Below are 72,089 nucleotides of genomic sequence, written 5' to 3' on the forward strand. Positions count from 1 at the left end.
TTTTAGGTTTTTGTTAGCTTTCTAACCATTCCCTTGGATAAATAGAAGTGCGGTGGCGACTCAACTTGTATGATTTACTTTTGATTAAGTCAATAAATTTAAAGGTAACGAGTACCCCGCTACAGAAAAGTTGGCACATCAACCAATTGAGGATTATCAGTCAGTTCAGTATGACTTCCCAGATGAGGAGATTCTGTATTTGAAAATGAAAGATTGCGATGAGCCTACGCTCGATGAAGGTCCAGAGCCTGGTTCCCAATGGAGCATGGTATTTGATGGCGCTGTAAATCAATATGGAAATGGTATTGGGGCAGTGATTATTACTCCTCAGGGCACACATTTTCCTTTTACAGCAAGGCTAACTTTCAAATGCACGAATAATATGGCTTAGTATGAGGCCTGTATCATGGGATTGGAAGAGCGTATTGATCTTAGGATCAAGCATCTTGTTGTTTATGGTGATTCGGCCCTTGTTGTTAATCAGATTAAGGGTGAATGGGAGACGAATCAGCCTGGCCTCATCCCATATAGAGATTATGTGAGGAGGATTTCAACATTCTTTACTAAGGTTGACTTCCATCATATTCCTCGAGATGAGAATCGGATGGCAGATGCATTTGCTACACTTGCTTCGATGATTACGGTTAGACTCTGGAATGAAGTTCCCAATATCATTGTGATGCACTTGGACAGACCAACTCATATATTTGCAGTTGAGGAAGTAAAAGATGATAAGCCATGGTATTATGATATCAATTGTTTTCTTCAAAGCCAGACTTACCCGCCTGGGGCATTTGTGAAAGATAGAAAGACTTTGAGGAGATTATCAGGCAGTTTCTACCTCAATGGCGATGTGCTTTATAAGAGGAATTTTGACATGGTTCTGCTCAGATGCATGGATAGACACGAAACAGACCTGTTAATGACCGAAGTCCATGAGGGTTCATTTGGTACTCATTCCAATGGACATGCCATGGCTAGAAAGATGTTGAGAGTAGACTACTATTGGTTGACAATGGAGTCTGATTGTTGCAAATATGTGAAGAAATGCCACAAGTGTCAGATTTATGCGGATAAGATTCATATTCCCCTGACACTTCTGAATGTGATTTCATCACCATTGCCTTTCCGTATATGGGGAATTGACATGATTGGCATGATAGAACCGAAAGCATCCAACGGTCACAGGTTTATTCTCGTAGCAATTGATTACTTCACCAAGTGGGTTGAAGCGGCGTCATATGCAAACGTGACCAGGCAGGTGGTTGTGAAGTTTATCAAGAATCAACTCATATGTCGTTATGGTGTGCCGGACAAGATCATTACTGATAATGGATCTAACTTGAACAACAAGATGATGAAAGAGTTGTGCAGCGAGTTCAAGATTATACATCATAATTCTTCTCCTTATAGATCCAAGATGAATGGGGTTGTTGAAGCTGCTAATAAGAATATCAAGAAGATTGTCCAGAAGATGGTCGTTACGTACAAAGATTGGCATGAGATGCTGCCATTTGCTTTGCATGGATATCGTACATTTGTCCGCACTTCAACAGGGGCAACCCCTTTCTCCCTTGTATATCGCATGGAGGTTGTGCTCCCAGTAGAGGTGGAGATCCCATCAATAAGAGTCTTGATGGAAGCCAAGTTGACTGATGTTGAATGGGTTCAGAGTCGTTATGACCAACTGAATTTGATAGAAGAGAAGAGATTGACTGCCATGTGCCATGGTCAGTTATATCAGTAAAGGATGAAGGAAGCCTTTGATAAGAAGGTCAAACCTCGTGTGTTCCGAGAAGGTGACCTCGTGCTCAAGAAAGTTTTGTCTTTCGCGCCCGATTCCAGGGGCAAGTGGACTCCAAACTATGAAGGTCCATATGTTGTTAAGAGAGCCTTTTCAGGCGGCTCTTTGATACTTACAACTATGGATGGGGAGGACTTCACTCGTCCTGTGAATTCATATGCAGTCAAGAAATACTTCGCCTAAAAATAAAAACAGAATAGCTCGCTAAGTTGAAAACCCGAAAGGGCGGCTTAGGCAAAAGTGAGCATCTCGGTGGATTGAAAACCCGAAAGGGCGATCCAGGAAAAAGTTAGAGACATAAAAAAATGAATATATATATCCCGCTAGATTGAGTACCCCACCCTGGGGCAATCTAGGCAAAATTAGGGATTTGGCAAGTAACTGCATCCTGACAAGACTTTGTTCTACAACTGTTATCTGTCGAAGATTCTCGCTCAGTCATCGTCAACTGAAGCTTCAAATACATCGGATTCGGAGTTGGCGGAGAAATGGTCATTATGTTCAATGTAGCCCTTTTCCAATATATATCACCAATTTCAAATTTGTAAAGATCCATGGAGTCTTGCCATTTGCAGACTACCATTCCATCAAATAAATTTGAGCCTTTATCCAATTCTTTGCACTCTTATTTGTTTCTATTCAACAAATATTTTGCATGTTTTAATTGAAAAAATATCATTGTTTTAAATAGATAAAATTTTCATAAATTGTTTTTAAACAAAGTGAACATTCACAATGACAAAAAGGATACTTGGGACGTCTTCAGTGCTCTCCCAAGGATGGTATGATTCCCGAAAAGGTAAGACATTTGTTCATATTCCCAGCATAGGTGTATCCTCTTCATTATCTTTCAGGTTGTCTCCTCCGCGAGCATAGAAGAAATTTGTACGTCCCACCAAATCCCCCAGAGAGTTTGGAGTTTTGAAGGCGGTCTCAATCTTCTAGACCCCAGTGAGTCTGGATTTAGTATTTGTGCTATCAATTATATGGTTGTCATCCCTTGCGTGGATTGACCTAAAATCCCTTATAGATTGATAAATTGAATATGTTAATCTTTCCGAAGGAGTCGGTACTCCCTCACTTCGAGTTAGAGATTTCTCCGCCAGAGTAAGCCAGAAATTTCCCCAACATAAGCGGAGTCATCATTAAGTTTGGTTTGTAGCTTTTCCCCTGTGGACTTGTCTACTTCTGATCTCCAGCAAATTTGCTCCTCGACCATCCTCGGCAGGGTTGATCCCACGTATACTCCCCAGTATGGTCACTAGCAGGGTATCCCTAGTAGTTGCCTACGTGTAATCCCCGATTCAGTCGACAGCAGTGTTTCCCTAGTGGAATTGTCTGATCAGAACCTGTTTGTGGTTTCCTCCCGAGCAGAGTGGTTGATGAAGATGTTTATCTTCCCATCCCTAGCAGAGTTGTGTTCTCTTCTCCTCGGCAGATATGATTTACTCAACAGTACAAGGAGATGTGTTGTCTTGGAACCTTCTGATTGGTGGTTTTTCCCCATAGAGTTTCATTTCCCTCTTCGATAATTTCCCTAGTAGAGGTGCTTCTACGGTGGATTTTATCCATTTTTAGACTCCTCAGCCGAGACTTTGCCTGATTACAGAATGGTATGAGAGCTTTTGAGGAAGAGGTGTTGATCCTTTCCCCAGCGGAGTGACTGGTTTCCCTTTCCCTGTAGGGACCTTTGTTTCCTGGTATCTTTTGCCCCCATCAGATTGAATGTTCTCCAGTGGGTCTGGCTTTCTCTCTTGAGATGTAGTACCGGATGTTCATCCATTGATTCTTGGACCTGTTTGTGTTAGATATGTCTGTTTGTCAGCATTCATCATACATAAACCATGCATATATGCATAATCTTAACATTTAGATATTCATGTTGCATTCTTTGCCATAAATATCTTTGATTGTTGTCTCCTGCTATTTGGTGGTATATATTTCCCCAAGCAGACGCTTACGTGTGATCTCCCCATGTAGAGTCAGCCCTATAGGCAGAAAGTGTCTACCCTTTCTTCCATATTCCCCAATGAGTTATGCCCTCGTGGATGATTGTTATTTCTGTTTCCTCCCCAAAACATGTATTGGGATGGAATTACTCCCCTGAGTTATATCCTCATTGGGTTGAGTCTTGTTTCTTGGTGTCTCTCTAGTTTGTTCCTAGATTGACTACTCTTGTTATTTCCCCTGCACTTCCCCGCAGTTTAGATGAATGATTGCTCAGTAACCAATAATTATCCATCTTTTCCCCGGCGGAGTCTGTGGTTTTCTACCCTCATATCGGTAGTTGTAAACCCCATTTTATCCCCTTGAAGAGTTAACCTTATTTTGTGCATCCTAACCGATAACGGTTACTTTTCCGTGGTTTTCTACCCAGTATCCGGTAGATGTAATCCCCTCCTTTATTGGTTATCTTTATCCAATATTCGGTATTGATATTCCTTCACTTTTGAGTATATCTCTCAGTAATCGGCGATATATCTCCCGGATCATTGCATTTGTCAATGTATCCCCAACGAGTCATCTTTCATCTACCCTTGGCTGGTAATGATCGTTTCTCTCTTTGATTGGTCATCATTTTATACCTAGTATTCGGTATCCCGATGTCCTTTTCCTTTCGGTCGATTTATCCTTTATTAACCCAGTAACTAGTTATGGATAATCTTCCATGCGAGTATATTATCTATGTTCTGACGGTAATAGATAATATATCTCATGCGCTCTTCAGTCGAAGTCTTTGTTCTTCCCCAGTAGAGTAAGATTCGTATCCTCTTTTTGCGGATGTCGAATGCCCATCCTGTAATCGAGTTTTCTTTTTCAGCCCTCCCTTCGGATGATGAGTGTTTTGGAAATATTCCCCAATTCACGCCTTGGTTGGTCACCTATTATATGCCCAGTAACCGGTATCCCTGGTGTTCCTTCCCTTCTGCTCCCTATTATGACTTTTGTCCCCGGTGGAGTCAGATTTCCTGAGTTGAAAAATACCTTTTTAGGTCTTCCTCAGATGATTTTGGATGTTTGATATCTCTCACCCTTATATCGGTCTTAGATATTCATTCTCCCCGAGTGTGTTGCTTCACCCTCATACCGGTATTTTGATCACATGTCTCCTTGAGCTTATTACCCAGTAACCGGTAATACCTCATCCTGTTGTTTCCTCAGATGAGTCTTGTGTGGACATTTCCCCAGAGAAGTCCCTTAGTGTATTTTCCCCATCTGAGTTCGGATTTTTATCCGAAGTATCCTTCGTGGATAGTTTGGTTGTATTGGAATATTCCCCAATACATGCATCTTTGAGTCAGCTCGAGTCTTTACATTGATTTATTTTCATGGAATTCCTCTCGTGTCTCTCAGCAAGTTTCAAGTCGTGACCTTCTCACGCATTTTTATTCCCTTTACTATCCCCATTAGAATCCCCAGAGTCTCTGTCCCATTGAGTATATTACTCATATGGATTATCAGTTTCTCCTGATTTCTCTTCTTCTTTGTGGACACATATCTCCATAGAGTATTACCTTTTGCATACATACATTTGCATCATGAGGTCTCTTAGGGACCAAAATTCATCTCTTTGTTATTATTTAAGCCCATTCTACCTCATCGAGACGAAGATTTTAACCTTCATATCTCCGGCTAGAATGACCTTAAATAGGGGCATCTGTAAGACCCCAATTTTGACCCTAAGATCCCTCATGGAATCATAACATTGCATTTGCATCTTGCCTCAAGGATCATAGCATCTTGGCTCCTAATCTTTGGGAGGGAACACTTGTGAGTTGGTTTGAGATCACCAAGCATGCTTGAATTGTATATTATTGCTTTCCTTATTTTTATTACTAACCAAAAGCACAAAAATATGTCACTAACATCTTTTGTTTGTAGCTTGAGCAGTCACAAGATCCAAAGCTTCTAAGAGGTCCTATGTGCATTGATATGGCCAATTGAAGGTGAAGGCAAGCATGGAAATGGTTCCCAAATATATCATCCATCAAATATTCCTCCCAAGTATCTCAATTCATCATTTTGATCAAAGCAAATCAAGGGGCTTGAGGCTTGTTTCCCAAGGAAACCCTAGTTCATCTGTTCATCAACTGTGCCTTGCTCATGAAGCAACCTCAACCCATGATCAAATGAAATCAAGATAAGTTCTTAAGTTTATCATTTCATGCATATTTGAACTTAATTGAGTATCCTCAATCATCAATCCATCAAGATATGAGGTTTGGACTTGAGAAGTTGATCAGTCAATTCATCTGACTACTTTGAAATACACTGAGACCTAACTTTTTATGTGTTTGTCAAATGGAGATGACCCCAAGAGAAAAAATGTTCTTAAGGACCATATGAACAACTTTCATGTTCATAAAAAAATTTATTTGAAGCTTGGAAGGTAATTATCCATTCCAAGACATTATAGGTCATTTTGACTGAAACCCTAATTTTGGGTCAACTTCCCAAGGACATAACTCCTTCATTTTTCATGATTTTGAGGTGGGATCAACTTCATTGGAAATATTAAGATGTCTAATTCAAATGTTATGTTTAGAAAAATTTCAAAATCCTAAAAGAAATACATGTGATAATGCAAAACATTATAGGTCACTTTGGACCAAAGGCATTGAAGTATGAAAAAGTCCAACTTCAAGTGCCCGTAACGTCTTCATAAAAAATCCAAATGATGCAAAATTTAAGTCCAAATTTATTTTATTAAAAAGATCTACAACTTTTATGTTGAAGATTTTGTCATTTGGATCTTGCATCATTGAAACAGAGGTGCTTAAAGTTTGGCCATTTTTGAAAATCTCACATGTACATGTTTTGCACCCTACACTTCATGACCATTTTTCATCAATTTCAAAGGCTCAAATAGAGTTTTGATCAACATAACAAATGATCCTTATGCAAAAAAAATTCCAACCATTACTCATGAGGTGGTGTTTCAAGTTTGGAAAAGCCATTTTTGAAGACATGAACATTATGGTACAATTTTGGAAATCCATAGAATTTGCATTGCATGAGGTGTTTATGAACAATTTGCACGTCCAGTTTGCTTCTATCATTGCTCAGCTACCAAATCCAAGTGGAATTGGGCCCTCCATGCGCCTGTACAGGCCCATGCATGGAGGCCCTTTCCATTCATGCAAAGTTGTGATCATGCATTTCAGCATTGCCTTGCCTATAAATACAATGCCATTGCTCTTCATTTCACTAACCTGAAGGCGCCCCAAATGTTGTGCAATTGAATCCTCACCCTCACACCAAAGGAACTCACTCATTTTTCTCTCAATTTTCAGATCTATAATTCAATTACCTCGATTGTTTTCTTAGATCTAAAGTTCCTTAGCCTTCTTCTCTTTGATCTAAAGAACAAACTGCAAGCATCCATAGCAAGGAATTGTGACTTCAAGCTCTGCAAATCAGAGGTTTACCTCACATTTTAATATCTTCGAATCTACTCATATACTGGTTATTTGTTGCTGTTGTTGTGTGATCTGAAGTCCTCTGCATAGAGGCAACATTCTTGAGCTTCGAATTTTCAAAATCCATTAAGTTTATTTAAACACCACATAATTTCCATCTCTGATTTCTCTTAATGTAGAAACCTAGAATGGATTTGGTTGGTACAAGGGTGATGTACATCACCCCAGCTTTCGATTGATACCTGGATCGTAGCTTTTCATGGACATTTTGTTCTCTACAATTTTTGAACTTCGCCGAAGCTGGCCGGAGAAGACGGTGGCGCTGGTCACCGTCTGGTCTCCAAATTGGATCTGAGCCGTCCATCTCATTTTCCAGATCAAATCCCATTCATTCATTATTATGACTATTTTAATGGCCCTGTGCGCTTCAGTAGACCAAGGAACATGGTAGGCGCGCGTGTGTGAGCCTCATGATTCGCCAGCTCAATTAATGAGCTCAGATCAAACGCTCCACGTTTTTCTAATTATTTTAATTTCTGATTATATTTTCTTTTATTTCTTTTAACTCCATTTCATTTAAAAAAATCATATCTCCTTTATTATTGGTCCAAAAAATATGAGACCAATTGCATTTTTCTCCTTTTAAGTTATAGTTTCTAAAAATGATTTTTAATATTTTTTATTTTATCATTTGATATTTTTTAGGATTTTTCTCTTTTCTGGTTATTTTTAATTCATTTAAAATAGTTTTTGATATCCAAAAAATACAAAAATATTTTTTCCAACCTCTTTGAATGATGATAGATCTATGAAAAATATTCTCATCAATTTATTAATTGATTTGAGATTTATTTGAGATTTTAATTCAATTAGGTTATTTTTATGCATTTTTAATTGATTTAAAATAGTTTCTGACATCTAAAAATGCTGAAATTTTTTGTCAAACTTTGTTTGACCTTGTTGAACTTGGGATAATTCACTTGGACTTTTCAAAGTTGATTTGAAGTGAGTTTGAAATTTGACCTTTCTTTATTATTTTAATTCAAGTTTTATTTTAATATTGAAAAATACCAAAAATATTTTATTTGTTTCTTGACTTCTAATCTTCATTGTGCTTTTGTTTTCTATTGTTTGACCTTGATCTTCTCTATCTTTGGTCAACGCTTGTTGATTATCTTATTCCATTTCCATTAATGCACTTTAATATTCTTCTTCTTCTTCTTCTTCTTTTTCTTTTTTTTTATCAATGAGTTAAAGATTGGTGGTTAGCATTGATACATGGAGGTTTAACCTTTCTTGATTCAAATCTAATTCATCTTGATCATGGATTAAGTGAATGGCTTTGCATTAAGGATAGGTTGTTTCCTAATCATGCAAAGAACCTAAATCAATACAAGATCATTTCTCATCTTCTTTTTGGCATGACAAGTTGTAGGAGTTTGATTCACTAATCAAAATCTCTAACTTGTGTTGTTGCCTATATTATTATTGACCGGCCTCAAATAGTTGTGACTTCTACATAAGTCCAATTACGATTGCTTAACATAGCGCTAAATTGCCTTATGGCACACAAACTCTAACACTAACCATTAACATTTAATTCTTGCTCTTTACATTTATGCAATTTACTATTCTTGTAAATATTATTCATTTGCTTTTTCCTTTGCTCATTTGAGCATATATTAATGTTAATGCAATTTGCCTTTTGCTCACTTGAGCACATAATTGTGTATATATTATTGTGCTTGTGTTTTGTTTTGATTGTTGTGGACCAAATGCAAAAAATGGACAAATGGACTTAGATTCTAGGACAATCCCTATGCAAAAAATGGAGTAAAAAGGCCTTAAATGTTGAAGATGGATTAGAAGGACCAAAATCTCTAAACTCACTCTTGTCCATTCTTGATTTGCTTCATAGAACTTTTTGATGTTGTGTGCTTTTGTGCTAGGGAATCCTATTTGAGCCAAAATGAAGAACCATTACCATGTCCATCCAAAAAGAAAGATACAAGAGCCATTGGGGATCTTCTAAGAGCTTGTGTGACTATGTTGATTGCTTGAGCTTACACTTATTTGCTTGCATATTCCAAAGGATGGGAGCTACTTGGATCATCAATATGATCTCAAGAGAGGAACTCCTTTTGTGGTCTTGTTTCTTATCCTTCATCTCTTGTATGATTAGGACTTTAGCCATTCTTCTTCTTCCCTCCACTCTAACCCAAGCCAAAACTTTTGTGCAAACATTTAACACTTCTTTTTAAACATTAGAAACCTAAGCCTTATGCTTTTGATTTTCAAACTTCCCTTTTATAACATTTATTTTGAATTGAATCTCTAAGTCAACTTTGACCATATTTTGTAAATACTTTTCATTGGTAAATATAATTCATTCAAATACTTTTGTGGTTTCAAGGGCCACTTTCTTATCAAAACTTTTCCATAACCTTTAGCTATTAGGTTTGAGTTATCCTTGAGGTAGATGTAATACTCACCTATATCCTTAGAGATGGACAATGAGTCTTCCATGCTTATTATAGGGTTAAACCCTCACTAGCATGTTGAAGCTATCCTCACATGGTGGATTTATGGTTTCAGGTTGAGTTTTCTCCCTTGGATAACAAAAGACCTTAAGGCTTTTGGACTAATCAATTCACCCACTTGTTTTGAGATTTTTACCCCGAACTACGAGGTTTTGATCCTAATCTTTTTTAAGATGGTACGCAGGCAATGGGTTTATCCATCCAAACACAAAATTGTAAATAACTTGTATATTCTTCTCTCATCTCTTCAATCATGTTTGCACAATTAAATTTTCACAAAATACCAACCTTACAACAAGTGTGAAAAGGGCTCCCTAGGAGTACCTAGGATGTTTTGGGAACTTAAAACCTTCACATTACATAACCAACCCCCTTACCCCGATCTCTGACATTTTTACTAGTTTTTGATTCGATAAAACTATTAGGTTTTTGTTCGCTTTCTAACCATTCCTTTGGATAAATAGAAGTGCGGTGGCGACTCGACTTGTATGGTTTATCTTGGATTTAGTCAATATCTCTAATGGTAACGAATACCCCGCTACAATGTGCCTCTTAGCTTTTAAGGCGTGTTTAAATTCCTAGCTTTCCCGAACTTTTATTAATTTTTGCTGCTTTCTAAAATTTGAATTCAAACTTTTAAATATTGAAGTAATACTTTCCCTTTATAAGCAAAATATGTTTTACTATGTTAACTATGTGCTTGCATACTTACCTTTTGTATAACATCTTTACCCTCATTTTTTATTATGACAAAGGGGGAGAAGTATACTCTTAGGGGGAGTAGAGTATACTCTCTACTCATGAGAGAGGGAGTTTAATTACTCTAAATTTCATCTAAATATTTTCTTTTTTTACTACCTTCCCGAGAGATGTGCTATCATTATAAAAAGGGGGGGGGGGGGTATAGAATTATTGTCTTTAGGTGGATAGCAACATATAAGTCAACAAGCAACTACTTAGTCTTGATGATGGATGGTCTTAATAACAAATGCTTGCTTTAGATAATGAAAATACTTGAAATAATAATAACACCCGAAGTTGTTTTGATAATGACAACACCTTAAGTCAAGAAAATACTAAATTTAGTTCAAGTGGTCAAAGATGCACAAGGTGGTTGTTAAAGTTGGTTGTTTAAAGTTAACACTTTAGTCCAACGACTCTCAAGTGAAGACTTAGGGTTTATGATCACTTATGATTATAAACATCTCAAATGATGGCGAATAATAAAAATATGTCTTAATCCTCATATAAAAGACGCATGAATCTTGTGTGAATTTATGTCAATGATAATTCCTAGGCTTGAAGCTCTAGAGTGTGAAAGAGATGAAGTGTGGTTGCTCGCTTGATTGTGTCTATCTGAGTGATCTATAATTTAAAGACACAAAGGTGTTTCCATAAGGATGATGGTGAAATAACCCACACACACACACACGCACACTTAAAACATATAAAATGCTCTCATTTTTGTAAAACTAAAACAAACAGAAAATGATTTTGGAGCCTTGTCAGTTGAGCACGGTATTGTGTGCTTGATTAGGGAATCATTTTCAAATTGTCTAATCGATTATATTATAGCCTATATGATTAGATGAATCCTAATTGAGTTTATAAATGATTATGACAATCATTTATGATTGGTAACATCTCTCCAACTAAACCTTCCCATTTGGGAAACTATAATCGATTATTGCAAGTATCTAATTGATTAGCTAATTGATTAAGTCATTTAAAGATCCCATGAATTGTTTCTAAAAATACACCATTTCTTGGCCTATAAATAGATAGCCTCTCTATCATTTGAAATCATCCATAAAACGTGAAAAACATCACTTTTCATCTCTCTCTAAATCATTTCCATTTTTCTCACATATTTTAGCCATAATGCTTCAAGAACATTCTTGAGTTTAGTGAGGATTTGTTCTAGGCAAGGTCTTAATTGTAAATTTAACAAGAGTAAATTTTTCTCTTGAGAAAATCATTCTTCCTTAGGAAATGATTATTTTGGTTGGGAGTTTTAAACCATTGTCAAAGCTCTTTGGTTGTCTTGGGGAATTATAGTAAGTATGTGTTTGGTCTGTGAGTTCCTCCATTGAAGAAAAATTCTCTTTTAGGTACGTGAAAAAAACTATTTAAAAGCTATATCAGATTGAAATCAGCCTGGTGTAAAATCTCATTCGGTTCTGAGTTCAGCCTATGCAAAATCCCACTTGGTTCGGTTTATGGTCAGCACATGTAAAACCTCAATTCTATTTGAAGGATAGCCAACTATAAAATCCATTTTGGTTTGAAATCTTCATGTGCAAAATCTCTGTTTGCCATAGAGACTAACCACTCTAAGGTATGTCCATCGTTTTGTTTGGAGACTAACGACTTCAAGTCTCAGTTTGTTGTTTGGTTTGAAGTTACTATGAAATTTCATTTCCTTGTATAATGGGGTTTGTGGGCTTAACATTCTAAAGGCTCTCATTTTTTGTTCTTGAGGAGATTAGTAGGTCACTTCTGTAAGACCGAACCTCTATATATCTATGGTGTCATCTCTCTTCCCTTAATTTCTCAACCTTGAATTTCTATTATATATTCAATTGTTTTTGGATAAAATGTTTTCAAACTCTGATTTTGAAAATGAACTTGTTTTAAATCAACAATTTTTAAAACTCCATAATTTACCCTCTCATATGTGTGGAATCACATGATCAACAGTCTTGCCTTCCTTTCCTCGCTTAATGCACCTCCAAGATCACTTAGTGAGCAAAACCTTTCTTTCCCACAAAGTAACTTAGCCTGTAGGTCTCTGAACCACCATACATGGCTTAACGCACATGATATTTTAGTAAGCGAGTTTTGTTACTTAGCCTTGAAGTTACTTGCCTCTGGAGAAATATTTTTCGCCTTAGCTTGCTTAATGACATCATGTTCATGGCTAAGTGAGCCTTGGTGCCTTTTGACTGGTTTTTGGTGGTTTCTTGGCTCTTTTTATCCATACTAAATAAATACACATTTAAAAAGTTCATAGATGGGTTTTATTTCTGTTATTGATAAATTGGGCGGTTTTTTCGTTGATTGCTTTTAAAAAAAGTTAATTAGTGTTTATGAATTTTTTGTATTTTTATCACTTATCAACTCTCCCAAACTTTTTCTTTGTTTGTCCGCAAACAAAATCATTACAAATGCTTTAGAAAATTCAAATATGTAGTGTTCACGTAAGGTCTTAAGACGGTCAAGAAGTTTTTTAAAGATCTTTAGAAGCATGGCATGATTTTTCCTAAAGTGCAAGTTAATGATCAATATTATAAACCTCCATAAAATATAGCATGAAGATGAAAAATTTATTTTGCCAAAGTATGATTCAAAACATGTTCAAATCAACAATCAATTATTCATTAGAATCATGATTTTATTTTATATCACTCAAATGATTAATGTTCCTCTCATTTATCGGACAATGCATCAAATATAAAAATATTTTGCACTTCATCTTAGAAATATCACAAAATATATGATTACTAAAGTCTTTGTTTTTGGTGTAACGTAATTGCATTGGAAATTTAATTCTTTACATAAGAAGAAGTGAATTGTGTTTTTAAGAAAAACTTAAATTTTAATTTTTTTTTTAATTACAAACAGAATTTGAGAATATTTTATAAAAGTTTTAAAATTAAGCACAGGAAAATAAAATTGAAAACGTTTCTCTTGTATTTATTATACTCCCTTTTCCATGATTAAAGTGCATGTTAGACCTTTTTATTGGTTTAGAAATCACAAACCAATCACCATCTGACAATATGGTTAGAGTGCAATTTCTTGGGACATGACAATATCTCCCACATTTTTTACACAATGGTAATCAACAGGGAACCATCTGACTCGTTGATAAATAATAGAGATTAAAATCAACTTCTAACACACATTCTTGTAAATTTATCCCGAGACGCATATAGTTCTGATGTCAACTTTCATTATGCAAAACATTCTCACAATGTGGAATCTATACCCTCCAGAGACGCATATAGTTCTGATGTCAACTTTCATTATGCAAAACATTCTCACAATGTGGAATCTATACCCTCCAAATAATAAACGAAGATAATCCAAGGTTCCTTTCCAAAAATTTCTCAGGATCTTCACCGTGTAGTATCCATCACTTAAGTATTTTTTAAATTGCCTTTAAGTTTATTATCAAAGCAAAGTAAACAATAATTTTTTTTAAAGTTTGATAATCACAACCTCTTAAAATTGTTTTCTCAACCTTTCCACCATCCCTTTATCCAAGAAAAAAGTTAGTTTCCAAGCAATTTCTATCTTCTAACCCTATTTTAAAAAGATATTTCTCTAGTAAGTTCATCTTTTTCTGCCTTTTGAAAATGATTCTACTTCCCACAAACTTGTCATGAAAGAAACATGTTACAACATTTTTTATCTTAGAGAGACCGATTAAAATGTATAAAAAACATGTTTGATCACACTGATTTTTAAGTTAATTTATAAGGATTTTAAACCTCCTCAAAATACCTACGATTTTGGTAATTTATTTATGAGAGTTTTTAGTAATCCATGGTATCAAACTTGTGTTTTTTCATATAGATTTACGATCTCCACTATGTAACATAGTTATTTTGTGAGAATTTTGACCTCCATTGTATTGTTTTTTAAATAAAAAATGATTTTCCTTATTAACTACTAACGTTCAGATAAGCACTCGTGTGTCCGTCTATTTGTTTTCTATTTGTTTTTTAATGCGCATCAATAAAAATATAAACAAATATTATTCTTAAAAAATATATAATATAAAAATTAATAGTAGAAAATTATGTTGAAGTTAATAATAGAGATTTTTAATGAAAGTTATTAAGGAAATTACACAATAAAGAAAAAGAAAATATGATAGAAAAATAGACTACACTTGAACAAAATATTTCCTTTACATATTATTATAGATAAAAAATATTACCCTTTAAATTTAATGATTGAATCTTATCTCTTTAATTTACATTTTATTTCTAAAAACGAATTGGAAAAAATAAGATATTGGTCAACTCAGTTACCCTTACAAATATTATTTAATTAAAAGGGAAAAATAAAAAAATAAAAACATAAATAAAAATATAAAAAGGTGAGATTATATTGAATCTGTAACATTTTATAAAAAAATGTTATTAAACATATCAAATATAAATATTAATTAATTTTTTCGACAATTTTAATATAATTTTCCAAAAATAAAGATAGAATTTTATCTAAATATATTTATAAAATTAACGTACTCTTGATTTTAATATTAAAATTTGTTTTTTATAAAAATAATCCTGAATCTTAAGTTTTTTTATTTTAGTCCTTAAAACTAAAATTCGTAGCTTTTCTTTGAATTTTTCAACGGATTAAAAATCTTCATATTTTCTACAAATACTGCTTCGAATTTTTCTGTAAATTGTTATTTTAAAAATTAAAACCAAAATAATTTTAATATCCATTTGAAAAAATTTAGAGATTATAATAAAAAAATACGTCAATTTATAAGAACAAAAATACTATTTAAGTCTAAAATTAATTATTCTCATATGATTTTTATAAAAAACTTGAAGTTTTTTATTTTATTGTGGAAATGAATTTTTCTAAGTTATATAAAATGCCTGCTTAAGTTTTTTTTCTCTTTTATATATATATATATATATATATATATATATATATATATATATATATATATATATATATATATATATATATATATATATATATATATATATATATATATATATATATATATATATATATATATTATATATATATATATATATATATATATATATATATATATATATATATATATACCTTATGGTAAGAGTTGACTGATAGGAAACATACAAATGAGTTATGTATTAATGCGGCTCCACCAAATCCTCTACCATTGTCTCATTTGCTTCCTTCATGATTGATATTCCCATGTGATGCTGCCTCTCACACAGAGAAAGAGAATGAAGCCTACAAGTTTTGAGTGAGTAGGGTCACTCTCATCTCAACCATCACATGAAAATGTATTTTTGAACAGAAAAATTAATTGTGAGAAATAATATAGGACAGGTCCTTTCAAAGATTGGCCCTATCTCCTAACATTTACACCCCCGTTTCAAACATGAGCCGCTGTTGAGGTTGATCAGGTTTTTAATATATATACTATCTTGCCCTTATTTCTTCTATATTAGCTTCTTACCTACTATTAATGTTTGTACCCTATAGTAATCAAACACGTCTATATTTTTATATTTTTATTTGTTTTTGATTTTCACCCATCTATGAGGAAGAGACACTACTAATCCAGAGATCGATCGAAGAGGTTATAAGTCTGGCAAAATATTATTCTCACAAGAAATCAAACTGGGTTGAATTAATTAAATTGATATTTTTTATCTTTTTTATTTTTATAGTTAATAACATTAATTATATTATTTAATTTAACTTTTTCAATAAACTTTCTTTTAACATTAAAATGATAAATAATTAAAAAGTTCATTATAACTAACTTTCAACGATCATTTCTATACAAAATGATATCTAAATTATTGAAATTCATTATAATTTATTTTATATGTACTATTAGATATCATTAATAGTTATTTAACTAAGTTATTTCAACAACTAAAAAAAATTACTAGCTATAAGTCAGGATCTACTACGCCCTTTTACAGATATTTTTTTGGTTCTGGAATGCTATTTCTACTATTTTTTGACATCAAATATTTATATTGTATACAATATTCATTGTATTTATACGATGAATAATATATTTTTTAAATAAAAATACATTTTAATGAACAGTGTGTGAACAATGTCCAAGAATACTATAGTGCACGTAAATAATAATTTAAAGTAGTTAAATAAAGTTGGTTAATTAAATATAAAAAATTGATTAATAAAGTGATGGAGTTGGTTAATAAACGTTCAAATATTAAAAATATTTTTTAATGATAAAACAAAGTTGGTTAATGAAAAATAAAAAATTGATTAATGAAATTATGAAATTGGTCAATAAACGTTCAAATGTTAAAAATAATTCTGAGTAGTCACCAAAATTGGTTAATAAAGTTATAAAATTGGTTAATAAACATTCAGATAATAAAAAAAAATTAAAAAGATTAATTTTTATATATATATATATATATATATATATATATATATATATATATATATATATATATATATATTTACTGTTCACCGTATTGATAAACAGTAAAATACGGTGTAGTTGTAAAATTGTAGTGTATAAGAATAACATTTTTCTTTTTGGTATTATCGAAAATTGTAAAAGCACACTATCAATTATGAAGTCTTTAGAATCAAACAATTTAATTATAATTGTATTTAATTCCTACTCATTGGGTAGGATCCGTTATAGAAATATATACGGTGCTTAGGCCACTCATGATGATCCAAGATCACTCTAATTTCCAAAGGGATAATTGAATGGATGATGGTAGTTTGGCCAATCTAATCATTAAAGGGACACAATTTTTTCTTTAACACTCTAAATAATATGTGTCTAGAATCATACTATTTAAAATGTTAAATTGGTATTGAATACAATCAAAAGCGTCTAAATGACGTCCAATACATGTAATAAATAAGTACAAGCAGTACAAATACATAATAGAGACATCTAATACAAGGAAATACTACAAATATATAATAACACAACAAAAAAAACATAAGCAGCTTATGTCATCCAAGTCTTCGAAACATCGTGCCTTTATCTATTTCTTGAGTTTAGCTACTTGAAATATTAACATGGGGTGAGATACAACTTATCTCAGTATGATTCTCCTATCTTAGGAGTCCAATCGGTCATAAGGATTCTTAACCTTCACTATCACTCTAGTGAAGTATTCCCTTGCAAAATTTCAGTAATCTCGGAGTAACCTGGTGTTTAGTCCACTTTCAAGCCTAGGATTCCTTACTTTAATTTTTATAACACGTACATGATTCACCAATGATTGGTATAACGTCACTCATCAACGATTAGTCATTAATGAGAAATATGGACTACTACTTATTTATGGTCGAGACATATCCTAGAAGCAGTTGAAACTAGGTTACTTGTGAGGCTAAGTAAGTAATCCATCATAATTGTTGAAGTCATGATTATGAGTCATTGATTTTCCACTTATATAGTCGAGGTCTACCCTTGAAGAAGCTGACAACTAGGGTACATGTGAAGCTAATGGAAAAATATGTGTTTATCCATGAATACTTATGTAGTATAATGATACCAATAATTAGAAGAGAAGTCACACGTGTTTGGTCTCCCCGATATCGGAATACCGTGTGAATTAGGTCAGTCCATACAATAATCACGCGTTCTCTGTTTGATATTATGGAACTATGGGATAACACTTTTAATGTGGTTTGCAACGCATCTGATTATGTTTCATTTCAAGTTACAGAACTCAATATACGCTAAACTTAGTGCGACTAAAAATTCTGCATCAACAGTCTCCACAACTACAAATAACCCCATTTCACCTCGGACGTGCATTGTACCTCGATTACTCAGGCGAGGTAACAAAGGGCGAGATGGAATATTTCCACTTTATCCCACCAACTGCATATTTTTATTTTAAAAAGTGCCACATTTCATATTTTATGAATATACAAAGTTATTTATTTTATATTTTTTATCGTTTTAATCTACAAGTATAATATTCATCTCAGATGGAATCATCTATATTACTATAAATCTGGGGTGGCAAATACTGGTATCCTGCTCCATTTGAAGTTTCTAAAAGAACAAATATTGGGTATTGCATGCATTTTTTTCTAATATAAAATTAAAAAAGAATTACATAATTAAATAAATTTGCAGTTACATGATTGTAGATTATGTTAGAAAACAAATCTTGAACCATATTTTTTTCTGCACTTGCAATTTATCACAATGATAATTTTACTTTGTACAATCTCATGGCGCTTTGATTAAACGTAGAGGATTTCACAACAAAATTTGGGTTTTTTGTGGACTCTCTACTATCAAATTTTAATATTCATAATTCTTTTATAATGAGGGTTTTATGGTTCACGAGGATCACTAATGATAATATCTTGAGCGTTGATACTCATTAAATGGGCGACAAAGATTTATTTGAGGACGGTAAAGAAACACGCTTATATTTTACCTCAATAAAATATGTTTCAATAAAATATTTTACCTCGAATATTACTAAAAACTGAGGTAAAATATGTTTCTTTTTAAATAAAAATTACAATAAAATATGTTTTATTCCAAGTGTTATATACCTCTCGGTTTCTCCTAAAAATCGAGGGGATTTTTTTTTTAAAATTATATTGTTTACATAGAATATTAAAATAAATTGTTTAAACAAATCCAAATTTTGATAATGGATTCTTGGAGAACAACAAATATTTTCAAATTTCTAATAAGTTATTTGTTCCTACCAAGAGAAATTATTTTCTACACTTGTAATCCATCATAGAGAGATTTTATTATCTTGAGCAAATGCTTTCTTGGAAAAATATTTCACATGAAAGAGAACAAGATGATTGTCTTCATGAGTAAATTTCTCAATGTTTTCTTTGATTGACAACTTAGGAAGAACATTGAAGATTTTTTTGTCTTGTAATTCATCCCAAAGATTGACATGTACAAGTTTGGAGCTACTACATATAAATTGGATTTAGGGTAAGATCTGACTAACGAATGGTTTTATAGTAAAAACTGATAATATGATCCATCAGTTATTAAATATAACCTGAAGGAATAGATCATTAATTTTAAAAAATAAAATAAAATAAAAAGAAAGAAACCACTTGTAAAGAAATAAAAATAAAAATTGCTATTGTTGGGATTCAAAGCATATCCTGGATTATTTTTCTCCTTGGTTATATTTAGAAACTGAGGGAATATATGGTATTTATGTAAAAAAAAAATTAAACATGGCGCGCCTTGACATTTTACCTCGGTTTTTGGTTGGGTGAGGTGAAAGCTTTGTCATGAAATGTATTATTTATAGTACTACTCTCTAAGCGAGGTTCAAGCGAGATTTTGCTGAGCGAGCCATTTGTGGCTAAGCGAGAAAACCAGAAAACCCAATTTTTTCCATCCTTCAAGCCTTACTAAACGAGGCATTTGTGGCTAAGCGAGAGAATCAATCCAAAATGCATTTTTACACCAAATATTTCCCAAAATTCTCATATAAACATAATCTAACATGTTAAGTTTACAAATTAAAAATGCAACAATGCCACAACATCTTAAACCTAGTTCAAGCATCAATTCATGTAATCAAACATAGAAATAACATCAATCAAACATATCAGTAGAGAAATTAATCCCTTGATCCCCAACATGCAATTCACTAACTAAGAGACTTTACCCAACTAGCTAAAGAATCATACCTTTTGAAATAGAACCTGATTGCAAGAGAATGCGATATGTTGAAGATGGTTATGATGATCAAGGCAATCTTCAAAGCTCCTTCTTCCAAGATTTTTTCAGATGAAATTGAGACTTCTCCACCTTTGATTCAATCTTACTCCTTCTTGATTTTGAATACTTCAACGTCAATGGTTTTTGAAGATGAGAGTGAAGTGATGATGAGAAAAGAGAATGATCCATAGCTTTATTGTTGTCCTCCTCCTTAAGAATCACACATTCACACCATTAAAATGGCTTGAAGTTAAACTTTTCCTCTCCTCCTTCCTTCTCTCTCTCTCTCTCTCTCTCTCTCTCTCTCTCTCTCTCTCTCTCTCTCTCTCTCTCTCTCTCTCTCTCTCTCTCTCTCTCTCTCTCTCTCTCTCTCTCTCTCTCTCTCTCTCTCTCTCTCTCTCAGTATCCATTGAACCTATTTCTTGGGATCTTTATTCATTTAGTTTGGATAACCATCATGATTGATTGTCTTTTCCTTAAGAACTAGTCACTTCTTAATTGATGTTTTATGGACTTTATCTCTACCTAATTATTTCTTTAAAGCATTAACTAAATTTTTATCAGTGCATGCATTATCTAGTCTTTCAGATCCATAGAAAGCAACTCTTCTAATTGTGTTGTGATTACGACATATTTGTCATTTCTTACCATTATAGTAACAATTAAATTTTTTACAATAACCATTATACTATTGCAAGGGATCAAGACAGTTGATAACGTTTTTTCCATAACGAAACAAACTTTCTTACTTACTAGTTCTTACAAGTGTTATAATCTTATAATCCATAGTAGACTAAGTTATATCCTATGTTTCTTAGATTTCTAAGACATATATCCTCCTCAAATACTAAGTATTTTGCCACTAGTTGCTTTGGAATCATCTGATAAGGCATTCCAATCAACATATGTCTATCCTTCAAGTATAAAAAGAAACCTTTTATAATGTAATCAAACGTTCATGATTATTTTGTAGGAATCTAAAACCCCTATCAACGGCTTTACAATGCTCATTACTAGGTATATAGACAAAATTTCACAACAATATCGTGACATAGGAAATGCTGAGTGTAATGCAATCAATGGCATAACTGAGGCTACTATGATGCTTGCATATTCTAACTGCCTTACACCTTCACAAGTATTCTTAAATAGTTTTACACTTGGATCATTTGGTGTGCAACAAGTTTGCAGTCAAAATGATTATATTTCCTTAGGATCTTATAAACATAGTGAGATTGATATAAGGAAATTCCTTTTTGTGACCTAGTAATATTATTACCAAGAATTACATTGAATTCTTTAAGGTCTTTCTAATTGAAGTTGTTAGAGAATAATGATTTTAGAGCATTTAATGCAGGAATTTTTGAACCATGTATGAGTAAGTCGTCTACATAGAGACATATGATCATGCAAATGTCATTGTAAGCTCTATAATTAATACATTTATCATTTTCATTCACTTTGAATACACTCCTTATCATTAGGTTTTCAAATCTTTTAACCATTTCTTAAGGGATTTTTTAAGTCCATATAGATATTATCTAACTTGAAAAACATTATTTCTCTCATTGAGTTAAAAAACCCTTGAAGTTGTTTCATATATACTTTTTATTCCAATTTACCATTTAAAAAAGTGATTTTAACATCCATTTAGTGTATTTCTAAATCATGAATGGAAGCTGAAGGTGAGAAAAACAAGAAAGGGGGGTTTGAATTGTTTTGGAAAATAAGCGCTTTTGCAAAATAAAATCACACAAGATTTTATACTGGTTCGCTTATAACACAAAGCTACTCTAGTCCACCCGGCCAAGGTGATTTCGCCTTCAACAAGGACTTAATCCACTAATCTTGAAAGATTATTACAACCAACGTCTAAGAGAAAGATCTCTTAGTCCTCTCAAGTATACAGACTGCGCAGAGTCACTTGAGGAATTAAAACAATTTAGGTAAAAACAGAAATTGTAATCTAGAGTGCTTCTAGGATAAAGCAAGTATTACAGCAATTAAAGCAGATAAGAAGTTTCACGTTATGAGCAAAAGCTCGTGAAAGATTAGAGAGAGAGAGTAGAGTAATTTTGTGCGTTCAGGTGTGTCTCTCAATGCGGTTCGCCGTTCTTTATATAGAGGTGAAAAACGACCGTTTGTAGTAATGGCAGATATTTAGTCTTGATGAGAGTTTAATGCCATAACTTCATTGTTTCTTGCCAGAACAAGTTTGTCTCCCTGAATAACTTCTTTCCAAATATAGTTTCTTTCCATTTGAAGTTGAAGTTGCCGTTACTCTTTCTGGATAAGGAAATCCATTATCAGAGTCTGCGTTACTCTGTTAAACTGAGATCTTGAGATTTGGCTTCAGAGCTACTGATAGTCCTCATCTTTAAGATTTCCAGTGTTGTCTTTGAGACTTCTGGAATTCTGATATACCGTTGCTCAGAGTCAGAACTTCTAGAGCGCGCTTCTTCTTCAGATGCTTCTGATATTCTGATATGCTATTTTGCTCAGAGTCAGAACTTCTAGAGCGCGTTTCTACTTCAGATGCTTCTGATCTTCTGGTAATTTGTATCTGATTTGATTATGTATCTAATGACGCGATCAGATTCCTCTCTTCTTGTTTAGAGTCCTGCACACTTAGAAACTTTTCGTTAGAGTGCCATTTTTGGTTTCATCCTTTGTTATCATCAAAATCCTGGAATCCGTTGTAGAACTATTTTTGTTCTTACAATCTCCCCCTTTTTGATGATGACAAAACAAACTCAAATGTCAGATGAAACATTCAAAATTAAGAGTTTATCAGATCAGATAAAAGTGAGCTCCCCCTGAGATAGGCTAGGGAGTTCAGAAGTTCTTACCAGAGCTTCCAAGCAATGAAGTTTCTCGGTACCTTTCTGCAGTTTCTTAAGTCAAGTGTTAGGTAGATTAATTTTATAGAATAGTATGTTTGTAGAGTGCTTAAGGCATTAGGCAATTTTTCATCAGAGCTATTTGATTTCTCCCCCTTTTTGTCAGAATCAAAAAGACTTAAAAAAAACATAAGCATGAAGAAAATATATATAGATATATCCAGATAAGAGCAAAAAACACCAGAGATAAAAAACAAGCAAAGCAACAAGCAAGAAAACATCCTAAGTGCCTAAGGGTTGGGAGGCGGAGGCATTCTCTGAAGCAGTTGAGTCAGCAGGTTCTGGATGTTGGCGTTGACAGTGTCCTGTTGATCCAATCTGGCTCGGACTTCCTTCTACTCCTTCTGAAGCTCTTCAAGGGTCTTGAGAACCAGAGGGGCAAAAGTAGAGGACTCCCCCTGAGTCAGAGCATTTTGTTCTTCAGCGGCTTTAGCTTTAGCTTTAGCTTCAACAACAGCCTTTGCTTCAGCTTCAGCATCAGCAGCATCAGCTAGAGCTTTGGCTTCAGCTTCCCGTACCCTTTGAAGTTCTTCTTGTCTTGCTCTTTCTTCTTCTTTCCTTCTGGCTTCTTCTTCAGCTTCTCTGGCCAAGCGCTCCTGTAGTCTTGCCTCAACGTCTCTGATAAAGTCGTTTCTGACTTGCTCAGAGATGTGCTTCAGCTTAAAGGCCTCAGATGTCATCCAACCAATGACTCTGTTCCAGTGTGTCCTAACAGAGTCAGGATCATCACTGATACTAGAGTTGATGGTCAGAGACTTGACCTTTTCAACTGATGCTCCTACAAACAGCATAATTGCTTCCTCTAGGGTTGGCAGGGAATGTTCTGGTTCAGATGGTTGAGGTGGAGAGTTTGGAGGGCTTAGGTTGAGAGTTGGAGGTTCAGCGGAAGTGTTTGGAGGGTTAATGTCAGAGGTATTGAGGTCAGAGGGTTGAACTTTAGATGGAGTGACGGTTGGTTGTTCTGTGGGTGGTGAAGTCACTTCAGGTTCAGGTGGAGATTGTTGTGGTTGTTGTGAATTACGGTTCAGAGTTTGGAGTTGGGCTAGAGTGGGAGAAGCAGGGTCATAGGGTTCTGTGTTAGAAGAAATGACAAAATAGGGAGGTGATTCTGGGGCTGAGGATGAGGAAGTGGTTTGATTCATTTCTTCAGCTTCGGATAGTGGTAAGGAGGTATTGGCAAGGTTGAATTTTGGTAGTGGTTGAGAGGTTCTGGTTATTGAAGGAGGGGTTTCAGAAGTGGTGTAGAGGGGTGTTGGTAGAGGAAAAGACGAAGCAACTTGCTGTATAGAGGGAGCAGGAGAGACATACTTACCAGAAGACTCTTGCAGAGGTGCTGGAGGTCTTGATTCAGAGGATTCCCCTAGCTTCGCTTTCTTCGCCTTTGATGTCTTCTCAGATGGACCTCTTTTAAACCTCACAAAGTCTGGAGCTGAATCTGGCAGTTCGCTCAATCTGAATTCTGAGATGTCCACTCCTTCATCCTTTAGACGTTGGAGATAGTGGAGAATTGCTTCTTTGGGTTCTTCCTTGTAGAACATACAGAGACCATTGGGAATTTTCCTCTGATCTTTTAAAGCTTCCCATGAGGTGTCCAGAGTAGGTTTAACATGAATCTTCTCCAGAATCCCCATGCTCTTTAGATTCCTGGAGTTCAGAGGCCTTCCCAGTTTCTATTGCCAAGTCTTCCATGAGTCTGTGTTTTACCAGATGGTCTACGAGACCATTTTCTATCAGCACATCTGAGAGGAGTCTTCCCAGAGGAATGTAAGTTCTGGGTTTCATGTTATTCCTGGTTTCCCGTACAGAATCTCTGAGGTATTTGAAGAGGAGTGCTGGGAGGCAAAGCTTCAGATCTTTATGAATACAATACAAAATACATTTCTGATCTGTATTGATGTAATCTGATGAGTTTGATGTTGGGCGATGGTGAATAGTTCCCAGAATGATTTTGAGCCACACCTGGAGATTCTGATGTAGTTCCTTGTTCTTTGAGGGGTTGCCTTCTGTGTTGAGTTTGAAGATTGTGGGGTTGATTTCATGAGCAATGTATTTCGCCCTGGGATTTATGTTGTAAATTCTTCTTCCTCCAGCTTTTTCCATGTTCAGCAAGGCAGCGATTGACTTTTCAGTTATCACAATTTTTACACCCAAAACGTAGGAGACGATGAAATGATCGTCAGCATCAGCAAACCTCTAGAATTCCTTAATAAGATTTGGGTAAACTGGACCGTAGAGGCGTTGAAAGTAGTTTCCCCAACCTTGTTGATGAAGTTCTTCAGTGAGGTCTACGCCATTTCTCTTCATGTTGTTAAAATCCACCAGAGATTCACACAGCACGTCCAGTTTCTCGAAGGGAGTTGCAAGATTTATATGAGGCTCACGGTCAAGAATGTGAGGCTCCTTGTATACTGGTGTTGTAGTTACGCCTGTAACGGTTGGAGTAGGATTGCTTGTGCTTTGAGCTGCGTTGCTGGAGTTCATTTGCTGAGAATAGTTGAACACAGATTGTTGTTGAGAATCCATTGTTGATGAATAACTGGGATGAAGATGAACTGTTTGCAGAAATGCCTGAGAGAACTGGGTTTGAACGAGTGAGTGAGAGTGAAGTGTGTGCAAAGTGTGAGAGGAGTGTTTAAATACCCAAAAGAAACGCATGCAAAACGACACGCAAAACAGAGTGTAGCACAAAAACCAAGTTAGCACGTTTAGAGGGAGAAATGATTATGGCTCATTAATGATGTCTAATCCCAACAGTTCGCACACTGCTCGAGGAGATCTCAAGAGTCTGTCCCTTGATTTTCTTCTGGACAGCTGTCTAGAAGTTCCAAGGTTAGACGCAAATCACTCAACGTGGTTTGATTTATCTGATCTTCAGGAATACCAAACAAATGGTTCCTGGAGATTTCTAACTCAGATATCTTCTTAACTAGGTAGAAGTATCAGAGTCAGAGGCAGAACCTTATTTGTTTATGTCAGAGTCTCATTTTACAGCTTTAGAGGCATAATTTATTCAGGGTAGTTTTGAATGTTCAGATTTTCTAAGATAAAGAGAAATCTATCTTCAGCTAAAGGCTTAGTAAAGATATCTGCCCATTGATGATCTGTATCAATGAACTTCAATGTTACTATCCCTTTCTGAACATAGTCTCTGATAAAATGATGTTTTATTTCAATGTGCTTAGCTCTGGAGTGTAGAATGGGATTCTTACTTAAACAAATGGCAGCAGTATTATCACAAAAGATAGGAATGTTACTCTCGAAGATTTGCAGATCTTCTAACTGATTCTTCATCCAGAGCATCTGAGTGGTGCGCAGTGATGCTGAGATGTATTCTGCTTCTGCCATGGATAGGGTGTAACACCTCAAAATTTGCCCTCCTCTCTTGGGACTAGCATTAACATATTTGCATTTAATTTTAGGGCATTAGGCATTTCATATTGCATAACATGTGGTTACATAGTGCAAGCCATCTTCCCAAGTCTTAATCAGGAGATGAGGAAGTTCAAAGGTGCAAGCTAGGGTTCAATGACTGATCATGGGCCATCTGAGGATTGGACTGTGAATTAGGGTTTCATGATTTCCAAGGATAGTGGTCTTCATCTTGTTTGAATTGATACATCATCATCATCATGGTTGGATGTCATCAGGAGATTGGAGAAGATTCCTTGAGATTAGGGTTTTGACCACTGGTCAACCCTAATCAGTTGTATTGGGCCAATCAGGGCTGGATCAGGAGATGGGGTTTATGAAGGAGATGAGGATCATTCTATGATTATATGGTGCTTATTGAGGCTAGGGTGTCACCCTTGAGCCATTTCAGTTGGAGATTGGGGTTTAAATTGATCTATGCATTGCCAGATTCATCTATCGGATGAAAAGTCAACTGTGGTCAACTGTACATGATCTGATGGATTTGGAGGTGGAGATGAGTTAGACACACTTCATTCATGTTGGAACAAGTGTTAAATGACATTGCAAAGCTTAAAACTGAAGAAAATCAAGTCAGGACAAAAACTGCCAAAAATAGCAAGTGACTTGTAATTGAAGTTTCCAAAAATGGAAGGTTTTTGACCTCAAAAACAGAAGTCCAAGGAAGCTTCAAATGAAAAATTGTTCAACATGACAGATGTAGATCTTGTTCTCACCTTTCCAAAAAGTCCAAGAACTTGAAAATCCGATGTACGGTTTGCGAGATATGGCTCATTGAATTTCAGAAAAGACCGTAATCAGGAGGCCATAACTTCCACATGGTTTGTCCAAATTGCAAGTTCTTTATATGCACAAACTCCATTTGACATGTACTTTGAGGGTGCATCATTGGATTTTCCCAAAAGTGGCCAAGGCAAAAAGTCACTTTTCAACTGGACAGCTGAATTGGACCAGGGGCAAAATCGTCCAAATGTCAAAATATTGGGAATTTTTGAATGGGACTTTTTCCAACACCTCAGGAATGGCATTTAGAATGTGTTTGAATTTTCATTTCATGCATAAGGCTTTTAATTTGGATTTTGTCTTGAAAAATGGAAATGACAAAAATGGACCAAATGCATACATATGGTGAATTTGAGAATGGAGCAACCAATGAGCATGAAACAAGTTTCTACAGTTCACATATGATATTTAGAAGGTGTATGTGCTGTCAAAACAGGTGGCGCTAGCTGTCATGGTGAAATTCCAATTTTACCCTTCATTTGGAAAATGACATTTTCACTTACAATGCTAATTTGGTTGATTACACACTTAAGCATGATTAAGGCTACCATATATATTCATAATCTCTTGCTAATCACAACAGAATTCACACACTCCAAGATTGGATCTCAAAACCATTCCAATTCTCTCAACTTTTATCAAGAACACAAATCTTCAAATTCATCAAACTTCTTCATTCTTCAACCAATTTTCGAAATTCTTTTTGCATCGAACTCCATTCATCATCATCTCAAACTGTTTTTGGAAATTGGAGCTTGAGGAGTAGTAATTCGCAGCTGTCCAAAGTTCACTCTCCAATGGAAAATCAAGAATTCGCACACTAGAAGCAACATTAATTGAACTTGAGCTTGGCATTCATCTTCCTGAAGCGTGTTCTACATCTGTTTTCATGATTTGAAGCTCGAAGCTCGCGGATTACTTGCCGTCATCGAAATAAGGTGCGGATTCGAGTTTCATTATTTCTTGAATTGAGATATGGTTTTTGTAGTTCATTCATTGCTGAACATGCTGCAATTCGTGGTTTTCGATTTGGTTGATTGTAGAATGAGATATAGCGATTTTTAGTTTTGAATGCGAAACTTTAAACGATCGATCCGGTTTACACGGTTAGATTTAGGTTGATTAAGTTATATATTCGTGATCTATGCATTCAGACCTTTCCAATGAGTATTAGTTTGTGCAATTTGGTGATGAAATGATTGAAACCGGTTTTGAGATGGAAGCTTGCGAACACGCGAGGAAGATGAAGCAGTGCTGGATGTAAAACGCGTTTGATCCTGTTTTTTGGCTTGGCAATTCAAAATGTTGTTTCCCTCCAGAATTGTCCTATAGCCATGCGCCAACACATTAAAATGCCACTACTGTTATTCTAATTCATCTTAACTTAATTATAATATATTCAATAATTTCTAACAAATCATTAACACATTAAATAATTCATAAAAAATAGTAAAAAAATCATAAAAATGTGGAAATTTTTTCTATGACTTCCTTGTTAACTCTAGTTTTTTTTTTGACCTATTGGTCAAAGTTGTGCTTGGCAAATATTTTAGTTGACCTAGGGTTTTCTCATGTATGTCACATTTTGATACATGTTTGTAATTTGATCATGAAATGCTCATAATGTAGAATAAATTCTTGAAAATTTTTGTGGTGGTTCTTGACTCATTGAGGATTATTTATATGTAAATTTCATGAATTTTGGATACCTGGTTAGAGAGCAGCAAATTCTGGAACTTAGGTGTGACAATTTGTGTCACACCTCATTATGTCAACTTGCAGGATTTTTTTGAGTGACCTATACATGTTAGAATTGGCTGAAATTTTGCATGATGGTTAGTTAGCATGTTGAGATATTGTATGAATTTTTGTGGAATTTTACATTGCATTTTCAATTTGATCATGATTTTTCATTTCTGGTGGTTGAAATTGCAAGCTCATATGACATAGGTTGGTAGAATGATTGGGAAATCCTCATATGGAATTGTATGGTCATGAAATTTGATATGCATGTTGTAGACACATAATGTGACATTCCTGTTTTGGTCCCATCCATTTCTTTTTTGTTTTCAATGAGATATGAATTTTTGAAGTGGATGTATGCATTGATGGTGTGAATTGAAGCATGAAATTGTGTCTGTTTTTGTTGATTTTCATTGACATGGTTCCATTTGCCCAATTAAGCTCAAATTTGACATGGTAGACCTTGATTGACCCCTGTTTAGGTGTATTTAATTTGAGAATTTTTGGATGTGTTTTGGTATGGATTTGAATGCAATAATTCTGTTTGTATGTTTGGTGCTTCATTTGAACCAATATGGATTGTTTTGTGCATAACATGAGCTTGGTGGATGATATAAACATGAGACCAATGATGTTTGCTTGTGTTTGATGTTAATTTGATGTTGGTTAATGAATACCTTGCTGTTTTAACTTTTTTTCTTGCTTTTGGACCCTAGGCTTGGCCTAGTGGTCTAGTTGCTAATATTTGCTTGATTTTTCAGGATCAAAAAAGCAATGTACATGGAGAATGATCCAAATCCAATTTTGATTGATGTTGTGGATGTTTGTACACTAACATAACATTTTTTTGTAGGTGTTGAAGCATAGGCTTGAGCCTTGGCTTGCCTTGTGTTGTGCATAGTTTGTTTAAACTGCTTCTTGTTGTACAGTTTGTCTGATTGATTATTGACTGAGTTTGATTGTTTCCAGGTACTTTAGTTGCTCAGTTCCTTGTGAACTATTGCTTTGCTTTGCTTAAGCAACTTGCATTTGAGGTATAACCTTCTTACTTCATGTAGTCTGGAGACCCGGCTATTACCGGGCCGGGCAAATAAATGTCTGAAGTCCTCCTTAAGAGGCAATGCTTGTGTATGTTTATTTTTAAGCCCAAGCAGGAAAAGTCCTTCAAGTAAGGCAATTGGTGGAAGGTAGGACAAGCAACCTGTCCCCCACGATTCAGTGAGTCTTCTCCTTGCTCCCATTACATGGTTGTAGCATTGAGATCAAAAGCCCAAGATCCTGTGCAGTGCACATTGAGTCAGAGTCATCGAGTATAGAAGGGTTCCCCTATTCTGGACCCATGCTCATTTGTCAGCTCTCCCTGGTTAGGGATATGAGCTGTGAGGTCTGATCCTCACTTCATCCTTTCATCTGCTTCACCTTAGCCTCGTAATGGCAAGGTTAAGAGCAAACACAGCCCGTACAGACGACTTGCTTAGGCAGTCAAACCTGATTGATTGAGCCCCTTGTTTGGCTATAGTGCGTGTTATGTGGATATCTAATTGACATGCTTGTTTGAGATACCTGTTCTCATTTGATGATGTATGATTGTATGCTTGTGTGCTAGCTTCTTTCCTGGTTAGGATAGGCTTGTTTATGCAAGTAGGATAGAAAACCGAACTTAGGGTTAACGATGCATGACAACATTAGGCTCGAGTCTCAGCTCCCTAGTTGTGTATCTTTCCCCGGTTTCTGGTTAGCAATTTAGTCCCTTTCAGGGGAACTACATCGCCCTGATCCTCGTTCCAGACGAGGTATGTAGGCAGGTGGTCGTGCGAGACCACTCCGGGCAACCTTTTTCTTTTTTGTGTGCGTTAACTTGTTATCTGATTGTGTGTTTTGGCTCGGATGCCGACGTAAGCCCAGTGATTGGCAGTCGGGCTCCACGTTTGCCGTTTTGTACATATTTTGGTTCGGATGCCGACGTAATTCCATCCAGTGGTTGTCGGGCTCCATGTTTGCCACCCTTGCTTGTTTGTATGTTTTGTGTTGTTTGGCGTGCGTAAGCCGAACTACAGTGGCTCTGATTCTTGTTCCAGACAAGATATGTAGGCATAAGGTGCGATACCTTATCGAGCCCGTTCCTCTTGATCCCACCTGCGTTCCCCGTGTGTGTGTGTGATGTTTAGCAACCTTTTCTTTATTCTAGGACGTGGATCCCTAGGAGTACCTAGGACGTGAGGGGTGCTAATACCTTCCCCTCGCGTAACCGACTCCCGAACCTTTTCTCTCTGGTCGCGAGACCATGTCTTTCCAGGTTTCTCTGAGCGTTTCCTTTCCCTATCTTGGGATAAATAACGTTTAGTGGCGGCTCTGTGTGTGTTTTATTTTCGAGTCTCGCCGGTTGTTTTTTCGCAGGATGCGACAGCTGGCGACTCTGCTGGGGACTTACTGATGTAGACCTGTGCTGGTCCATCGTCCCTAAGCGAGTCCTTCCTAGCGTTCTAGGATTGGTTTAGGTTGCTTGTTTGTGTTATTTATTGCATTTATTATTCTAACCAGTGTGTATATATATTTGCATTAAATGTTTGCATGCATCATACTATCATGTTGTTGCTGTCCTCTGCAGGTGGTTCTGTTGTTTGGGGTGGGTGTTCTGAGTGGGGCTAAAACCCAGGCCCGAGTATACACCTAGGACTAGTGTGGTCTCACGTTGCCTCTTTCATGTTAAGTCAACATGTGCCTGGCGGCGTGATGTGCCACAAGCCGGACGAGGCTCACTTGATAGTGCTCATCTCTGTGGATATTCCGCTTTGTTTGAGTCACTCCATTTGAGTTGTTGACTCTGGTGACCGATCATTCCCGGATCTTTGGTTTAGACGATTTTAAGGGAGCTACAATGGCACACCCGAAAGGGCAAACCCATTGAGTATCTCCGCCCGATTGTCGAGACCATTATCCGCCTTAGGATGACTTGATTAGAACTTACCTGTGAGGGGAGGGTTGTTCTGTCAGATGTTTGTTCAGATAGCCTCCAGATGGTGACTTTTGATCTGTGATTCAGAGACATAATTATAAGTCGGATTTATGGTCATTTATTGCCGTGACGCCGGAGTGCTGTCCGTGACTTATCAGTGGGGATCCGTTTATTTCGGATTCCCCGGGCCGAGATATTTTATCAGTGGGGATCCGTTTATTTCGGGTTCCCCGGGCCGATTCAGATAGGGGTGATGTGTCTACTCGGATATGGTTTGGTGATGATGGTGATGATGATGTATCTGTCTTCCGTTTATTTCGGAACCCGTGGGTCAGAATTGGGATTGTACATTCCTCAGATGGTTATGATCAGTTCAGAGCCCAGATTCAGTGCAAATGATCAGATGGCTTGGAGGATGGCAACGCATTGCATTCATTCATCAGCATCATTACATTTTGCATTAATTGCATCTAACCCATGTTTACCCATATGCAGGGACACTTTTGATCGAGATTCTGGTTGAGAGATTTCTGCTCCAGTATGAGGACCGGTTTGAAGAACAACATTGCTTACAGTTTCTTTGATCCAGAGATTGGTGTGCTCAAGGATATGATAGCATTGATTACTCCTGACCATGTGGGAATGTTTAGAGAGTCATACGGCGGTATTCTGAAGATGGTTTTCAGACTCACTGACTGCGACAGGAGCGCCATCCACACTCTTCTTCAGTTCTATGACCCTGGGTTGAGGTGTTTCGTTTTTCCAGACTATCTGTTGGGACCTCTGATGGAGGATTATGTCAGCATCCTGGGTATTCAGATCCGTGATCAGATTCCTTTTCATGTCACCAGAGCAGAGCCAGATGTCCTTGGAATTTCACGTGCTCTTTATTTGAGTCCGGAAATGGTCAAGGAAGGTTTGAAGGAAAAAGGAAAGCTACCCGGGTTTCATTTGAGTTTCTTGGAGGCCAATGCCAAGGAACATGCTGCTGTGGGTAACTGGAAGACGGTCTGTGCTCTGATTGCTGTGAGCATTTATGGGATTGTGTTGTTTCCTAACCAGAAGAATTTTGTGGACCATAATGCTATCAGATTGTTTATGCAGAGAAACCCTATTCCTACCCTGATTGGAGATGTCTACTATTCAGTGCATAACAGGAATGAGAAGAGGCGTGGGGGTCTGGTCAGATGCTGCTCTCAGTTGCTCTTTAGATGGTTCATGGGGTATTTGCCTTCCCGAGGTGCTTTTGTTCAGATTGACCCTAGTGTCAAGTGGTCCTTCCGATTGATGGGTCTGCGGGCTGATGACATCGCTTGGACTCATAATGGTTTAGCTGGTCGGGACTTCATCTGCAGTTGCGGGAGTTTACCTAATGTGCCTTTAGTGGGAGTTCAGGGTTGCATTAATTACAACCCGATGCTTCTCCGGAGACAGATGGGGTTTGCTATAGAGGGTCCTCCTCTCGGGCGAGAGATTCAGGAGTCCTTCTATTTCCCGATTGATGGTAACCAGACCAAGTTGAGGCAGGTATTGGACGAATGGCGAGATATCCAGAGGAGGGGTAAGGTTCCTTATGGCAAAGTCAACTGCCGGTATTTTCCACTATTTGAGGATTGGTTGCGGAAGAGGATTGAGTCTACATTTCTACCGTTTCCTGGAGGTGACTCTGTGTGTCCTAGGATCGAGGGTCCAAGTTCTTCTGTCAGCATGGAAGAATTCCTTGAGATGAAGAGGGCTAGAGATCAGTTACTTGCGGAGAAAGCGGAGTTAGAGATGACTGTTGCTCGGATTCAGACATCCAACCAAGAGATGAAAGTAAAGATGGAAGATCAGGACAAGCGGCATGCCTTGGAGGCCAAACGCTTCGAGATGGATACAACCTACTATGGGAAGATCAGCCAGGCCTTAGCATCATCTAACAAGGAGCATGACATCACCAAGGAGAAGCTGTTCAGAGCATCGAAGGTGATTGAGGATGAGAAGAGGAGGCAAATCCTTGCCAAGGAACAGAGAGATGAGAGAGCCAGAGTTCTTGCTGCAGAGTGGGAAGCGGAGAAGGCAAAGATCAGGGCTGAGAGAGATCATTACCTAGCTGAGAGAGACCATTACTTCAGGCAGATGAAGATTCATCAGAAGGAAGTTGGAAGACTACAGCAGGAGAACACCGAGCTCAGGTTCGCCGCAGAGTTCGCGAGGATGGAAGATGAGATAGGGCCACCTGCGGGACCCTCATCTAGCTAGATCTTTCATTTGTGTTGGATTACCGTCAGGCTTGTTGACGGAATTCACTTGTTTGTATTTCTTTTCCTGATTCTGGAGGATTGTATTTGGCTTTATCTGAGTTGATGTATGACTATGGCACTGATAGTGCACTCTTTTGGTTATGGATGGTGATTTTCAGTCAGTGATTGATCTTCAAGCTTTATTTGCTTTACCGTATGCACTCACACAAGCACACACATGGTTGGGGGTATTCATGCCAAATCACATATCTCCGATCTGCACGATGAGATTGAATGCTGAATATAAGAAGTTTGCCGCGGATTGTTATATGTCTCAATGAAGCCAGGATCGAGAGACAAAGTGTTCTTCATATGGATAGACATTGCATTCATGCATAATAACTTGTTTTCTGTTTTGCAGGTGTCAGTTTCTAACCTGTTTTGATTGACACAGGAATGATGAATTCGTCCAACGCTGACATTCTCGAGCTGAAAAAGAGGATGGGAGAACTGATCAGTGTCATGCAAGAGTTCGCCTTGGAGCAAAAGGTAATTGCCGAAAAGGTGAGGAGGATTGAAGACTGGCTGAAGATGGGGAACATGCAAGGAAACACTTCGTTGTCTGGACCGAAGAAATCCTTTGGTAATGACCAGTGCAAGGATGAGGGTGACTCGAGTGTTGTGTACGCCCAGAGAGGACACGGTAGAGGTCGTTACTACCAGCACACTGCTGCAGTAACCATCCCTGCTGGTAATCAGTCAATCCGGCAGCAACCTCAGCCAACTCCACAGAAGAGACAGGGAGCTGGGAATCAGGTGAAAGGAAAAGGGGTTGATCGTCATTTTGACAAGCCACCCATGCCATATGCTGCTCTGTTTAAAAAGTTGATGGATCTGGGGATGGTTCAGCCAAGGACGTTAGCTCCATTGAGAGCAGATCAGTGGCCACCAAACTATAATGAGAACGCCAGGTGTGAATTTCATTCTGGTACGCAGGGGCATGACATTGAGGGTTGTAGAGCCTTTAAGCATACTGTTCAAGACCTGCTGGAGTCCAAGGCCCTCCATTTTTCACTATTGACAGATGTTAATGCTAATCCCATACCGGCGCATGGTCAGGTGATGGGGAATGCAATTACTGAAGATTCAAATTACACCCGGGCAGTGGGTAAAGAAACTAACAGTGACTGGGGAATTGATCAGTGGATAAAATCGTGCGTGCCAGGGAGCTGGAAGGCCTAAAAGATCAACACTGTTACTCGTCTGGAAGAGTATTATTTCTTGTTTTCAGTTTATTTGCATGAAAGCCATACGTGTTGCCCGACACGCAATGGTCCATTGTAAGGGCCACCTCATGTTTAAATTTGCATTTCTGCATCATGAATAAAAGGATGTTTTTCAGTCAAAAAGCGGCGTTCCCTGTTTTTCATTTATTTTTGCAGTTTAAAAACAAAATAAAAATGACAATGTTTATTTTCATTTTTATCTTTTTGTTTTGTCTCGTTCCGACTTCAAAAACAAGTTTCCGGATCTCGTCGATAACAATTTGGTTACCCCTCATATGACTTCGATAAACCGATCTATCTTGCTGAAGAAGAAGACGAAGAAGACTGTGATCTGCTGGAATTAATCAGATTGCTAAAACAAGAGGAGAAGGTGATTCAGCCGCCCGAGGAGCGGGTTGAGATTGTTATTCCACGCACCGCCGAGGTCAGGAAGGAGATGAAAATCCGGGCCGTTTCAGAGGCAAGTTGAAAGCAGGATGGTAGGCTTGTTGGAAGAGCATGTGGATGTCTCTACCTGGTCATGTCAGGGTATGCCGAGACAGATACCGATATCATTATGCTCAAGCTACTATGGAAAGAAGACTGCCTTCAAAAGAAGCAGAACGCCAGTGCCTATATCAGAGAGCCATGGTGACTTTGTTTCATGATATGATTCATCATGAAATCGATTGCTATGTTGATGACATGATAGCAAAGTCCCAAGCAGAAGTGGGGCATCTGGCAGATCTGGCCAAGTCGTTTGACTGATTGAGATAGTTCAAACCGAGGTTGAACCAAAGTAGGTGCACGTTCAGAGTGCGAGCCGGTAAGCTGTTGGGGTTCATTGTCAAAGAGGAATCGAGGTCGATCCTGCTAAAAAAAAAGAGAAAAAATAATAAAAAAAAACGAGAAATGCCTGAACCGAGAAAGAAAGAAAGAGGTTCGTGGTTTCTTAGAAAGATTGAACTACCTGTCATGGTTCACATCTCATCTAACAGCCACGGGTGAACCTATATTCCAGTTGTTGAAAAAAAAAGATCAAACGGTCAGGTGAAATAATGATTGCCAAGGGGCATTGAAAAATAAAAGAAAGGTGCAGGAATCTCTGATTCTGATGCCTCCTGTGAAAGGAACAATTGTCAATCTGTACTTGACGGCCTTCGAGGGGTCTACGAGGTGTATTGGGTCAGCATGACGCGTCTTGTCGAAAAGAGCATGCAATTTACCTTAGCAAAAAGTTTACCGACTGTGAAACAATACATTCACTGTTCGAGAAAACTTGCTGTACTTTGGCATAGGCTGCTCGCCGACTGAGACAGTATATGCTGGTTCATACCACTTTGTGGATTTCCGAGATGGATCTGATCGAGTATGGGTTTGAGAATCCAGCATTTACCGGACGGGTTGTGAGAAGGGAAAAATGTTGATCAATTCGTAATACTTTCAGAAAGCGATCAAGGGGAGTGTATTGTCTGATTACCTCGCCCAGCAACCCATTGATGATTATCAACCGATGAAGTTTGAGTTCCCTGATGAGGACATCTCGAGGTACTCAAATCGAAAGATTGAGAGTGACCGATCCCGGAGGAGGGGCCTGACCCTGAATCCGAACGGATTCTGATGTCTGATGGGGAGGTTAAGGTGAATGAGCTTTTGTTGCCCGGATAACGTTTGAATGCACCGACGGTGCGATTGTGCAGAAAATGGTGGTAACCTACAGAGACTGGCATGAGATGTTGCCGTTTGCATTGCATGGGTATCGAACGTCGGTACGTACATCTGCTGGGGCACACGCCTTTCTCACTCAGAGAGATTGATTGAAGAAATGAGGCTGGCAGCCATCTGTCATGGGAAGTTATACCAGCAGCGGATGAAGCGTGCTTTTGACAAGAAGGTGCGACCTCGGGTATATCACGTAGGTGATATGGTGCTGAAAAGGATCCTTCCTCCTCAAAACGATCGAAGGGGCAAATGGACGCCGAATTATGAGGGTCCATTCGTGGTCAAGAAGGTTTTCTCTGGTGGAGCCTTGTTGTTAACGACCATGGATGGTGAGGATTTTCCATCCCCTGTGAATGCGGACGCAGTTAAAAAATACTTCGTATAAATTGACCCGCTGGACGAAAAGAACAAAATAGTCCAGGCAAAAATGGGCATCCCGGCGAACCAAAAACAGAGAGAAAGGTTCGGGCAAAAATTAGGGATAAGATGAAAAATGTACACCCGGCAAGTCGAAAACCTGAAGAGGCGACTTGGGCAAAAAAGGGTATCCCGGTGGACTGAAAACCTGAAAGGGCGGTCCAGGCAAAAGAGGGATTGAAACGAACAACTGCGTCCAGCATGATCGTTTGCGCTTTGGTTAAAGCATCATGGATAATACCCGGTAGGGATCAGTTAGAATCGTCTTATTCAGAAGGCAGAAAGCACGGAGAGTCTGAGGACATATGGGGTGTAACCGAGTTGGAACTCGATGAGATCACGGGTTTCACATTGCCATTAGGATAGATTTTTCCTTTTGTGCGCAATTACCTCTTTTCAGGAATTGCTTCCTTTTGTATTGCTCATTTGAGCCACACTTTTCCAATCAATAAAATGCATATTCAGTCAAATAATTTTGTTTTTGTTTTTCATTACCGCTTTGATTGCAAAAACATCCGATTATTTTGATAAAGAATCTTTGCATTTTAAGACATACAGGTTCCTTCCAATGCATGTTTATAAGATTGAATGCTGGAAATCTTATTTGGAAGGTTGAGTGACCCAAGTGTTGAAATCTTGACACGCCTGGGGCACGGTTTTATTTGACGATCTGTTTTGCAGGTACTGTTAGATACTTTTCACTCACTTGCAGGTTGTGATGTGGAAGCTTTGGCAAGAGAAATCCCCAGAGAGTCCGGTCAGGGACGAGTGTATGAAAGATGACGAAGGCGTTGAGGCGTACGACGATCCTTGATGATAATCAAGAAGACTCTTCAAAGTCAGAAGATTTGAGAGTCTGTAGGAATTCCCCGCAGAGTTCGGTCCGGGACGAAGAAGGGTGACGAAGAGACGACGGAGGGACGTCCGACGACCTTTGGAATTAACCAAGAAGACTCTTCAAAGTCGGAAAATTGAAATTTCTGTATAAATCCCAGGAGCACGTTTCTCGTCGAGCGCGGGGCGATTTGGAATACAAGATGATGGAGCAGAAAAGGTCCAGATGAGTCTGGGAATTCTCATTTTCCAGCTAAGTCCCTAAGCAGAATCCGGGGACTAGCTCCTCAGCCGAGTCAGTATGGTTATACCCAGGCAGATTTACAACGGTGTTTCCTCAGCAGCCAGGTCAGAAGGTTGTTATTCCCCGAGTGGAGCGGGTCTTTTTCAAAGAAATATATCTCCAACAGTGTTCATCCTACCAGTGGATTGAACAAGTTCCCGTAGTGGACAAATTTTTGCATCCCCCAGCTGAGATGATTCTACCTATGGATTGCGTGGGTTGTCCCCAGCGGAATGGTATGCGGTTCCTTAGCAGGGTCGGGATGGTTATCCCCAGCAGGTGATATATGGATGTTTCCCCAGTGGAGCCTGGAGGTTGCTATTCCCCTAGCAGAGTATCTGTGAGTATTTCCCCAGTGAAGTCAGCGGGTATCTGTGAGGGTTTTCCCGAGGCGGAGTCAGGATTGCTATCCCCAGCAAGTCAAAGACTGTTGTATCCCCACAGAGTGTTGGTGGGTGCTTATCCCCAGCAGTTTCTCGAGTGGATTGGGTGCGAAAGAGGTTCTTCCCAACAAGGGTTGCCTTATTCCCAGCAGCAGTTATTCCCCAGCAGGGTGGAATTGGAGCGGTGACGAGTTCCTCAGCAGAGAGTCTCGTGTTCCCCAGAAGAATCCCTTGAGGGGGATGTTTTTATTTTTATGCATTCATCATGAAAAAATGACATGGCATATTGCATAGGAAAATAATAAATCGCGTAGCATTTCCATAATTATGGAGCATTACGCAGAAAAATCAATCATGCATCATTGCAAGCATAGGCTAGTCTCAAGCCGTGGTTACCGTTTGAGATATGGTTCTGCCAGTGGGTGAAGATGCTATTCGAGCCGTGATTACCGTTTGAGGAGTGGTTTCACTAGTTGGAAAATCATCAGTATTGCAAGTATCAGTTACTCGGGCCGTGGTTACCGCTTGAGATTTGTTGTACCCCAGTAGTACGATACTGGATGAGTTTTTCCGTCGGACAGAGATGGAAATAAAATCAGAGGACGTTACGCGATCAGCGCGATTCCGGGGTTCAAATGCAATGATTGGGGATCAGTGGCGTTCAGGCCAATTTCCGATTCTCAGATCGAAGAAGTTTCCGACGATCAGGTCGATGTACTTATGGCATTCAGGCCAATTTTCCGGTATTCAGACCGAGGCGGTATTCAGACCGAAGTGGCGTTCAGGCCAATTTCCGATTCTCAGATCGAAGAAGTTTCCGACGATCAGGTCGATGTACTTATGGCATTCAGGCCAATTTTCCGGTATTCAGACCGAGGCGGTATTCAGACCGAAGTGGCGTTCAGGCCAATTTCCGATTCTCAGATCGAAGAAGTTTCCGACGATCAGGTCGATGTACTTATGGCATTCAGGCCAATTTTCCGGTATTCAGACCGAGGCGGTATTCAGACCGAAGTGGCGTTCAGGCCAATTTCCGATTCTCAGATCGAAGAAGTTTCCGACGATCAGGTCGATGTACTTATGGCATTCAGGCCAATTTTCCGGTATTCAGACCGAGGCGGTATTCAGACCGAAGTGGCGTTCAGGCCAATTTCCGATTCTCAGATCGAAGAAGTTTCCGACGATCAGGTCGATGTACTTATGGCATTCAGGCCAATTTTCCGGTATTCAGACCGAGGCGGTATTCAGACCGAAGTGGCGTTCAGGCCAATTTCCGATTCTCAGATCGAAGAAGTTTCCGACGATCAGGTCGATGTACTTGTGGCATTCAGGCCAGTTTTCCGGTATTCAGACCGAGGCGGTATTCAGACCGAAGTGGCGTTCAGGCCGATTTTCCGGTGTTCAGATCGAAGAAGTTTCCGACGATCAGGTCGATGTACTTATGGCATTCAGGCCAATTTTCCGGTATTCAGACCGAGGCGGTATTCAGACCGAAGTGGCGTTCAGGCCGATTTTCCGGTGTTCAGACCGAAGAAGTTTCCGACGATCAGGTCGATGTACTTGTGGCATTCAGGCCAGTTTTCCGGTATTCAGACCGAGGTGGTATTTAGACCGAAGTGGTTTTCAGACCAAGAAGGAGAAAAGAAGTTCCGGGGTTCAAGAAAAGCAAAAAATATAACAATAAGGAAAGAAAGAATGAGAATCCCGAGTGGATGTGTGGTGATCAGACCATGGTTATCCCTGTGTTACCATTTATTTTGGTATCCAGGTCGACGTTTTCCGAAACTGTTTCTTCGCCGATGCTGACAGGCGCTGTTAATTATATCCCATCAGAGTGCAAATTGTTCGTCTGTTCTTGGTATTCAATCACTCTTCACCCTGATCATCCGAAAGCCGAGGCTATTTCGTATCGACAGGTTCACAGTGGATTGAATAGGGGCAGCTGTAACACCTCAAAATTTGCCCTCCTCTCTTGGGACTAGCATTAACATATTTGCATTTAATTTTAGGGCATTAGGCATTTCATATTGCATAACATGTGGTTACATAGTGCAAGCCATCTTCCCAAGTCTTAATCAGGAGATGAGGAAGTTCAAAGGTGCAAGCTAGGGTTCAATGACTGATCATGGGCCATCTGAGGATTGGACTGTGAATTAGGGTTTCATGATTTCCAAGGATAGTGGTCTTCATCTTGTTTGAATTGATACATCATCATCATCATGGTTGGATGTCATCAGGAGATTGGAGAAGATTCCTTGAGATTAGGGTTTTGACCACTGGTCAACCCTAATCAGTTGTATTGGGCCAATCAGGGCTGGATCAGGAGATGGGGTTTATGAAGGAGATGAGGATCATTCTATGATTATATGGTGCTTATTGAGGCTAGGGTGTCACCCTTGAGCCATTTCAGTTGGAGATTGGGGTTTAAATTGATCTATGCATTGCCAGATTCATCTATCGGATGAAAAGTCAACTGTGGTCAACTGTACATGATCTGATGGATTTGGAGGTGGAGATGAGTTAGACACACTTCATTCATGTTGGAACAAGTGTTAAATGACATTGCAAAGCTTAAAACTGAAGAAAATCAAGTCAGGACAAAAACTGCCAAAAATAGCAAGTGACTTGTAATTGAAGTTTCCAAAAATGGAAGGTTTTTGACCTCAAAAACAGAAGTCCAAGGAAGCTTCAAATGAAAAATTGTTCAACATGACAGATGTAGATCTTGTTCTCACCTTTCCAAAAAGTCCAAGAACTTGAAAATCCGATGTACGGTTTGCGAGATATGGCTCATTGAATTTCAGAAAAGACCGTAATCAGGAGGCCATAACTTCCACATGGTTTGTCCAAATTGCAAGTTCTTTATATGCACAAACTCCATTTGACATGTACTTTGAGGGTGCATCATTGGATTTTCCCAAAAGTGGCCAAGGCAAAAAGTCACTTTTCAACTGGACAGCTGAATTGGACCAGGGGCAAAATCGTCCAAATGTCAAAATATTGGGAATTTTTGAATGGGACTTTTTCCAACACCTCAGGAATGGCATTTAGAATGTGTTTGAATTTTCATTTCATGCATAAGGCTTTTAATTTGGATTTTGTCTTGAAAAATGGAAATGACAAAAATGGACCAAATGCATACATATGGTGAATTTGAGAATGGAGCAACCAATGAGCATGAAACAAGTTTCTACAGTTCACATATGATATTTAGAAGGTGTATGTGCTGTCAAAACAGGTGGCGCTAGCTGTCATGGTGAAATTCCAATTTTACCCTTCATTTGGAAAATGACATTTTCACTTACAATGCTAATTTGGTTGATTACACACTTAAGCATGATTAAGGCTACCATATATATTCATAATCTCTTGCTAATCACAACAGAATTCACACACTCCAAGATTGGATCTCAAAACCATTCCAATTCTCTCAACTTTTATCAAGAACACAAATCTTCAAATTCATCAAACTTCTTCATTCTTCAACCAATTTTCGAAATTCTTTTTGCATCGAACTCCATTCATCATCATCTCAAACTGTTTTTGGAAATTGGAGCTTGAGGAGTAGTAATTCGCAGCTGTCCAAAGTTCACTCTCCAATGGAAAATCAAGAATTCGCACACTAGAAGCAACATTAATTGAACTTGAGCTTGGCATTCATCTTCCTGAAGCGTGTTCTACATCTGTTTTCATGATTTGAAGCTCGAAGCTCGCGGATTACTTGCCGTCATCGAAATAAGGTGCGGATTCGAGTTTCATTATTTCTTGAATTGAGATATGGTTTTTGTAGTTCATTCATTGCTGAACATGCTGCAATTCGTGGTTTTCGATTTGGTTGATTGTAGAATGAGATATAGCGATTTTTAGTTTTGAATGCGAAACTTTAAACGATCGATCCGGTTTACACGGTTAGATTTAGGTTGATTAAGTTATATATTCGTGATCTATGCATTCAGACCTTTCCAATGAGTATTAGTTTGTGCAATTTGGTGATGAAATGATTGAAACCGGTTTTGAGATGGAAGCTTGCGAACACGCGAGGAAGATGAAGCAGTGCTGGATGTAAAACGCGTTTGATCCTGTTTTTTGGCTTGGCAATTCAAAATGTTGTTTCCCTCCAGAATTGTCCTATAGCCATGCGCCAACACATTAAAATGCCACTACTGTTATTCTAATTCATCTTAACTTAATTATAATATATTCAATAATTTCTAACAAATCATTAACACATTAAATAATTCATAAAAAATAGTAAAAAAATCATAAAAATGTGGAAATTTTTTCTATGACTTCCTTGTTAACTCTAGTTTTTTTTTGACCTATTGGTCAAAGTTGTGCTTGGCAAATATTTTAGTTGACCTAGGGTTTTCTCATGTATGTCACATTTTGATACATGTTTGTAATTTGATCATGAAATGCTCATAATGTAGAATAAATTCTTGAAAATTTTTGTGGTGGTTCTTGACTCATTGAGGATTATTTATATGTAAATTTCATGAATTTTGGATACCTGGTTAGAGAGCAGCAAATTCTGGAACTTAGGTGTGACAATTTGTGTCACACCTTATTATGTCAACTTGCAGGATTTTTTTGAGTGACCTATACATGTTAGAATTGGCTGAAATTTTGCATGATGGTTAGTTAGCATGTTGAGATATTGTATGAATTTTTGTGGAATTTTACATTGCATTTTCAATTTGATCATGATTTTTCATTTCTGGTGGTTGAAATTGCAAGCTCATATGACATAGGTTGGTAGAATGATTGGGAAATCCTCATATGGAATTGTATGGTCATGAAATTTGATATGCATGTTGTAGACACATAATGTGACATTCCTGTTTTGGTCCCATCCATTTCTTTTTTGTTTTCAATGAGATATGAATTTTTGAAGTGGATGTATGCATTGATGGTGTGAATTGAAGCATGAAATTGTGTCTGTTTTTGTTGATTTTCATTGACATGGTTCCATTTGCCCAATTAAGCTCAAATTTGACATGGTAGACCTTGATTGACCCCTGTTTAGGTGTATTTAATTTGAGAATTTTTGGATGTGTTTTGGTATGGATTTGAATGCAATAATTCTGTTTGTATGTTTGGTGCTTCATTTGAACCAATATGGATTGTTTTGTGCATAACATGAGCTTGGTGGATGATATAAACATGAGACCAATGATGTTTGCTTGTGTTTGATGTTAATTTGATGTTGGTTAATGAATACCTTGCTGTTTTAACTTTTTTTCTTGCTTTTGGACCCTAGGCTTGGCCTAGTGGTCTAGTTGCTAATATTTGCTTGATTTTTCAGGATCAAAAAAGCAATGTACATGGAGAATGATCCAAATCCAATTTTGATTGATGTTGTGGATGTTTGTACACTAACATAACATTTTTTTGTAGGTGTTGAAGCATAGGCTTGAGCCTTGGCTTGCCTTGTGTTGTGCATAGTTTGTTTAAACTGCTTCTTGTTGTACAGTTTGTCTGATTGATTATTGACTGAGTTTGATTGTTTCCAGGTACTTTAGTTGCTCAGTTCCTTGTGAACTATTGCTTTGCTTTGCTTAAGCAACTTGCATTTGAGGTATAACCTTCTTACTTCATGTAGTCTGGAGACCCGGCTATTACCGGGCCGGGCAAATAAATGTCTGAAGTCCTCCTTAAGAGGCAATGCTTGTGTATGTTTATTTTTAAGCCCAAGCAGGAAAAGTCCTTCAAGTAAGGCAATTGGTGGAAGGTAGGGACAAGCAACCTGTCCCCCACTATTCAGTGAGTCTTCTCCTTGCTCCCATTACATGGTTGTAGCATTGAGATCAAAAGCCCAAGATCCTGTGCAGTGCACATTGAGTCAGAGTCATCGAGTATAGAAGGGTTCCCCTATTCTGGACCCATGCTCATTTGTCAGCTCTCCCTGGTTAGGGATATGAGCTGTGAGGTCTGATCCTCACTTCATCCTTTCATCTGCTTCACCTTAGCCTCGTAATGGCAAGGTTAAGAGCAAACACAGCCCGTACAGACGACTTGCTTAGGCAGTCAAACCTGATTGATTGAGCCCCTTGTTTGGCTATAGTGCGTGTTATGTGGATATCTAATTGACATGCTTGTTTGAGATACCTGTTCTCATTTGATGATGTATGATTGTATGCTTGTGTGCTAGCTTCTTTCCTGGTTAGGATAGGCTTGTTTATGCAAGTAGGATAGAAAACCGAACTTAGGGTTAACGATGCATGACAACATTAGGCTCGAGTCTCAGCTCCCTAGTTGTGTATCTTTCCCCGGTTTCTGGTTAGCAATTTAGTCCCTTTCAGGGGAACTACATCGCCCTGATCCTCGTTCCAGACGAGGTATGTAGGCAGGTGGTCGTGCGAGACCACTCCGGGCAACCTTTTTCTTTTTTGTGTGCGTTAACTTGTTATCTGATTGTGTGTTTTGGCTCGGATGCCGACGTAAGCCCAGTGATTGGCAGTCGGGCTCCACGTTTGCCGTTTTGTACATATTTTGGTTCGGATGCCGACGTAATTCCATCCAGTGGTTGTCGGGCTCCATGTTTGCCACCCTTGCTTGTTTGTATGTTTTGTGTTGTTTGGCGTGCGTAAGCCGAACTACAGTGGCTCTGATTCTTGTTCCAGACAAGATATGTAGGCATAAGGTGCGATACCTTATCGAGCCCGTTCCTCTTGATCCCACCTGCGTTCCCCGTGTGTGTGTGTGATGTTTAGCAACCTTTTCTTTATTCTAGGACGTGGATCCCTAGGAGTACCTAGGACGTGAGGGGTGCTAATACCTTCCCCTCGCGTAACCGACTCCCGAACCTTTTCTCTCTGGTCGCGAGACCATGTCTTTCCAGGTTTCTCTGAGCGTTTCCTTTCCCTATCTTGGGATAAATAACGTTTAGTGGCGGCTCTGTGTGTGTTTTATTTTCGAGTCTCGCCGGTTGTTTTTTCGCAGGATGCGACATAGGGCGATAGTTAATTGCCTTTTGCTTGCCAAGGATATTAGATTGTTCCCCAAGAGCTGACAATTTCCAGATGTGCTCTTTCGTTCCAATCTGTCTCCTACGTAATCTACATCACAGTAACCGGAAAGTCTATACTCTGATGTTTTCTCATACATCAGGCCCAGGTTAGGAGTTCCTTTCAGATATTTGAGAATTCTCTTAACTGCAGTTAAGTGAGTTTCTCTAGGATCTGATTGGAATCTGGCACAGAGACAGACACTGAAGCGAATATCAGGTCGAGTAGCAGTCAGATAGAGAAGGGAGCCTATCATACCACGATAGAGCTTCTGACAAACCTTTTTACTGACTTCTTCCTTTTCAAGAATGCATGTTGGATGCATGGGAGTCTTTGCAGTGTTGCATTCAGCCATGTCAAATTTCTTCAGAACATCTTTTATGTATTTGCTTTGATGAACGTACGTGACTTCTGAAGTTTGGTTAATTTGAATTCCCAGAAAGAACTTTAGTTCTTGCATTAAGCTCATTTCAAATTCTGCCTGCATTAACTCAGAGAATTCTTGACAAACAGAGGCGTTAGCTGAACCAAAAATAATATCATCAACGTATATCTGGCATATCATGAGATCATTGTTAAGGTTCTTACAAAAGAGTGTGGAGTCAACTTTCCCTCTGATAAAATTGTGTTCCAGAAGAAAGTTACTTAAACGTTCATACCAAGCTCTGAGAGCTTGTTTAAGTCCATATAGAGATTTTTTAAGTTTAAAAACATGTTCTGGAAAACTTGGATTTTCAAAACCTGGAGGTTGGTTGACATACACTTCTTCTGATATATAACCATTAAGGAATGCGCTCTTGACATCCATTTGATATAATTTAATAGAATGGTTTATAGCGAAAGATACAAGAAGACGAATAGATTCTAACCTTGCGACTGAAGCAAAGGTTTCATTGTAGTCAATACCTTCTTGTTGATTGTAACCTTGAGCTACCAGTCGAGCTTTGTTTCTGACGACTTCTCCTTTCTCGTTTAGTTTGTTTCTGAATACCCATCTGGTTCCGATAACGTGAGTGCCTCTGGGCTTGGGAACAAGATCCCAGACATCATTCTTTGTGAATTGATCTAATTCTTCTTGCATGGCTTGAACCCAGTCGTTATCTTGAAGTGCTTCATCACAGGACGTAGGCTCGATCAGAGACACTAGTCCCAAAGGAGTCTCTTCAGAAGTCCTGAAGGTAGATCTGGTTCTGACAGGTTCGTCCTTGTTGCCCAGAATCAATTCTTCAGATACGTTGAAGCGACTTTTAGCTTTCTTGGGGATTAATGGAAGATTAATTTCCTCAGAATTCTGAATGGCAGTTGCTTCTGGAGCTTTGTCAGATCCTGCAAGAGTGATTTCTAAATCTGCAAAATTTTCAACTAGCTTTGACTTTTCAGGGTCAAGCTTATCGTCAAATCTGACATGAATTGATTCTTCCACAATTTTGGTTTCTGTATTGTATACTCTGTAGCCTTTAGAGCGTTCTGAGTATCCTAACATAATACCTTTCTGTGCTTTGGAATCAAACTTGTTCAGATGTTCTTTAGTGTTTAAAATAAAGCAAGAACATCCAAATGGATGAAAATATGAAATGTTTGGTTTCCTTCCTTTACACAGTTCATAGGGAGTCTTTTCCAGAATAGGTCTTATGGAGATTCTATTTTGAAAGTAACACGCTGTATTTACAGCTTCGGCCCAAAAGTGCTTAGCCACATTAGTTTCGTTGATCATAGTTTTGGCCATCTCTTGGAGTATCCTATTCTTCCTCTCTACAACTCCATTTTGTTGTGGAGTTCTAAGGCAGGAGAAATCATGGGATATTCCATTAGAGTCAAATAATTCCTCAAAGGATTTATTTTCGAATTCCCCACCATGATCACTTCTGACTCTTACAATTTTAGAGTCAAATTCTTTTTGCACTTTGGAGCAGAAACTAGTGAATACAGAGTGAGACTCACTCTTGTGTTTTAGGAATTTCACCCATGTCCAGCGACTGAAACCATCAACAATAACTAGTCCGTACTTCTTTCCATTGATTGATGCTGTTTTCATAGGACCAAATAGATCAATCTGAAGAAGTTCCAGAGGCTTAGAGGTAGTAACAATAGTTTTCTTTTTGAAAGATGTTTTTGAAAATTTTCCTTTCTGACATGCTTCACATAGAGCATCTGAAGAGAACTTCAGTTTAGGTAGGCCTCTGACTAACTCGAGTTTATTTAGCTGAGATAGTTTCCTCAGGCTAATGTGGCCCAAGCGTCTATGCCATACCCATTGCTCTTCGTGAACAGACATTAAACATTTCACATTTTGTTCTTTTAAATCAGAAAGATTAATTTTATAAATATTGTTTTTCCTCTTGCCTGTGAATAGGACAGAACCATTGTTTTGATTTATGGCTTTACATGTTTTTTGATTAAAGATCACATTATAACCGTTATCACTTAATTGACTTATGGATAACAAATTATGCATTAATCCTTCTACGTAAAGGACATCAGATATAGAGGGAAGAGTACCATTACCAATAGTCCGGAGCCTCTGATCCTTCCTTTCTGATCTCCTCCGAAGCCTACGAATCCAGCATCTTTAAGTTCCAGGCTTTGGAACATAGACTTTCTTCCCGTCATGTGTCGCGAGTATCCAGAGTCCAGGTACCATGACTGGTGTTTGAACTTTGCGGCATAAGATATCTGCAACATAAACAATCTTATGTTTTGGTACCCAGAGTCTCTTGGGTCCTTTCTGATTAGTTTTCCCAGAGTTTCTTACCACTTTGGGTTTTCTAGCATTTTCAAATTTTTGTTCTTGTGTGTGTGTATAGTGATATGAAAATGGAGATTTAAGTTGGTCACTAGTAGAAGTTTTATCTTCCTTAGGATCATACCAAATTCCTTTTCTATTGTTCTGACTGACTCCATAAATCATGGATGCCATTACACTCCTTCCTATCCCATTTTTCAGAAACTTTTGAAAGGCTTTTTCGTATTTATAAATTATCGTATTTGAAGTTTGTGGAGCTTGAGATAATGCTTCTTCTAGTTTTAAACAATTTTTCTTTGCTGCATCTTTTAGTGATGTTAAAACTTTGTTTTCATCTTTGAGTTCTAGAATTGTCATCTCAAGTTTGCCACATTCTTCAAATTTTTCTTTAAGACAGCCTTTTATTGCTTTAAATTTTTGTTTTAGTTTCTGATATGAGCTAAGAGTTTCAGACAAGCATGATTCTAAATCAGATCGAGAGAGTTCAGTGAATACCTCTTCTGATTCAGATTCTTCATCTGAACTGTTCCTGGATGTGGTAGCCATGAACGCCACATTGGCCTGTTCATCAGCGTCAGATTCTGATGAGTCAGATTCACTATCATCCCAGGTAGCCATTAATCCCTTCTTGGTTCTGAGGGGATTTTTCTTGAAGCTTTCTTTTCTGGAGCTGTCTTTCTTTAGCTTGGGGCATCCATTCCTGTAGTGACCTGTTTCTTTACATTCATAACAAGTAACATCTTTGTTAGTTTTACCTTTTGAGGTTGATTCTGATCGATCCCCTCTGGGTCTTGGTCTTCTGAAGTTGTTATTCCTCTTTTTCCAGATTTGTTTAACTCTTCTGGTCAGGAGGGACAATTCTTCTTCATCATCAGAATCTTCCTGTTCAGAGTCATCCGCATCTTCTGTTTCGGCCTGGAATGCTTTGTTTCTGTCAGATTTGCGTCTTTCAGATCTGGACTTTAATGCTACAGACTTGTTCTTCTTCTGAGGCTCATCTTCCTCTAGTTCTATCTCATGGCTTCTAAGAGAACTGACAAGCTCTTCAAGACTGATGTTGTTCAGATCCTTTGACAGCTTCAGAGCAGTGACCATGGGTCTCCACTTCTTTGGCAAGCTTCTGACTATCTTTTTGACGTGGTCTGTAGTTATGTATCCTTTGTCTAGAACTTTGAGACCTGCAATAAGAGTTTGGAATCTATAGAACATTACCTCTATGGCTTCGTCATCCTCCATTTTGAAGGCTTCATACTTCTGGATTAGAGTTAGAGCCTTTGTTTATTTGACCTGAGAGTTTCCTTCATGAGTCATCTTCAGAGAATCAAGTATATCTTTAGCTGTTTCCCTGTTGGTGATTTTTTCATACTCATTATAGGATATGGCATTGAGAAGTATCGTTCTGGCTTTGTGATGATTCTTGAATACGCGCTTTTGATCATCTGTCATCTTACTTCTGGGAACTTCAACTCCAACATTAGTTACAGGAATTGTGTATCCATCTGTGACAATGTCCCAGAGATCAGCGTCATAGCCTAGAAAGAAACTTTCAATTCTATCTTTCCAGTAATCAAATTTCTCTCCATAAAAAACAGGAGGCTTAGCATTGTAACTGTCTCTTTCGTTTGTCTGGGCCATAGTTTTTCTCGTTCTGGATCTCTCTACACGGTTAAGTGTTTGATTGGAAAATCAATAACAGAGCCGAAGCTCTGACACCAATTGAAGGTGAGAAAAACAAGAAAGGGGGGTTTGAATTGTTTTGGAAAATAAGCGCTTTTGCAAAATAAAATCACACAGGATTTTATACTGGTTCGCTTATAACACAAAGCTACTCCAGTCCACCCGGCCAAGGTGATTTCGCCTTCAACAAGGACTTAATCCACTAATCTTGAAAGATTATTACAACCAACGTCTAAGAGAAAGATCTCTTAGTCCTCTCAAGTATACAGACTGCGCAGAGTCACTTGCGGAATTAAAACAATTTAGGTAAAAATAGAAATTGTAATCTAGAGTGCTTCTAGGATAAAGCAAGTATTACAGCAATTAGAGCAGATAAGAAGTTTCACGTTATGAGCAGAAGCTCGTGAAAGATTAGAGAGAGAGTAGAGTAATTTTGTGCGTTCAGGTGTGTCTCTCAATGCGGTTCGCCGTTCTTTATATAGAGGTGAAAAACGACCGTTTGTAGTAATGGCAGATATTTAGTCTTGATGAGAGTTTAATGCCATAACTTCGTTGTTTCTTGCCAGAACAAGTTTGTCTCCCTGAATAACTTCTTTCCAAATATAGTTTCTTTCCATTTGAAGTTGAAGTTGCCGTTACTCTTTCTGGATAAGGAAATCCATTATTAGAGTCTGCGTTACTCTGTTAAACTGAGATCTTGAGATGTGGCTTCAGAGCTTCTGATAGTCCTCATCTTTAAGATTTCCAGTGTTGTCTTTGAGACTTCTGGAATTCTGATATACCGTTGCTTAGAGTCAGAACTTCTAGAGCGCGCTTCTTCTTCAGATGCTTCTGATATTCTGATATGCTGTTTTGCTCAGAGTCAGAACTTCTAGAGCGCGTTTCTACTTCAGATGCTTCTGATCTTCTGGTAATTTGTATCTGATTTGATTATGTATCTAATGACGCGATCAGATTCCTCTCTTCTTGTTTAGAGTCCTGCACACTTAGAAACTTTTCGTTAGAGTGCCATTTTTGGTTTCATCCTTTGTTATCATCAAAATCCTGGAATCCGTTGTAGAACTATTTTTGTTCTTACAGAAGCAACATAAATTAGTACCATACACTAGTTACCTTGTGACTTGAGAAAAAGTGTCGAAGAAAATCAACTTTTTATCGTTGTCTAAAATCTGTTACTAGGCTAGCCATGTATTTATCAGTAGTTCCATCACATTTTAGTTTATTTATCAAAATCTGTTTACAACCTATTAGTTTTTAAGTAAGAGGAAAGTCAACCAAATTTCAGTCCTTGTTAGACTCTAGGAAATCAGTCTCATCATTTATGGCCTTTTGCCATAAATCACCATCCAAGAAAGACAAAGCTTCTCGAGGATAGTTGGTTCTTGTTCTAATTTATAAATCATATAATCGAGTTCATACTCTTAAGAAGCTCTATATATCTTATCTCTTCGAGATTCAATTACATTTTATTTGATATTCTCGTTGCCGTCTTTGATTAATGGGATGTGATATATTTTATAGTCAGAAATATTTCTCAATTAAAAGGAGAATTACTTTGATTTTTCTCTTAAAAGCGTACTCAATGAACGCACATACATATTCTCTAATGGAGACCTTACCTCTCTCGAGGTCTGGAATCTGAACATAGGCCATACAACCATAAACTAGAAAATAAGAAAAATTAGGTTGTATTGTCTTCAAAATTTCATTAGGAATTTTTTTTCATAGACTTAGGAATCTATTTATAACAAAACAAACATATAATAAAATCCTCTCACTAATGAGATGTAACGCCGTAATTAAGTATGATAGCAATAACTGACTCGATAAAAGGTTTTATTATTTTTTTTTGCGTTATGGTTCATTTCATAAGAGTAAGGTGGAATGATTTCATTAATAATTATGTGGAATTTTTTTTAAACTTGTTGATTTATAAATATTAACAATTTTTTAAATTAACACATCAATGCAAACATCGAATATTTAACTCGGATCACCTATTTACACCCGTTTAACTCAAATAACGCATACTAGTTAAACTACCTCACTCACCCGATTGTGTGTTATTTATAAAATTCATTAAAAGTGTGAGAGTTATATCTAATGCCTTTTACTTAATTAATTTTCAATATCTATTTCAAATATTTTGAAAATGTCAAGCGCGCCACTTTTATTTTTCATGAGCATGCAAAGGTCTAATCAGAGCAACCATAAATAAAAAGGTGAAAAAGTATCATTTCCATTTCTACTCAAGTTTATATCAAGCCCGTGTATATCATAATGTATTAAATATAAGTGTTCAGGTTTTCTATTACTAATTTATGCAATTGTATGGTTATTTTAGTTGAGTATAAAAATTGTATTTTTTAGAATCATTTGAAGATAACTTTGGAATTAAACCTAAGCTAATTGAATTTAAAATAATATACTTGTTAACACGATAATGTCTAGATTTCAAAATATAAAAATCAAACAACATAGAAATAGAATGATACATTTTATTCATTTCACCACTAAGTTTAAACATGTCATAAGGGGCATAACGTTCCCCTAGAGTTTGTGTAAGCCCAACATTGTTCAATAGAAATTCAAAATTTTAATTGTTTTCTATTTTTTATAGAATGCATAACATCCTTGAGATTTTTTTTTATATTGTGAATTGTAACTCCACATCTCTAATGTCAGTAACCTAATTGGCGTAAGAATCTCCCAACAACACTTTCCCATATAGAATGATGGTACTTAATATGGCGGGATACACCAATATCAATCCACCATCCACTTAATCAACCTACAATGTTGATATGAAAAAGCATATTATTTCCCATAATTGAAGAAAAATAATTATGACCTAGTATAATTTCTTGGATTTGGAAGATGATTTTGGTTCCTATTTTGGTTGAGGTTGAAGTTCTTATTCATAAGATAGTTCTAATTCTTAAATGTTTTGATGGTTGGCTTTGTAGAATCACATGTGAATTTCTTTTTTACGTTGTTGTTCGAGAAACACTTATCTTTGGTATCAATATTTCTTGGTTCTTCTTCGTTATGAAGGAACACTCATCTCATGGGATTGGACCTCCATTGATCTTTCATTAAACATTTGGTAAGTGAGGTAGAAACTCACACTATAACTTTAGTGCAAGCTTCCTCAGTGGCATACTTCTTGTTCAAAGCTTGCCAAGATTCTTTTCCAGACTTAAAAATTCTATAGTAGTCATACAAATTATCAACTAGACCATTGAGAATAAAATTCTTACATAGGTAGTCATTTTCATTTCAGATAAGTATTTCATTAGTCTTTTTAATCCTTGTTTGGTTGTTCGTCCATCTCAAGAACTACTGAGATTTCATTCCTCAAAACATTAGCATCCTTTTTCATAGTTAAGAAAAACAACATCATTTGTTTCCATTATTTGAACCAAAATGGTTTGTTTTAGATAGGAACCGAATAATTAGAGGCAATAGGGGAAGAAGAGACAAAATGACTCGATAACTCAGAGGTATTTTTGGAGTGTTTTGAGAATAAACTTGAGCATTCATTCTATAATATTAGAAAGTAACCAAGTCGTGTAAACTAAGGAGTGTGGAACTTAAAATTGTTTCAGTTCACACAGAAACATACACATTGTTCCATGATAAACACTACAATTTTATTTATTCATATGTGTATATGTAAAGAGTAGATTAAATATTTAAGATTTTGTTTTTTTAGTTAAATATTCTTTGAAAAAACGTAAAATGAAAAAACGTAAAAATGAAACTATGGGGCATAAGTCTGACTCGGAAAATAAAATAAATAGTTAAAATATTTAGCCTTCTAATTCATTAAAAATATCCACATCATGAGAAACAATAGCGCTCATATTCAATTTATTACCATATTGTTCCTTTATTCAGTGGCAGAGTCAGATAAAAAAATTTGGGATGACCGCTAACGTAAAATAAAGATTATAAATAAAATGTAAATAATATTTTAAATAAAACATTAAAGTTAAAATAAATACAAAATTAATTACTAAAAATTTAAATTACATGACTTAAAACTACCTTAAAGTAATGCTTTACGCGTTCCGAGTGACTTGAAATCATCAATAATTGACTCTGAACTAATGCTTGCACTAATCTCCCTTTCAATATATAATGTCATGCTATCTCCAAGAAACTCATCATCCATCTTGTTTCTCAACTTAGTCTTAATAATTTTCATTGCTGAAAAAGACCTCTCAGTTGTGGCCGTAGAAACGGGAAGAGTCATGATAAGACGAAGTAATCTATCAATCAAGAAGTAAGTTTCAGCTTGTCCAGATGCAACCAAACATGAATATAGTTCTTGAATAGTTGATAAATTATTCAAGTTTGATGCTTGACGAGCAACAAATAGAAAATGTTGGAGTTGAAATTGCAAATTATTCTTCTTTTGATCACTAAAATCCATAGGATAATATTTTTCAACTGAAGAACAAATAGTATCAATGCTAAAAGCTTTATATCTATCCTTAGGAGATAAAAAACAAGAAAGAGTTAACAAATTCATTGCCTGCTAACTGAATCTGTTATTCAACTCTTGTAACAACTATCTGCATCCCCACGTGTAGCATAACTCCCTCTATCTTTTGCACAAAAAATTTAAACTAAACAAGTTGCTTCATACATGTTTGTTTATCAAACTAGAAATTGAATCATAATGTGATCCCCAACGAGTATCTCCAGCTCGTTTCAATGTACCAACTTGATTTGCACCTTTACCAGTTACAATCTCATCAATCTCTAACAAATAAGCAATTTTTTCTAATTTGGCAACTTGTAACTCATCATGACGCTTTGTAGAAGAACAAACAACATTCACAACAAAGATCATCTTCTCAAAAAATTTATGAATAGGTTTGACTTCTCTTGATGATGTAACTAATGCAAGTTGCAATCGATGAGCAAAACAATGAACATAATATGCATAAGGACAATCCTTCATAAAAAGGGCTTGTAAACCATTCCATTCTCCTCTCATATTGCTAGCACCATCATACCCTTGGCCACGAATGTTAGAAACATCAAGATTATGTCGAGAAAGTATATCACATATTGCTTCCTTAAGAGTTAAAGATGTGGTGTCTTTAACATGTGCCACATCAAAAAATCTCTCTTGTATTAAACCAACTTTATCAACAAATCTTAATACAAGAGTCATTTGTTCCTTCTTTGACTCATCACGAGCTTCATCAACAACGATACAAAATTTGGAATCACCAATTTCCTCACGAATACTCTTTTTCACCCTACTAGAAAGAATTTTCAAGAGCTCTTTTTGAATTTGATGTGAAGTATACTTGCAATTTTGTGGAGCATTTTCCAACACAATTTTTGCAACTTCATCATTGTAGGATGCTAAAAGTTTCAATAACTCAAGAAAGTTACCTTGATTTCTTGATTTGCTACTTTCGTCGTGACCCCTAAAAGCACAAGCTTGTAGTGTGAACCAACGAACAGTGTCAATTGAAGTCTTGAGTCGTAACCGATTATTCATTCTTTGACTTGAACTTTGCACTTGAATAACATTTATAATATGACCATCTTGATTCAACAAGTCTTGACAAGCTTTCATTGCATTGCTGTATGGTGAGCAAGGATCTTTTCCCATGTGTTTAAGAAAGGAACAATGTTTTCCATTCCTAACTTTCTTCCAATTTCTAAAACCCATAAAAATAAAGACAAGTGATCCGGGACGTCCACTTAGTTTTTTGCTAAAAAGGTAACATGATAAGCAATATGCGGCATCTTCAGATGGTGAATATTCTAACCATGATGGAAATATGCTAAACCAAGTATGTTGAAACCTTCTCGGATGATCCTCAATACCGGACAAAGGATAATTTTCTAAATGAATTTGATATGGACCCCATTTTAGATAAGCTCTTCGTATTGCATCCACTTGATTTGGTGGATATTGTCAAATCGGAGGACGCTTTCCAGGATCGCGTTCCAAAGAATATTTAAACCATGATGCTCTTCAATTGTTGGATTCTCAAGAACTGTTTCAGATTCGGATGTCGGGATTATAATTTCTTCATCTCTCTCTTCTCTTTCAATTTCACATGCTTTCCTTTTGAAAAAAGAATCAATTTTCCTATTATTCATCTTTACTCTTCCTATAATATCATATCAGATCCAAAAATCAATTTAGAGAACATAAAAATTAAAAGAGAAAAAAATTAATAAACTTAATTAATCAACTTTAATCCGTTTTCAAATACCGGTAACTTCACTATTAGAAATTAGCAGCAACAATGATTAAATAAACCTTATTACAGTGTATAACTATATTTGTAAATTACAGTGTTATGAATTGACTTAATAAACCTCATATAGATTATTTTAACACATCAAGAAAGAAGAACCCTAAAAATCTCAAAAACACAAATCAAACAATCACTTTAATTTGTTACTTTTTATAAAAGAAGAATGAATAAAGTTTTTTACCTGTTAGATGCCGATCACTTTTATCTATTCCCATTCTGGTGCCGATAGCAAACCCATATGAAAAAGAAAGGAAAGGTAGGAGTTTTTTACCTTATCTGTATTTTAACCTAACTTTGAATGAAAAAGAAAAAATAAAAATAAATTTTAATTTAAAATAAGGATGTTTTAATAATTTAATATATATGAATTAAAAAAAAAATAAAAAGTTGAGGGGTGACCGTGACCTTCCCACGTCCCCCTCAGTTCCACCACGACCTCCATGTGTTTTCTATTTTGATTATCCGCCAAATTCTTAACCATTTAAGTATATAGAACTCCAATTTCTTGATGTACTTTGAGAAAGATTTATTCTTCATGTTCTACCTCATTACAGCCAATTTTTTATCTTCTTCATAAATATACAAGCCTTAAATAGTTTTTTCTTCTCCGTAATTTGTTCACGTTTTTTTTTTGTTTTTAGATCCTAAATTTTTTTTTAAATAATCCTTAAATGCTAAATTCTTAAAATCTTCAAGAATCAAAATCTTATTTTTAGTTCTTAAAATCAAAATCTGAAGAAAGGTCAGCAAATTTTCTACGACTTTTCTTTGATTTTTTTTTGCAGATTTTAAAACTTAGGTCTCTTTCGGATTTTCATTTAAATTTTCCTATAAATTTTTACTATAGGGAATAAAATAAAAATGATATTGATATTTTGGGATTATTTCCAGAAAAAACAATTTAGAGATTAAAAACAAAAATACACCAATTTATAGGAAAAAAACTATTTAAGCCTATATAAAACATTCATCTATGTATGTGTTGTAACTTGTCCATTAGTTATTCTTTCCGATCAACTATTTCTTTTAGAACCTCATACACAAGTTATTCTTTCTCAACATGAATTGGATCCTTTTTTAGTAGCTCATATACTTTTGTTGTGATAACCTTTTCTACCTGCTAATTGGATTTTGAAACATATAATGTCTTTTGTGTTATCATTTCCTTCCTCGATGGCTTAACCAATAATGTGACAAATAGAAGAATTTTTTTTTTTCATTTTCAATATTAAAATTAGAAGTATAGTATTACCTTTCAACAATAATAGTATTACCTCTCAATCACATGTTAATTCAGTTTCTTCGGTTTATGATATTCTATAGTGCTTGGACCTTTGAATTGTTGCAATCCTCTATCTTATGACTTTATTAAATAACATATCAGATTCTTCTTAGGATTATCAATTATGTTTCCTTCGTAAATATCAGATGATTTAGCTGCCAATTGCTTTAATAATTTTCTGATGCGTGTTTCTAAATTTCATAAGGATGCTTATGTATTGCTATTGATAGTATCTTGAGCTATCTGCACATTCATAATAATTGCGCCAGGATAATAATAGATTGTGGTGAATTGTGTGAATCACTCACATATGCAATCTATGATTAATGATGGATCGCAAGGCGATTATGTAGTATCGTGGAACGACTGAGCTGTAAAAAGCCTTGGTATATCTTCTAAATTTGAATTAAAGAGAAATTTTTTAGAGTCTTTATGAAGCGAAGTGAGAGTATTTTCATCATCAAAGCTCATTTATCTTCTTGAATGATTCATGTATTATTTATCAAATCTTTTTATTATGTTTAATTGCATTATGTGTAACTAAATACCTCTTTTATCATATACAAGTATTTAATTTTATGAATAACATTGCAATCATTGATGAAATTTCTGTTAATCTATTATTTTTATGATATTTATCAGATATTTATGCATAATGCTTTTTATTAATTGATCACCCATAAATTTATTTGTAGTTTACTTTCAGAAACATAAGTGAAACAATTAAATGCTTTAAAGTAGGTATTATAGTTTACAATCACCTAGAGATAGGGACGAATCCTTGAAACTCATATATTTATGTTAATTATATGAGTTTAATTGAAATGTACTGACAGTGTAAAAATATTTTACATTATCAGTTAATCATAGTCATTCATTATTTAGAGAAGTTTGACTTTTTCTATAATCACATGTAAAGTAACCAAAACGGATGATTGTGATGTATTGATAGTATAAATTTTTTTACACTGACAGTGAATAACAATTAATCTCTAATTATATATGATTAACCATAAAGTATAAATTTTTTAGTTGATTAAGGAGTTTGTTGAATTTGTTAAAAACTTAATTACTAATGAATTAGAATTAATAATTTTGAGTAATTTTGAGAATGAATAATCGCATATTATAATAACATTATTTAACAAGGTCTAATAAGGAGTACAAGGGGATACTTAAGTCAGACTCATCCATGGTAATATTTTCAATTATTATATTTTCAAACCTACCTTTCCCTTTTATATTTTATTTTATTATTATTATTAAAAGTCAAATATTAATTTTTTTTTGGAATATTTTTATTTTCGTTTTTTTAAATATGCATTTTTAAAATTATTAATTTTTCTTTTTATTAATTTTTTATCACAAAATAAGAGATCAAAAATATTTATTTTATTTTAATCACAAAATATATTTATTTGAGTCATTTATTTTGATTTTAATTGTTTTCTTAATAGTCAAGTAAAGAATTTGGATATTATCGGTATGAGTTTTTAAAATTTTGAAAAACAATCAGGACAGATAATTTTGAAAAACAATTAACACAAAAAGGACACACGAAAGGGAGTTAGTTACACAGAGAGAAGGTGTTAGCACCCAAAGTGTCCTAGGTACTCCTAGGGAGTCCTTTTTTATGTGTGTATATGTTTTTGGTATAAAAGATGTTTGATAAAAATAGAGTGTGGGGATGAGAAAAGAATTCATTGATTATATTTTTGTGTTTGACAAGACCTTCAGACTTGTGCCTACGTACCAACATAAAAATGAGGGATCAAAACCTCGTAACTCGTGGTAAAAATTTCAAAGTTGGTGAATTGCTTTTAACTAAAGATTTAATAAGAAAAAGGCACAAAAGACCCAAAAGTTGAATGAAGTTGTTAGTTTTTTTTTTTGTCTTTTTGAAATTTTATGTCAAATATGATTAAGTTTGTTTACAAGTTTGATTTAAGAAAAAAGTTTGAAAATTAATTGCCATAAGACCAAAGTTTCTAATCATTAAAACAAAGTCTAAGTTTGAAATCACAAGCAAAAAAGGTTTGTAAAGAGAGGTAGGTATTTTGAAATTTAAGAAGTGGGAGGAGATGAAAAGGTTATCCTAAGCACAAAGTAAAAGTTAAGAGTTGAAAAGATTTGACCAATGTGATGCAATCCAACAGACAAGAATATCATATAGAAAATCCACTTTCCCTTTGGACTTTGAATCAAGCAATAATCAATGATCAATTAGTAATATCCAGACATTATGAAGATCAAGGCATCAAATAAAGATAGCCACATCCAAGCAAGCAATCCCAGAAGCTAGAAGTCTTCTTTGTCTTCTAATGTATCAGATGAAATAATTCTTGATCAACTCAGAACAAAGCATCAAACACAAGGGAAAAATAACAATTAACACAAAGACAGAGTAACATATGAATTCAAACAAGATCCAATGCTTGCATCAGATGATAACTCAGTCTACAATAGCTCAGCCTCAGAATGTTGGCATTGGCCAAGTCCTTTTTGCACAGGGAAGGTTGCCTAATCCTAAGTCCAAGAGTTCAGATCAAGATCAACAATCCACCAAATGTTTTTTAGGGTTTTTGTTTTTATTAAGTATTTTAAAGTCCTAAGACCACAAACAAAACCAAAACGTACAACAAAATATATACAATCACAAGATATGGCTCAAATGAGTAAAGTAAAAATGACATAAACATAAACAAGTTAAATGAAATGTAAATGACAATGAATGATAAATGACTGAAATTTAAATTACATAAAGTAAATGACTTTAAAGTAAAGTAATGTTAACAATAATTAGTCAAATGTTAGTCAAAGGCTAGTTGAAGGTGTAGAGGTAATTTCATGACCATCAAGTTATGGATAAGCTTGACATCAATAAAACCAGAGTCGCCACCGTGCTTTTATTGTTTCCAAAGGAAAAGGGAAAAGTAAGAACAAAACCCAAATATAGGAAGTTTTCAAATCAAAACTAATAAAATGCCGAAGATTACAGGTAAGGGGGTTGGTTACACAAAGGGAAGGTGTTAACACCCAAAGTGTCATAGGCACTCCTATGGAGCCCTTTTTTATGTGTGTATGTGTTTTTGGTATAAAACATGTTTGAGAAAAATAGAGTGTGGGGATGAGAAAAGAATTCATTGATTATATTTTTCTGTTTGACAAGACCTTCAGACTTGTGCCTACGTACCAACATAAAAATAAGGGATCAAAATATCGTAGTTCGTGGTAACAATTTCAAAGTTGGTGAATTGATTTTAACAAAAAAAACAAGTTTAAGTAAAAGGGCATAAAAGCCAAACATTTAAATGAGATCGTTAGTTCTTTTTTTCTTTTGAAATTTTAAGTCAAATATGGTTAAGTTTATTTACAAATTTTGATCAAGAAAGGATTTTTAAAATTCATTGGCATAAGACCAAAGTTTCTAACTGCTAAAACATGTCTAAGTTTAAAATCACAAGCAAAGAAAGGTTTTTGAAAGGAGGGGGAGATTTTGAAATATAAGAAGTGAGGGAAAATGAACACGAAGGAGAATTGCCATCCAAGGCGCAGCGGAATTTAAAAATTTCTCCATTTAGTGATCCTTACGAATGGGCATGATCAGTGATAGAATCGTTACCTCTTGTGGCGATTCAAACCTTTGGTGCAGATCTCTTGTAGCGATCAAAACCTTGGATACAGATCCACGGGGCGATCACGAACGTTGAACGATGACAACGTCTCTACTCAGTCCACACAAACGGATTCCTTCAATCTCAGTGCTAGCTGGTACGAATGAAGGTTTTGAGTGAGAGAAAGAGAGATACGAAATTCCAACTCTTCAGTTGTGTTGTATTCCCATACGATGCTTCTGCACAAGAGTTCTATTTATAGAACCACTTGTGTGGGCTTCAAGCCAAAAAAGCCCACTTAAGTGTATTTTGGCCCATATCTCATAATATGCCAAAATCACTTAAGTATTTGGTACCTTACCATACTTCGTATTCTAATTAAGTACACCGTACCTTATGATGTTCCTTAGTTACTCTATCTCTCATCAATCCGTCCTTTGTGTGTGACCCTGTAGGTTTTCGCGACATTGACAATTATATTAAATCACACATTTAACATAATAAACAGTGAGCGGTATCTAGCAACACATCACTGCTATCCAAGACACGAAAATGTCATGTGATCTGACAAAACCTCCAGTGATAATAATTATGTGTATAATTACCCCTTTGCCCTTATGTCTATATTGAACACAAGGTATAAACCGTGTCATCCTTGTCCAGTTCAATATTGGGCCCATAGACATTTATCCTGTTACGCAGGATGGGCAAATTCCATCTAGGTCACTCATGTCCCTCAGCATGCTTCGTGGAGTTACCATCAACTGTCTTTATTGTTATCCAGTTACGGACAACGTTGGATCAGCAATAAAGCACTCGATCTACATCTAGGATCCATAGTGGTTTCAGGTCGAAGAGTGGTATACACCATTATCACCATGAGAATAACTTATGACACTTTGCATAACTTTCTATATAGTATTCTCATAGCGGGTCAATCCGGTATAAATATTACTCTTAATATTCATACCTATGTTTAAGACTTGATAACTCTTTATCCATGATCCATGAGATGTGATCATCAGTCTACAAACATAATAGTCTTAATGCTTTAATGTTATCCCACTTCACAATAAAGCTCGACGACGGATACTTTAAGAATAGTGTCCTTATGTTTAATGTGCTCTCATGATTAAGTCACACTTAATACATTAAACGGACTATCTATTCTAGGGACTTTATTAATCAAACATAATAAAGAAAATGCCTTTTATTATTAATAAATAATTCGATACAAGTACCAAAAGTATTGGCCTCTAGGGCTTACACCAACAGAACAGGCTATCCTAAGCTTAAAAACTAAAAGTTAAGAGTTGAAAAGATCTAACCAATGGGATGCAATCCAACAGACAAGAATGTCATATAGAAAACCTACTTTCCCTTTAGACTTTGAATCAAGCAATAATTAAGGAGCAATGAGAATTATTCATAAATCAAGAAGATCAAGACATCAAATAAAGATAGCCACATCCAAGCAAGCAAATCCCATAGCTAGCAGTCTTCTTTGTCTTCTCATGTATCAGATGAATTATTCCTTGATCAAATCAAAGCAAAGCATCAGACACAAGGTCAAAATAACAATTAGCATAAAGACATAGTAGCAGATGAATTCAAACAAGATCCAAGGCTGCATCAGATGAAGACTCAGTTCACAATAACTCAGTCTCAAAATGTTGGCATTGGCCAATTCCTTTTTGCACAGGGAATGTTGCCTAATCCTAAGTCCAAAAGTTCAGATCAAGATCAATAGTCCACCAAACATTTTTTTAGGGTTTTTTTGTTGTTTATTAAGTATTTTAAGGTCCTAATACCACAAACAAAAATCAAAATGCATAAACAAGTGTATATAATCACAAGATATGTCTCATATGAACAAATGGGAAATGACATAAACATAAACAATTTAAATGAAATGTAAATGGCAATGAATGATAAATGACTGAAATTTAAATTGCATAAAGCAAATGACTTAAAAGTAAAGCAATATTAACAAGAGTTAGTCAAATGTTAGTCAAAGGTTTGTGGTATTTGTTAATTAATTAAGTCATTCTTTGGAGAATACACAACCATCCACTAACAAGCATGGATCCTTAAACCAGGACATCTTCCAAGAGAAGGGCTCCAACTTGGATAATTCAGCAAGTATGCCACTAGCTCTCATGAAAGGAAAAAAATGTCAAGTTTCCACACAATCCCATGAAGAATGGGCGACTTACAATCTCACTTACTAGAATGCTATGCCATTAGGGTCAAATTTAGCTCTATGTTAAGCAATCATAATTGGACTTATGTAGAAGTCACAACTATCTGATGTCGGGAAATAAAACTTTAGGTGTCAATGCATGTTAGAGATTTGGTTTAATGAACCAAACTCCTAAAACATACCACACACTAAAAGAAAAGATCAAGAGGGATGGACCTATCTCAGTCATACTTGTATTGGTTCTTCTGACACAAGGTCATTGATGAACCAATTAGCCTTAAGATATTAGAGATTTCATTGGTCAAATGAGGAAATTGTAAAGAATAGGAATGAAGATGAAGAGGGAGGATAATAAAAGAAACACAAATTGGTCATGGGAGGAATTTTCTCAAATTAAAACCATCAATTCATTTTGCGAGATGAAATATACATTTCATCAATCCCCTAAATCCAATGGTTTTAATCCAACAAAAGTCAAATCAACCTTGACCAAAGCCCAAACAAATAGTCAAACATCACAAGACCATAAAAATGGCTTAACATAATTTTTACACAATTAATCAATTAAAAATCAATTTAAAAATGCATAAAAATACAATTTAATTTTGTCAAAACCTAAAATCTCTTCAAAACACCAAATAAATAGTCAAGGGAATTATCCTAGGTCAAACAAGGTCAAAGGACCTTAGACAAAAAATTTCACTATTTTTGAAAAGTCAGAATTATTTTTAAACATATAAAAATATGAACAAAAACATTTAATATATGAAAAATATCAAAATTAATCCAAAAAATAATTTTAATTCAGAATATGGAAGAGAAAAATATTTAAAGATTTTTGGTGAAAGTCCCATAATTTTTGGATTAAAAATGAAATTATTATGAATTAAACAAAATAGATGGATTAAATGAAAATTCAGAAATTAAAATAAAATTAAAAAAGAGCAAGGGTCATCAGATCTCTCTCATTAATTGAGGTGGCAGGGAGTTGAATTCGAGCTCCTGAGCTCCTGAAGATACATGGAGTTGAATTTTGAGGATCATGAACTGAGTAGCTTCAATTTGACCTCTAAGCAACTCAATCTTGTTGCCTACATTGGTAGGACTTCAACCAACCAAAATTCACAAAGAATAGTGAAGAATTGAGAGAGAATCAAAGAGATACAAATAATGGAAAATCACCTTCGAGTGAGCTTCAACCTTGATTGATCTTGCTTCCAATTGGCCTTCGCTTGAGTTCAGAAGCTTGTAGGAGTTAAATTGGATCAAGGAAAAGCTTGGACTTCTGGAGTTTCAATCTCAAAACAGAATGAGATTTGAAGCTTAATTTTTAAATGAAAACCTTCAAGATTATGCTTTAATAGTGAGGGTTTGGATTGTAGGTTCAAAGCTTGGGCATGAGGTCCTTAATTCTGAGCCAAGAGGGTCTTATTTATAGGCTATGCATTTGATTTTCACACACTTCCAAAATTGGCCAAAAATAGTAAATCCCTTGCATGCTTGCATGGATGTGTGATAGGTCCATCACATGATGCTATAAGGTCCAAAATCACCAATTTGCAATTCTGAAATCATGACATGTGGTCATGCAAAGGATATTGAAAAGTGAATGTGAAATCCATCCAAATGAACCTTTGAAAAGAACCCATGCGCAAGTCCTTCATTTCTTGGCCAAATGAGATGATCTTGGACTTTTTTGAAAAGTGTGATCAAGGGGAACAACTTTCATGTTGAAAACCTTTCCATTTGAAGCTTGGATCATTATGAATTTTTAGGTGGAAGTTTGGAAAATCAAACATATAAAAAATTTCTAAGTACCAAGTCAAATGTTCACTTCTTCCACTTTGAATAACTTTTGCTATGGGCTTCAAATGGAAAAAGTTCCTTCACAAAAGTTGTAGCTCTTTCAAACCTATTAAAGTTTGTCACAAATTTTTCCTCATTTGGATTTGGCATGAAGGAGTTATTCATTTTAGAAGTTAGGGAAAATCTCTTGTTCAATAGTAATGGCCCGAAGTGACCTATAATGTTTCCTCTTGGCGCATGCCCTTGCAAGTTGAATTTGAATTTATTCTAAGAAACCAAGTTGGAGAGGACATCTTGAATTTTATCATGAAACATTAATTCTCTTTATCTCATAAAAATTGAGCAAGTTATGGTCCTTGGAAGTTGACCTCCTAACCAGGGTTCAGACAAAATTACCTATAAGCTTTCACCATACAAAATGACTTTCCAAGAAAAAATAGATCTTGACTTCAACATGAAAGTTATTTGGAATGTAATAAGGAGTAAAGTTTCTCTTGGAATCATTTTAATATGATAAAAATTGTAGGAGATAGGGTCTAGGGAACCCCAGTTTTGACAAGTTGACTTTCTCTGGTCAACCAACATGAACCAACTTGCAAACTTGAAATTATATTGATATTTTGGACTCATAGAGGATAATATATTCCTAATATGATATAATATGAAGTATCCCTTAAAATATTTGATCAAATGATGAATAAACTTGCTGAGGAAGTCACACAAGATACCTAGATGAATTAAGGTTTCCAAGGCAAACAAGCTTCAAAATCTTGATGATTTCTTGATAAAAATGATATGTGAATACCATGGGGATTCATATATGATGTCTAGAGTCAATGTGAACCATATCTTGATTAGTCTCCTTGCCTTAAGGGTCTCAAACCCCATACATGAGCTTGATGGAGCATGGGTGAACACACACACTACCTACAAAAGAAGTAAAGTATACATTGACATATTTTTGGTATTTTGATTAGTAAATAATAAAAAACAAAATATGATACAATCAAGTGTTCTTGGTGACCTCTCCAATGCAAACCCAACGAATAAGGGGTAAGGAGGATGCCAAGGTGTGATCCCGAAGCTAATTCATATGATGAGATAACATGAGGGATATTAGGGTCAAAATTGAGGTCTAAAAAAGGTTAGTGGTGTTTTTTTAATTATTTAAGTCATTATTTATAGAATACTCAATTATTCTTTCACAAGTATGAATCCTTAAACCAAGACATCTTCCATGAGAATGGCTCCAACTTGGATAATTCAACAAGTATGCCACTAGATCTCATGAAAGGAAAAAAGGTCAAGTCTCCACAAAATACCATGAAGAATGGGAGACTTACAATCTCACTTACTAGAATGCTATGCCATTAGGGTCAAATTTAGCTCTATTTTAAGCAATCGTAATTGGACTTATGTAGAAGTCACAACTATCTGAGGTCGGGCAATAAAAATTTAGGTGTTAATGCATGTTAGAGATTTGGTATGAAGAACCAAACTCCTATAACATACCACACACTAAAAGAAAAGATCAAGAGGGAGGGACATATCTCAATCATACTTGTATTGGTTCATCTGACACAAGGTCATTGATGAACCAATTATCCTTAGGACATTAGAGATTTCATTGGTCAAATAAGGGAATGAGAAAGAATAGGGATAAAGATGAAGAGGGAGCGAAGGGGTTTATCCTAGGTCAAACAAGGTCAAAGGACCTTAGACAAAAAAATTCAATCATGTTCTGCAGTCAACGCGTGTACACACGTGGTAATCAGGAAGAAGGGCCATGATTAAAACGTTCCAACATGATCGGATGGCCAGGAGATATGCCAACACACCACCGGAGCTAGGGCTCCAGTCATCTTCTCTGGTGACCTTCACTGGACTGGTCCAACTTCATCTCAATGGAAAATGAAAAAGAAGGACACTATTTCAAAGAGAAAATGCTCAGGATCTCGAATTTGACCTCAATTTTCTCCAATTCCAAGTATATAAAAATATACAAGGATTTGAATTATGAGGATCATGAACTGAGTTGGTTCGATTTGATCTCAAAGTAACTGAATCTTGTTGCCTACATTGGTAGGACTTCAGCCAACCAAAAATCAAAGAGAATAGTGAAGAATTAAGAGAGAATCGAAGAGATGAAGTTTCTGAAAATTAACCTTCGAGGGAGCTTGACTCTTGATTGATCTTGCTTCCAACTCGCCTTGGCTTGACTTCAGAAGTTTGCAGGAGTTGAATTGGATCAAGGAAAGGGTTAGATTCTTGGAGTTTCAACTTCAAAACTGAAGTGAAATTAAAACTCGATTTTTAACTTAAAACCTTCATGTTTGTCCTCTAATGGTAAGGGTTAGGATTGCAGGTTCAAAGCTTAAGCAAGGTGCCCATATTTGTGAGCATGAGGGGTCTTATTTATAGGCTATGCATTTGCTTTCCACACACTTCATTCAAAATGTCAAAAATAGAAATTCACTCTTGCATGGTTGCATGGGTGTGTGATAGGCCCATGAAATGATGTAATCAGGTCCAAATTTTATCATGTGAAATGATAAAAGTGTGTCATGTAATCATGCAATGGAAATTGGAATGTGATCATGAGATTCATCCAAATGGAGCCTTGAAGAGGAGCCATGCGCAAGTCATCCAATCCTTGGCAAATGAGATGATATTGGACTTTTTGGAAAGGTGAGATCAAGGGGAACAAATCTCATGTTGAACACTTTTATATTTGAAGCTTGGATCATGATGAATTTTGAGATGGAAGTTTGGAAAATCAAACATAAATGAAAATTTTCTAAGTACCAAGCCAAATGTTCACTTCTTCCACCTTGAATAACGTTTGCTATGGGCTTCAAATGGAGAAAGTTAGTTCATAAAAGTTGTATATATTTCAAACCTATTCAATTTGGTCACAAAGTTGACCTCATTTGGATTTGGCATGAAGGATTTATGCATTTTAAATATTGAGGAAAGTCTCTTGGTCAATAGTAATGGCCCAAAGTGACCTATAATGTTTCCTCTTGACACATGCCCTTTAAAGTTGAATTTGAATTTCTTACAAGAAACAAAGTTGGAGAGGACATATTGAATTTGATCATGAAACTTGAATGACCTTCAAAGCATAAAAATTGAGCAATTTATGGTCCTTGTAAGTTGACCTCCTAACTAGGGTTCAGACAAAATGACCTATAATTGTTCACCATAAAAAATGACTTTCCAAGCAAAACTAGATCTTGACTTCAACATTAAATTTGTTTGGAATGTCATGAGGAGTAACGTTTCTCTTGGAATCATTTTCATATGACAAACATTGTAGGAGATAGGGTCTAGTGAACCCCGCTTTTGACTAGTTGACTTTCTCTGGTCAACCACCATAAACCAACTTGCAAATTTGAAATTCTCTTGATCTCTTGGACTCATGGAGGATCATATATGTGTAAGATGATGTAACATGAAGTCTCCATTGAAATATTTGATCAGATGATGAGGAAAATTACTGAGGATGTCACACAACATACCCAGATGAATTAGGGCTTCCAAGGCAAAAAGCTTCCAACTCTTGATGAATTCTTGATCAAAATGATAAATGAAGATCATGTGGATCCATATATGATGTCTAGATCCAATTTGAACCATCTCTTGATTAGTCTCCTTGCCTTGAGGGTCTCAAACCCTAGATATGAGCTTGATGAGCCATAGGTGAACACACACTACCTATAAGAGAAGTAAACTACACATTGACATATTTTTGGTATTTTGGTTAGTAAATAAAGAAAAACAAAGTATAATACAATCAAATGTGCTTGGTAATCTCTCCCAATGCCAACCCAATGAATGAGGGGTAAGGAGGATGCCAAAGTGTGATCCCAAAGCCAATGCATATGAGGAGATAACATGAGGGATCTAAGGGTCAAAATTGGGATCTTACAACTTCCCCTATTTAAGGATATTCTAACTGAGGATGTGAACGTTAAAATATTCGTATCAACTTAGTAGAATGGACTTAAATAACAACATATATAAACAAATTTTGGTCCCTAAGAGACCTCATGATGCATATGATATGAATGTTAAAATAATATTTGTGGGGAATATATTGCCACAAAAGAAAAGAATCCGGAGAGACTGAAAGTCCACAGGAGTATAATCAACTCCATAAGGAAAACACACTGGGGAGACAAAGACTCGAGGGGGATAAGAAGTTGTGCGTAGGCCCGTCTACACCTTAAAAACTATTGGTGACACGAGGGGAATTTCCATGAAAATAAATCAATGGAAGGACTGGTTGGGGATAAGGGAAACTCTGCAGGGGAAACGGATAAATTAGAATGAGGCTGAAATACTCGGTTCGAACGGGGAAAAGGCGATTCCATTAAGGAAATATGCACTCAAACTCAACTGGGGAAGAATACTCTTCAACACAGGAGTACCATAGATTATCTATTACCGATTATTGGGTAGGAAGATAATATATTCTGACAAAGGGACATCTGTTACCAGTTAGAGTAAACATATCAAGGATGACTTGCTGAGGAAAAAGAGGTGCATTCGTTACCGATTACTTGGTAAGAATAGCCTGTTGGGGAAAATCCCAAATTGGATTTACAACTACCGGTTACTGTGTAGAAGACCAAGAGGAGAGAATATTTGTCACCGATTAAAGTGAACATATCAAGGATAAAATCAAAGGAAGAATATCTGTCATCGGTTAAGATGAACATATCAAGGATAGAATACCGGGGAGAAAATAGGAATTATATCTATCAGTTACTGGATAGAATACCAAAGAGAGAATATTTGTCACCGGTTAGGATGAACATATCAAGGATAAACTCGGAGGGGAAAGTAGGATTTACAACTACCGGTTACTGGGCAGAAGACCGCAAAGAGGAGAACATCCGTCATTGGTTAAGATGAACAGATCAAGGATTAACTCTCTGGGGAATAAAAGTAGGGATTACAACTACCTTTTTACTGGATAGAAAATCACAAAAGGAAGAATATCTGTCATCGGTTAGGATGAACATATCAAGGATATACTTCCTAGGGAAACGTGAAAATGAATCCGCTAGGAAAAACAAAGGAAGTAGATTACTTTTACCGGGTATTGGGAAAAAGTACTCAAAATTGAGAAGAATATTTCCAATTACTGGGTAATAAACTCTCAGGGGACCAAAAAATCTATCTAGGTAATAACTAGAAAGAAACAGTCAATCAAAAACTCAACCCAATGAGGATATAACTCGAGGGGAATGGTTCCATCTAAATAATTAGATGGGGAGGAAACTGAAATACTAATCATCCATGAGGAAATAACTCAGTGGGGAATGAGAAAGGTTAAACTCTTTCTGCTTAAGCGGCTGACACTCTACAATTGAAGGAGGACAGTCACACCAAATCTGCATGGGGAGATAAAATCACCAAGGCAGAAGATCAGAAGAAAAAGCAATGTGATAAAATGCACAATGAAATATCTGATGTTGTATTATATGCATGTACGTGATTATGATTATGCTGACAAAAACAACACAAAGGATACAAATAACCAAGATTTGAATTATCACTACAATACTCGGCTAATCTCAAGAGGATAGAAACGCCAACTGGAGAAAATGCTAGGGATGAAAATAAATCATCCAGCTCTGGACAAATCAACTATGGATGGGAAATCATGGAGAACATGATTCCCACCAATAACGACAAGCTCCACGGGGAGAAAGAGGACTGCTGAAGGATAAACAAACATTCCGAGGATTAGAGAAAAGATCTCATGATAATCCAAATTGTCAACTCCACGGGGAATTTTAGGTCAACACCATATCAAATGGGAGACAACCCTGCAGGGGACAAACCCAAAATACTGCTCAGAATCCAAAACTGCCGGGAGCAAGAGATCTTTATATCATAAGATGAACTCCGCCGGGGAATACAAGAGGTGAAAAACTATGCACGAGGATCTAAGCAAATGGATGAAGATGCTATAACCAAGATCATCACATTCCTCAAAAATCATCAAATTCTCTTTGTAAATTGCGAAATAAACTGATTCCAAGGAAAAGATAACCGGATATGATGAATTACCAAAGTTATGTAACATAAATATGCTAATGGAAACCAAATAAAGGTTCCGGATTTCTAGAATCACAAACTAGAGGATATCAATAGGAGCACCGCAGCTGTGGAATATGGATTTGCAAATGGATCCTTCATCAGCTCGACTCCACTAGGGATGTGACCCTCCAACTCAGCTGGGGATAACCGACAAACTGTTGGGAAGGAAACTAGCTACCAAACCGACTGCTTGGGGAAGACCAATAAGGCTTCG

At 36.4% G+C, this 72,089-nt stretch overlaps 1 protein-coding gene and 1 long non-coding RNA gene across 4 annotated transcripts; both read left to right on the forward strand.

Moving 5' to 3' along the window:
• Positions 1–27,563: 27,563 nt before the first annotated feature.
• Positions 27,564–34,411, forward strand: LOC127073605 (uncharacterized). Of its 3 annotated transcripts, XM_051014781.1 has the most exons (3): positions 27,565–28,246; positions 30,021–30,085; positions 32,503–34,411. In XM_051014781.1, the coding sequence occupies exon 3, from the start codon at positions 32,548–32,550 to the stop codon at positions 34,246–34,248; it is 1,701 nt and encodes a 566-aa protein (XP_050870738.1). In that variant the 5' UTR covers positions 27,565–28,246; positions 30,021–30,085; positions 32,503–32,547; the 3' UTR covers positions 34,249–34,411. The 3 variants fall into 3 exon arrangements, with proteins under 3 accessions (XP_050870739.1, XP_050870738.1, XP_050870740.1); XM_051014782.1 differs by lacking the exon at positions 30,021–30,085 and having other exon boundaries at positions 27,564–28,246; XM_051014783.1 differs by lacking the exons at positions 27,565–28,246; positions 30,021–30,085 and adding an exon at positions 28,253–30,020.
• Positions 34,412–41,069: 6,658 nt separating this feature from the next.
• LOC127073607 (uncharacterized) lies at positions 41,070–45,689 on the forward strand. The gene is made up of 2 exons (XR_007785805.1): positions 41,070–42,873; positions 44,647–45,689. It is a non-coding gene; the product is annotated as an uncharacterized LOC127073607 (long non-coding RNA).
• The last annotated feature ends 26,400 nt before the right edge of the window (positions 45,690–72,089 follow it).

The sequence above is a fragment of the Lathyrus oleraceus genome, chromosome 4 (assembly GCF_024323335.1).
Source record: "Lathyrus oleraceus cultivar Zhongwan6 chromosome 4, CAAS_Psat_ZW6_1.0, whole genome shotgun sequence".
NCBI lineage: Eukaryota > Viridiplantae > Streptophyta > Magnoliopsida > Fabales > Fabaceae > Lathyrus > Lathyrus oleraceus.

Coding starts and splice junctions, on each gene's coding strand:
- LOC127073605 (XM_051014782.1), top strand. CDS start 32,548: ATGAGGACCGGTTTGAAGAACAACATTGCTTACAGTTTCTTTGATCCA.